Here is a 56,123-nt window from a genome sequence, read left to right on the forward strand (position 1 = left end):
TATGAGGGATGAACACAGCTGGGACCACTTCCCTCATAGCAACTTTTTTCTTGGCCACATTATATGTCCGTCCTTTGGTACTTGTACAATGTTGTCTCCTCTTTCCACAGATCGTCCATGTCCTTCATTTACCACTGATTCTTCGGTCTTCGGATCGGCTCAGATGTATTCTACACCTCCCTCTCTGGTTCCCTTGTCCTCTATGACTCAGCTGTATCATTGGCTGGAATCATTCAAAGTTTTGTATAAAGTGTTCGAGACTTGTGACTGCCGATCCATTTATGGGCGTACACGGAATCAAGAGTGTGCCAAGTAGAAACGTCAGAGCTACGATCGGTCCTCTCCTTTTTTTGAGTCTCCCTCAGAATGATACATTCTGGAATCAGTCTTAGTCAGTGGCCATCGTACAACCAAGTTTTGCAATAGAATCGAGAGTTGCCAATAATTTCTTCTGTCCCTTTGGATCACAGAAACATGATAGGCATCCCTTTCAACTCCTTCCCTTTCCTGAAAGGGAAGTAAGGTTAAGAAGGAATAAGATGCTAAGACTGCTTTCCTCACCACATGCAGCCTCTGGTGAGGAGTGCAGTTAGACTTAAGGATTATTTTACAGTGACTGGATCCTGGGTGGTAGATGTCCTTTGGTAGGAAATCAACTTCCCTTTGAGTTCCTACCATTCCCCATTAACCATCCAGTCTACAAGTTCATTCTGGTTTGTTGAAGTTTCTTCCTCTGCGGGGAAGTTAAAGTTTATACTGTATGAATACGTTGTGGTAATTGTACAACCCCGTTCCCAATTTGTACAACCGTCCCTCTCTCATAGAGAAGGAGACAGGTATTTAGAAATCAGCCTTGATTAAAGACAGAAATGATTCGCTCCGTGCTTACAACCATCCAGGAGTCAGACTTAATTCCTACGTTGGGTTAATGGGACGAGTATTTCCAAATGCTTACCCATCAATCCTTCCACAAGTTCCTCTGCTTCATTTCCGCGAAGACTTCATACCTCTTCAGAGCGGATGGCTCCATGCCTAACTCTGTTGTATGCTTCCGACCTCTCCCCAAGTTTTTCATTTGGCTCTTCACCTAGGCTTCGACTAGGGCACCCTTGTTCAGGTTACACCTCCTGATGTTTAAGAGTCTCTAGAACAGACAGACTTCTTGGTTTTGGTCGCAGCCTGAGAGTTACATGTTCCAGAGAAGTCCGATCTCTCACCTAAGCAAGAATAGTATCTGCAAGGCTAACAGATACAGCAGCAAGGTTGTCCTTGTTTCTGCAAGAGCAACCAGACCAGCAGTTGTAAGCCAAGCCCTGCTTGGTCACCTGTTGCAACCGGGGAGGCTGGTTCTTCATGGGCAGTTTCTCCCTCATTCACTTCATGCAGGTTGAAGGGGTTCTGGTCTTTGACAAGATCTCCCCATTCCTTCCCTTCCTCTCTCTGAGAAGTGAGACAGGGTAAATTTAGCCTAACGGTTAGATGACAAGTATCATCTTGGAATGTTGTTATACACTTCCCCTCCTGAGATACTTTGTGCTTAACCATGAAAGACAGAAGGAATTATGTATCTCTCATGAGATACACTCTAGAAAAGCAAGCGATGATAAGCTTGATCACCTCTTCACATCTGTGGAGGTGGGTGAATGGGAGTCTGTTTATCCTCTTGACTGGAACGAATAATGTCTAGATAGTAGTATTATTCCCAAGTCAGTACCTTTCTTCAGCATATTGCAGACTTCTTGGTCTTCCTGAATCAAGATATGGGCCAATCTGTCTTGCCTTTAAGGATTACCAGGCAGTACTTCCTTAAGTGTTCTGCTTACAGGGTGTGGACCTGTCCACCTCCTCAAAAACAGCGATGCTTGTTAGAGCTTTGAACAGTCATGCCCTCCTCGAGAGGTCAGGCCCCTGAGTGGATCCTGACTTTAGCACTCTGGAGTCTCTGGACAGCACTGTACGAACCTGCCACGGTCATCAGACAAAGATCTTACAATCAAAACGGTCTTCAGCCAAAAAGAGTTGCAGAGTTACATGGAATGTCACACCTCGTCTGGCACTAGGGAGGGTGGAAGTTTCTCGTTCTCCTTTGTCCCCGCAATTCGTAACGAAGATGCAAAATCCTTCATTTCTGGACCTAACATTCAAGTTTCTCAATTCCCTCCCTTTGAGATTTCATTAGTGGAGAGCCAGACAAGATGTTGCTGTACCTGCTTTGTGCCCTAAAATGTTACTTGAAAAGGACAAAGAATCTTAGACCAGAGTACAAGTGCCTTTTCATGAGTATGGCACATCACAAGAAGGAGATATCCAAAAACACCATCTCCTGGCTGCAGGAGGTAATCTCCTAAGCCTATGCCGCCTCTGATGGCGCAGAAGACCCTCTAAACCACTCCAAGCTCATGACATTAGGGGGGGCATTGGACGCCCTCTTTCCTTCCAGAAGAGCTGAGCCCAGCAGGTAACAAAGGTAGCATTTTGGTGCCGTTAGACTACCTTCTCCAGCTCAACCTGGTAGTTACACTACCAGGAATCGTGAGGGTATCCCATGAGTCATTAGAAGCCTTTAGCTCAAATGTCCGGCTCCAGAGGGAAGAGGTGATGTGTACACCAAATTGTTCTCTTTCCCACATCCCATACCCACAAACATTCGTGCTGTAGTAAAAGCTGGACCTGAATGAGTTAGGTAAGTGACACTACAAGCCTCCGTTCTCTTAGTTAAAAATGCAATCCCTCATTTCCTTTTCTACAACAAGAGGTGGGGTTATCAAGATAGAGCCTTTCATCCAAACCCACTGATTACATTATCCATAACAAAGGCTGCCAACCGAATGTTTTCCACCTTAAGGAGGGGAACCGAGTTCTTCAGCATTAGTTTGACATGATTCGATCCTTAAAAGGCAGAGCAGGGATTGAGGGAAACACTGTCTTGCCCTCTGGGGTGGTGCCAGTTGAGTGGCACCAGTGCCTTTAGTATACACAGTGACACTCCATTCCGCTTGCAAAGGTGCTTAACCCTACCCATGGGTAATACCTGCCTCCCTAGTAGAATCTCCATAAGTGAAAGGTGCAGTGCTCATATACCAGAAATTTTTAAGCAATTTGTAATTTTAATAGATGTACATACCATTGCCTTTCATACAGAAAGGTAACCCACCTTGTCCATCCTGCTTTGGTTGTTCCCTTCAGTTTTTCATTCTGAATACAGGTTGGATGAACAATGGGTAGCATAGGTTGTGTGAGAATATGCATTCACTCTCCCTCATTTCCACCTGGGTACCACCTTTGTTTGGTCAGTACTTGTGGAGGAAAGCACTATGGAGGTAGGCTCATTGGGAGGAAGATTAGGAGGGACAACTTAAGCAGTTATTCATGCTGTCTAAAAACTATAGGCATCAGACAAGCTGTGGATATGGCGGAGCGTTACCATCAATCGGAGCTACAATCTCACACAGTTTAGGAGACAAAGGAAGAGCAGAGAAGGATGGGCTACCCGAGACATTCAGTTTCAGCCAAATCTTCTTAAGGTAATCAAATAATTCATCACCATTATCAGAGGAGGATGTCACAGTGCAAACATCAACCCCACAAGAGGCTAAACTATCATACAGAGAATGGTATAATTTCTTGGCGGGGAGAGTTAACCCCCGGCTAGCAAGAAGCACCTTCAGGAAGTGGTAAGAGAATAGAAGATGGCAAAATAAAATTCCACAGAATCCACTGACTACTGTGGAGTAAAACCCCCCAACAAAGAAGGCAAACAATTCTTGTCCTTCCTTTTCCTTGTAGTGAACCTTTCCCAAGGAGAAGCAGCCCAAACCACTTATTCTTCACATGGAAAAGAATGGGCACAAGATGTTACCCTGACAATTTGAACAAAACTTGTGGGTCTATAGCTGTAGGAGACTTGAAATGACCACAAGGATGCTCTAGCAAAGAAACATGGGAGTGCACACAAAGCTACATTCATCCAAGGGTGATATCCAGCTAACTTTGTAACTACGTGCATTCAACCATTCAGCCATGCATAAAAGATAATCTCCATTTAAAAGGCATTATACTTGGTACCCTGTAGGAACAAAAAATTATAGGAACCAATGAGAGGTTAGAATAAGGTAAGGCATTACTAGTTATTAAGATTCCCTTAATGATATGACACTTTTATTTACTGATTAATGGATCACAATGTATATATGTGAAGAGACTGCATAAGAATTCATTCTACTGAAATAAAAAATAGAGACTTCAATGAACTAGATTGGATACAATTACAAAGGATAGTTCTGTGTAAGACCTGAAAATTCAAGTTACTAATAATGACTAGGCAGTTGACAAAAACTAAGATCAAGCCAAAATGACTTTCACTAGCAAGAACAACTGGAATCCATCTCGGCTTCATCATCCTCTTGATTTAGTGTTTTTGCTCTGCCTCTCCGGCCAGGAAGACGACTGGAATCTACTGCCAGTTCCATTCTCTTCATAACTGCATCAAGGAGATAGTTAACAGCAGCTTCAACATTCTGGCCTGATGCAGCTGAAGTTTCAATATAGTGAAGCCTGGAAACAAAATTTAAGCAATGAAAGAGGTTAGGAGGCATGGATAGCAATATTAGGCTAAAAGCATCACAATTTTGCAACCTTACAAAGGTTATTACAGCTAATAAAACAAAATACAAATTACAATCCTCATTTTTAGTATGCCAACATCCTTTAAAGCAGGAACAAACCAAATGGCAAATAGCCGACTGACCTATTAAATTGAATAAAGTATAGCCCTGTATCACAAACCCACTCATCATAAAATAGCCTTTAACTGAGTGGGACACATCGTGCACAGAGCACTCCAGTTCTTTTCTGTATGTGTTACAGAAAAGATGACTGGAATAACCCAGAGGCTAATGGTCTACAATTTCCAATGACATCTTCATCCATCACCATTTCCACTGCTATCAACAAGGCCTGAGATTACCAAAATTCTGGAGAATGCCCTTGAACAAAAGCCTGTATCCATCCTGGAGGACTAATATGACCCAAAGCTCCACTCCCTGTTGCTGCCACTTTGCCCAATGGCATGACAAGAAACTTTCTACTCATGGCAGTGGGGAAAGGGGGATTGCCACTTTCAGCGACGCCTCCCTTCTTACCCTTTCCTCCCTTCCTGGGCTGGCCAGAGAAAAGAGGACAGGGAGGACTTCTCACCTTTCTTGGAAGAGGCAGAGGACTGGGCTACTAAAGCACAGGTTCTCCAGTACACCAGACATAAAGAGCTTGGATGAACCCAAAGGTTTAGTGATTGGCACCTTTGCCCCCTGCAAGGGTTTGAAGGACACAGCACAGCTGAAGATGAGCTCTGGAAATCCTCCCTCTGAAGCTCAACCATGGCCTCTATATTTTATGGATGTTAGAGAAGAGGTGAGCCCAACACCAAACTGTTCTGCAATGGGAAGCTACTCTTGAGGGACAGCTGACTACAGAGCAATTACAGAATTCTCTCTCTCTTGCAAGAACCAGGTTTGCCCATTGCTTGGCGACCTGCACCAAGAAGGTAAGGGCCCTCCTACCACTCGACACCAGCAACCTCGGATGTTGCTCTTGTCTGAAGGCAAATGTTCATCCACTAGAGACAACCTGCAGAGATTCACCATCACTAACTCCAATGCACTGGCTTCCACAGCATTAAAAGAAAAGCCTGAGAGTGTCGTGAGTAAGTTGTTTGTCAGCAGGCAAACTGATACAGCCAACAGCAATGGAGTAGCCTCCAAATCCTCCAGAGTATAGTTCCTCCGGTGGTGTGAAAGTGATGAGGGGAGAAGTTTGCTCAGTCTGCTAGAGGTAAATGAACTCCTTGACCCACAGATCTGGGCATTCATTTCCCCCAAAACACAAGCCAACTGAGACCAATGCAGCCTGATAGATGGTCACACCTGCAGGGAGTTGCCCGAGTCTAGCTCAGTTGATGAAACCATGGGCAGATAACAAGCCAAGGATTCCTTCTAAGATTAATGGCACATGAATGAACAAAAATAACCTCTCAAAAATGGTGCTCTAGCTCAGCCTGAAGGGGTTCCAAAGGAGGTTCCTCAAGACCCTATAGATCCCCAGAGGTACGAGCTGCCTCTTCACCTGTAGAAGAGATGGTCACACCAGACTTTTTTAGCATGTGATGCCTCAAGAAGGTACAGGTGTTGGTGGTCTGGCATATGATCTGTAAGTGTTGTGCTTTTTATAAGCTCTTTTATTTTGGGTCTTTTATTGTGATTTTGTTTGTAATGATTTAAGATGGCCCTCCTTGAAGGTGGCAGGAGAGATACCTAGAGAGTGGTAGAAGTAAACCCGAAATATTATTGATGTGACCTTCCACCAGGCATGTAAACTCTTATATGACACTACCTCTCTTCAAATACATTCCTGAGCTGGTAGCTGGTTGCTTGCATACCCAGCGGAAGGATGCCACCACTCATATATCATGAGATGTAGCTGATTGCTGACATACCCAAAGAGAGGATGCCACCATTCATAAATCAGGATGACTTCTAACAAACATCCTAAGCATATCTCCTACTACTTTCAAGATGGGGTCATTTTTAATCATTACGAACAAAATCACAATAAAAGACCCAAAAGAAAAGACCTTATAAAAATGCACAAAAATTACAGACCAAGAGCTAGACTGGTGATGCCTTCACCTTCTTGAGGCAGTACAAATACTGGAAAACTAAGCATCAGCACAATAAAAGAAACCATATTTCTCCCCCCTATCACAAAGATAAATTAGTGGTAACTATCCTGGTGCTAAACACCTAGGCCATAGGGAAAGAAAGAGAGAGAAACACCAGATATCTTCATCTATCATACCAATCACACCAGTAAGTGGTACCCTGTCCAACACCCACCTCCAGCCAACACCATCGAATAGGCTTTCAGATAGAGATCTTGACAAAGGCCACACTATCGAGCAAGCAATAGGAGCAATGAATGACTAAAGCAATACTAGCAAACAAATTTACTTGGACAATCTACAGCAGTACCTCAACTTAACACTTTGGGACTCTGGCTTTCTGACAAGTAACATAGTCCGTTAAGTAATGAAGACCCTACACAGTATGATAGCCTGCACTTGAATATTTCTTAAAGATCTTACATCTTACAACTATTGCAGAGTTTTTTAACCTATATCTAACCTACACTTTACACTTAACATTCAGTTTAAGGGATTTATCTAAAAATATATCCTCTACAATGGCAGCATGACAAAATATAATCACCATAATGTAGCTAAGTACAGAAATCTGTTCATCATAATGTAGCTAAGTACAGAAATCTGTTAAGTTGAGGAGTTAACAAGAGCCATGTTTGAAAATAGCTAAGCTACATGACTTACCATTGTTATCACCAGGGTCTTTTGAGTAGCTACACTCGCCCCAAGAGCCACCAATAGCAAAAAAGTCACTCGTGGATAAGGAATGTCATGAGCAATTGCTGTTTTTAGGTAGTTACCCTTGCAAGCACATATCCGATCAAGCATGATTTGGTTTCAGCATGGCAAGGCCATTAACTTTAGTCACTGGAACTTTCATACCTCATTGTCTTCTCTGGTGGCACTCATAGCTTGGAATTATCTAGGTCCTTTAAGAATCTGAACTTTTGGCCAGAGAATTTGGCTTCCTATAATTTTATTCAGAATCATTAAGGTTTGTCCTTCTGGGGTTACAGGTGCCATACTGAACTCATGATGGTGGGAAGCAAACTCTCTGGCCCTCTTCAAGACTGCATTTCCAATCCTCCTCCTGAGAAAGATCCTCCAAAGAAGATGAATGATCAACATATTATGTAGTAGTTGTTTAATCAGGCCACTGAGAAAAACTGCTTGTTTGCTGTTACAGCACTGCTTTATAAATGTGAGGCTGGCTTGTTATTCCATTAAGGGGACAAAATTTCTCGACAACTTTCTATGGAAAGTGGAAGCGAGATAAAGAAATGAAATAGGTCACACCTAGCCCAATGGACCACACATGGTTTTTGTGATAGAGTATAATCACTCTCACTATCTGTAAAAGAATCAATCTTTGTATCTTGCATTTCCTGCTCCCTGTTTCCAGTCATCAGAGTGACACTTTCAATGAAGAGGCGTCAAGCAGAGACCATATGACCATAACAAATTCCATCATCTAGGATGTAGTGTCTATGTTATCAAGCTTAAAGTAGCCTCTTGTGCTTCTGTTCCACATAAATGACATCAGCAATACAAATGGTTGTTTTTCTATAGTACAGTTGTATTTGCCATTACTATGAATACATCAGGACCAGAAAGTTAAATAGGGATAACAAGGAATAGGAGCTTCCATGAACACCGTGACTTAAGTCTTTTCTTGGTACAGTACTAGGGTAGTTTGTAAATTAGTTAATAAAATCAACTAATTCTTAGTTACAGCTTACATCACAAAATTCAAGAAAAGTTACACCATCTCACCTAATGTCATTAATTTTTTTTACCTTGCCAAGCCTAAGTCTACAGCAGAATAACTGACAATTTTTTTTTTATACAGTAGTACCTTAACAGACTTTGGGTGTCCGACTTATTGTAAGTAATAAATGTAAGGTAAAATCAACTAATACTTAGTTACTGCTGACACTCAAGTGAAAATCAAGAGAAGTTACCCATCACATAATGTCATTAATTATCTTGCCTTGCCAAGCCTGTCTACCCTAGAATACTAAATCACAATTTTTATACTGTAGCACCTCAACCTAGGACACTTTGGGTACCTGATTTTCTGATAAGTAACAAAGACCCCTTATTATAGCCTGCACCCAAATATTTCCTACATATCTTACAGCTAACAGCAATTCCACATAGTTCCTAACCTAAACTAACCTGTACTTTCACTACCATTCAATTTCAGAGATTTAATTAAAAAAAGTATGGCATCTAAACTGGTTGCCAAACAAAACATAATGATGATAATGTAGCTGATAAGAGAAGAAGTCTGTTAAGTTGAGGTGTTCCTGCAACTCAGATTATTCATTCCATCAGGAACTAGTAACCATTTCAACATTAGCTCAAAAAATGGAGAAAAACAGTAACATATCAGAAACTAAGTTTGATTACTTTCAAACAACTCATTATGTGTAGAATGTCTCTTCAGGATCCTGACTTCATAGTTTAACTTTGCATAGGATAAAATCGTAATTAGAGCTAAATTGGTCATAATGGTTTTAGCTTTACTTTTATATATTGATACAACTGCTGCTATTCAGCCTCCTTCATAATCCCAACATGAAACTGGACTTACTGACCTCACAGAACCCCCCAAAATCTTGTTTTAAAAACTAAAATATCAAACCTATTTAATGTAAACATAATGAGACATGTAAAGCAGTTAACTTTATATTTCTAAAAAAAAAATGTTAGAATTCAGAAAGTTAAACAATAGACAACAAATCCTGTATTCCATTCTTAAATTACAAAATAACACATTCATGTGAATTATCAAGTCTACCATTAGAAAGAGAGGAAGTGATATGTTATTAATATGGTTATATGTTTAACTGGAAAAAATTACATACATAAATTGGAATAAATTACATACATAAATAATAATGTAAAAATATGATAGCTCTAAATCTGATACTTTTTTTTTCTACTGAATAATGCAACAAGCTTTGAACTGAACTGAATACAGGCAGTCCCCGGTTATCAATGGGGGTTCCATTCTGAGGGTGTGATAATAACCAAAAGTCAGAGAGTTTTAGCACTTTTTCGGGGCTTGTCGGCGCCGAAAAGCGCCAATTTTCAGTTATCAGCGCCAATAAGCAGAAATCAGCGATTTTTGGCGAAGATAATTGTCGATTTTCATCGTTAGACAAGTGCCATAAAACCAGATCGCCATTAACCAGGGCTGCCTGTATAGAGTTTACGCCACAGGCCAAGCACTGGGACCTATGAGGTCATTCAGAGCTAGAAAGGAAATTGAGAGTAGGTAGGTCTGAAAGGTGTAACAGGAGGAAAACCTTGCAGTTGCACAATAAAATATTTGTTAAGAGAGGGTGGATAGCGAGATAGAAGAATGACATGAATCGAGGTACAGTACAAGGAATGAAATGGGTTGCAGCTAGGGGTCGAAGGGACACTGCAAAGAACCTTTAGTAATGTCTACAGTACACCACGTGAGGTGCACTGATGGTACTACCCCCCTACGGGGACCATGCTTTGAAGAATAAATACCATGTACCTTACAAAAACATCTTTTCAATAGTTACCCAAATTTCTCTGCAACTTCCTTTGCTCGCTGCTCTGATATAATTCGCTGGTCACTCAAGTCTACTTTATTCCCACATAATATTATGTCAGGATTGTCACAGTATGCATGTGTCTGTAAAAAAAAAGTAACAATAACTTCCAAACTTATTTGAGAATAATTTTAAAACATTTATATTACCGATAAACAATTATCTTTATTTTATTTTAAATTATTATGACTGAAGACCATAAATAACATATTAAATGATTACCTAACCATAAACTTTTATATAACTACAAGACTGTAAATACTCTGTTCATAAACAGATAATTAAAAGTTATGTGGTAGACATACAAAGGTAATTATAAAATAATTAATCTATAGCATGAACTTCCCCCAAACTATGGACTTTATTATTTCAAGTTACAAGTCATGTGGAAAAACTACATATTTACCTAATTTCTAAGAAACACAATGAGCATTGTCTTGAATTTTTTATGAAACCCATGCTATCTTCATAAAATTAACTATAAAAATTTTTTAATCTTAAACAGTGCTTTGTAGAACACTGAAAATTAAAATTACCTCAAGTCATGACTTTTGATATAAATACTGAACTAAATCACACAACTAGATTTTTCATACAAATCCATCAATCATATAAATACGCATATTTGCAGTTTCAAATATCCCTGGACCCATAAGTTTTAGTCTAACAGACAAAAAAAAAAAGTATAGTATGTAGCTTATGCCACCTATGGATTCACCTCAAATTTGAGTAGTTTGGAAATGAGGCTGTGAGAGTTGTGGTTTAGAAGGCTGGATCTCTGTTTTATATATGACTGATGGGTCTTTAAGGTAACTTACAGTTTTTGTTCCATCACAACCCATGGTTCATATATTTTTCCAAATCATAATTTAGTTGCTGGAAGTACCAGAGTATATATACAAGTATCTGTGACACCCAGAACACTTGAGGACTGTTATGAGTCAGGTATGTAAGCTCTGATAACTCAAAATGTTCACAATCAAGATGAACCCACAATGTAAAGCAAGGTACAGTACTGTACTTGTAGTCTCCTCAAGTTTAACACAGATCCCCTTACCATTCACATGAGATGTAGATGCTGCTATCAAAAGAAATCTGTCTCATGTTACCATGAATGACTGAAATTCCGCTGTCTCTTGTTACCATAATAAATGAAGTTCCACAAAGTGGAAGGTGAAGACTCTCATTATCTTCCCCTAAAGATAACATAAGGCTCACCAAAACAAGAGATTCATCCATATTATGTTTACAGAACGACAGCAGAGTAGGCTCCATCTTAGTGGACTCGGCTCTCTTCCATAATGTACTTAGCCATCTGACTTGCAACTGTAGGTTCTCTGGATGAGAGCTAATAGGTAATCATATTTCTCACTACCTGCTCCAATGCCACAAAGACAAATTTTTTAGAGCTGTCACCTCTCTGATCCCTGGTTCTTCACACATACAATCAAACAGCCCCAATTGGAGAGAGCAGAAAGTCATCCTACTTAAGAGATATATGACAGGGAAGGGATGGTGAATGGTACTTTTGTATGGTCCTGGCTACTTGTTTACGTCTTCACTACAGACTCCAGAGAATTGACAGCCCCAACAATGTCCAACCTCTAGCATATGTGACTATTCAAACAGTGCAAGAGTCTTTTCTGACCCATCTGTCTCAAAGATGCAAATGGCAGTAGAAAGACTGTTTCCATTGTGAGATCTAACAATGATGCCTGTTGCAAGTGGTTCATATACAGACTATTCAAGATACTTGAGGGCTAGGAAAGGTACCAGTCAGGGGGATTAAGTGCCCCTCAAAGACTTCCTCCTTGAAGTGCTGGAGGAGCACTGCAATTCTGCTGAAGAACCCTAATCTAGGCTACAAAGTTCAAGTACTGCAAGAGGGCAGGTCTTGCCACTACTGAAGAGCCTTCTTAAATATTCTCTGAGGCTACAACCACATAATCGTCTGGTAGACACTGCTGACCATCACCTTGCAAGCTGCAGTTGAAACCACCACAGTCAAAAGCAGTTGTGAAGGTTGGCATCTCCAGTCACAAGATGCCTGGTTATGGTTTGACAAAATGTGGCAGGAGGATCCAGATTCCTGGATAATGGAGAACAACTCCCTGAGCCTGTCCTCTGTCCAGCAAACCATAGTCGATTCCATATTGATGTCCATACCCAGGTATGTAGCTCTTACTAATGGCACCAAGTTGGCTTCCCCAAGTTAACACAAATCCTCGGTGCAGACACAACTAACATTAATAGCAGTGAATGTCATTGCAATTCACAAGCTGTTGCTGCTATCACAGAAAGTTGTCCAGGTATCTCTGAAGTCTCATGCTGCCTCATGAACCCATGCTAAAACTGGTGCCAAGGTCCTGGTAAAGACTTGCAGATCAACTTCCCATCTGAAAAGTGGAACTCAAAACAGGAATAACTTCTTTGCCCAAATGAAGCAAAAGTATTACTGTACTTCAAAGATACAAGGACTAAGATGTGAAAAGTTTCTTTAATGTCAAGGGATGCTAGAAAGGCCCGTCCTACGGAATGCTGGAAACTCCACCGTCTCCATCTTACTCACTGTGCTCCATTAACATCAGAAAAAACCAAATACTGTATTGAAAAATCTACTAGTTAGTGACAAATTGGGCTGAACTTTCCCCATAACGTAAGGAGTGGGGTGGGAAGGATTCCCTTGCCTATTCAACATTTTCACTCCTGTACTGTATTTAACTTAGTAAAGCAATATATGACACTTTCAGCCTTTAGGGGGATCCTTGTCTCACTTGTCAAATGCTCTCAATCCTAAACTCCCTACAGCCTAGAGATTTGAATCAATGGGTTAGATGAAGAACACCAAATAACAGGTTCACCTCTATGAAATATATTATTTCAATTTTTTATATCCATATAAATCAACAACCTCTTATCTTTTAATTATGTTTAGAGGTACAGTGTTTTAATGTTGCTGGAACCAGGTAGCTTATTCAGCAACAGGAAATTTCATGTATGAGGAGAATTTGGACAGTTAGGTTTAAGGATGAAAAGAAATTAGGGGAAAGAGAGAGTAGAAAGACTTGTAACTTGATTCAGATCTAGGGTCTCTACATGGATTATTTCTCTTATGCTGTAACTGGTTAGTTGTGGTAGTGCAATAAAACAAGCATACAGTACTTACTACTAAATGTGAAACACTATGACTGGATGGCAAATTGTGTATTGGTTCTAACTGTGCAAAACTACCAAGAAAATGATGGTGAGGAGCTAATCTGGCTTACGTGCAACTAATGGTCCTACTGATCAAGTATCCAGGAATCTATGTGACCATATTCAACCAAAATGTCACACTCTACAGTAAAATCTGGGGAACAGCCCCACTATCTTGAAAGAGTGCACAGTTACAGCTCTTACATCAAAGACTCAGACTTTAATCAACAAATGCACTGCAGAGATACTTTAAAACAGACTTGCACTTCTCAACAGACATGAGACATGAAAAGTTTCTACCATTAAGGCTCTTTACAATTTTGCTCTAGTCAGGTACATGTAAGTGTTCTCTCTGGGTATGAAAAAAAAAGCATACTCCTGATCTTCTCTCATGAACTACCCTCAGTAGGCCTCTTACCACTGAATAATTAATATCGGCACTTATACATGGGTCGAGTTTACCCACTGTAATTCACATTTTATTCTTGAAGATACACAAGTCAATAAGCAACTTCAATTTAGTTTCTGAAGACTTGTCCTAAGAATGCATTGGGTTCCACTAAAAGGCTCCATAAAAAAGGGATTATGATCCACTTCACAAGTCTGTTTGTTGGATCTGACATTTCTCATCTTCAAAGTTCTGTGTAGTCCATGCTGATGAGTGTGAGAGATCCAAGAACTTATTGTGTTTCTATAATTTGTATTCCTTCATTAAGATCACCGAATCAGGATCCCCAAGGTCTTTCAGCATTTGGGCAACAAAATGGACTTACACTAACCTGAAGCAATAACACTGGTAAATATAAAATGAATAATGAAAAAAACACCCCCAAGATAATTTTCCCAGATGGTCACTTTTTCATAGGACAAGTCAAGTATCCTCAAGTTGCTGTGGATAAAAAAATATCCAGCTGAAGATTCTTGGCAATATATCATCCTGTTTTTTCTCCCTTGTTTCTGTGCATATTTCATAATCCAATGCAGCAAACATCTCTGTTGTTCGTGTCCTTTTTCTTCATAATTCAATTTAGCAAACATCTTTGTACAAAGTTGCTAATTCTTAAAATCTATCAAATGGTCATCATGACGGTACAGGGAGTGTAGAGCACTAGCAGAGGATGATGCACCATATTTTTCCTGAGAGTATATAGTACTATTCACACAACTGCACTTTAAAGTTTCTAAGGGAAACACGGCCAATTTTTCTGGCTGTGAAGCTAAGAAAATTGTCCATGATTTGGCCCTTTCACTTTTCTCCAAGAATAAACCAGGACCTCTCATGTGACTCCTACATCTAGTTAAACCAGTCTCCATGATCTAGAGGTGCTGGATTCTTTCATGAGGAAAAACCATTAAAAAGAACAAAGTATAAGAAGTTTCCTTTCAACAGAGTCCCATAAATCTATTACATGACTTACTATCTCCAGGTAATTACACTGAATGAAAGGAATGGAGAGGAATGAAAATCAATCAAGAGAGCAAAACTAAGTTATGATGACCAGAAGACAAGAAAAGCAAAAAGTTCAGTCAGGAATGTGCATCATGTGGAAGACATGAGGGGATTAATGCAATGTGCCCAATAAGGCATTCACACTTTTCTGGCAATACATATCATAAACAAAAGCAAGAATAGAAGTACAGTAAACCCCTGTATTCGTGGGAGATGCATACCAACCGCCCCCCCCATAGCTAAAATCCACAAATACTTAAAACCCCTCTAAAAACACTTAGAACTGCCTATTGGGATAGTTCACATGGAAAAAAACCAATAAAAATGCTTATACCAGAGTATTTTAATAGTTTTATCACAAAAAGTGCATTTAGTCATGAAAATATGAAAATGCAGTAATTACTGAATATTTCTCGATGAAAAATACTGCAAATGGGCGAACTTTCCGCGAATAATGTGTATACATGTATATGTTCCATAGAGAAATCCGGGAATAGGTGACTCCGTGAATCGTGAGAATGCAAATACGGGGGGTCTACTATATATTGATGATAACTGGCAAGATAAACAAGACCTAAACATCACTATACATAGATAGGAAATGGAGATACTGTGCCACCAACAGTGAATATAAAATAGTCAGTTTTACCATACTACAAAATTTCTTACAGATATTCAGAACATCTATAGAAGATTCTTCCAAGTCCCCTACAGAAGATGACCAAACATCAGAGAAAAGAAAAGTCCCCAGTCAGTCTTGCCCTCAGAGAACCATACTGGTGACCCAAATGAAGAGAGATACAGTTATTTAAGAAGGCAAGAGCTGGGTAAGCTTTGAATACTTTAGTAATACAAGAAGGCAAAACAATGGAATGGTAGGTAGGAAGATTATAACAGTCACCTTCTTTTGGGACTGGATGAACCATTGCATGTTTCCATCAGTAAGGATGAATGCTAGATGTAACAAGTAGGCAAAAGAGAGAAAGAAGGAGCCAGTTTACCAAAAAGCTTCTTAAGGAGGCATAAAGAAAAAATTACTGAACTGTAAGACATAAGATCCCAAAAGACTCTACCAGTAAGGAACACTAGGGATAGCAAGTATAATATAAAGGGGCAGAGTAAGCACTAGATTCACTCAAGAGAAGAGTTGGATGAAAAATAAGAGAGAGGGGTTTTTCACCAGAGCAAGACAGCTAATCTTTTCAGAATATTATTGACCAGATACTTTTTTTTCAGCCGGAGATGAGATCAGGATATCAGAAGTCATCTTAACAAACGAGAATGTCTTCATTAATTATCGTTCATATGACTGCAGTGTTCGGAAAGGTTATTTACCACCAAAATGATAATGAATTTTTAATTAAAAATGAATATTATGTTATCCTAAATATTATTACTACCATAATTACACTACCAATAAAATTTCTGAAAGGTTGTCTAACGATAAAGATTGCTGTGAACACAACCGTATAACTTGTTTACGTTTTGTTCGCTGGCCACTCACAGATAAAGGTTGATTTCACTGATATGGAATTATTCCTTGAATAGGCTATTTATTATTAAGATATGCCGATAATATATAAGGTGAAAATAGTTTTCCTACCTTTATTATCAGTTTAGTTCATAATGTGAATCTTTTCATGTATGTCAGTGGTTATCACATCTAGGCCGAGGCTAGCCTACCAATAAACATCAATTAGGGCACGAAAAAAACAATACTTCACTTCAAAAAACAATCGGCTTTAACAGACGACTTTCCCCCTTTATTAGTCCGTTAAAGCGAGGTTTCACTGTACAAAAGTACAATTCCTGGCATATAAAAAGGAGGCATGAATAGCAGCAGAATGAAAAGTAAGGTATGACTGATGCAGCTACTCTCTCAACCAGCTAGGTATGGAATGGGAGTAGTCTTTAGGAGCAGGAGCAGTCAAATTAAGAAAGTCAGATGGAAAGAAGAGAGGCCATGACTTGAAAAGAAGCAGTTAAGGAATTTACACATCAGACATAAGAAATTTGTGATTCCCCAAAACAGGAAGGGGGACTTACAGTCATCACTTTACTGATTTAAGCAACTATTCAGCACTTGGTTTGTTGCCCTTCACACAAAACATAAGTGTAAGTTGAGTATTAATTCTTACAGACACAAAATATTTAGCTGGAAGAAATAAAAATAAATTTCTACATATACATTACTGGTTTGGTAACCTGGTGCAGTATACATAACCAAAAACAAACAAATTTATTCTTCCACTAATCCTGGACTGCTCTGTTAAAGACAGTGGAAGTTGGGCAATTTCAACAAGGTTATATTTACAGTGGATGGGATGAAGCCAATTACATAAAGCCAGCTTAAACAAGTAATGTTACTGATAAATGAATATTCTCAACATCATCTGCCAATTAATTCCCAAAATATTACGGTAGGTATGACAGAAAATCTTGTACCTGATGTCGGTATTTGTACAAATTACAAAACACTGCCTTTAAGACCTGTTGCTTTTGTATTCAAAGAACCTACCAAATGAAATTTAGCAAGACTGTCTCATTCCACATGGAGTGAGATGCATCTAATGTGGGAAATAACAATCATTCTTTCACCTCCCTCACTCTGAAATTATCAAATTATCTCCTCCATCATCTCTTGTCTATAAAAAAGGGTGTTCCCCTCATAGCTCCATTCAAGAAGTATCAATCTTTTTGCCCATTTCTCAGCTGCTCACCTCTTTTTGCCTTGTTTCAGGAAAAATTTTGTAAGTGGTTTGCATGGGAACTTGGGGGTAAACTTCAATCCCTCATATTTCCAGTTTCATCACAAATCAGTAACACCCCCATGACTCCCAGGTTTTTGGTTTATCTTTAAGGATTTCCTATTACTTCTAATTTATTATTTCATATGTATGACTTGGCATGCTGTCTGTTTCAGCAGTACAGCAAGCAAAGAGACCCACTTTATAAAACGGTCCTTTGGTCTTCTCTATGAAGGTTTTCCTCAGTTTCTGTGGGGATACATGAATGCTCACCATTGTAGTCTTGACTGACAGTTGCTAAGTACCAATTTTGTATTGCTTGAAGGAGAGTTTTCAACAACCATTCTTCTTCAGGTATACATTTACAATTGTATTTCGAAGTTTTTGTACATATCTTGTGTCTGTGTGTGTGTTTTATGTCTGTACTCTAGCTAGTCAATTTAGTTTCCATTTGATTCACAACTGATTTTTGGTTTTTCTTTGGTACTTGAGTTTACTTTTCTCTGGTTAAGTGCACAGAGAACTGCTTTTTTATTTTACTCCGGGGATTTTTGTTTTATTTACCTTTAGAAAAGTTTCATCTTAAGTTAGCCTCATTCAATTTGGTACCTTACTGTACTGTTGTCTTAATTTAGCTTCCTTAGGCTTTAACATTTTGTCTGTGTAGAGTTCTTTAGACTTAGTTTTACATTTTCGCTTTAGGTTATTAGTAATTTTGTATGTCTTCTCTACTAACTCACCATTTGGTATGGGTTAAAAAAATCAGCCAAATTTCTCTGTTAGTTTCCAATCTCAGACTTCATCAGTCAGCTTAATTTCTCTGTTCAATAATCTCCAATCTCAGTTTTTGCATTTCTTGTGCTTACAGTATCTTCTCTTAAGTCACTGTTTTCCATATTATTTCTTTGTAATTTTACCTTGTATTTGTACCGTATTTCTTTGCTTCACTGTTCTTCTTTCTGATTTGTAATGATACCATGTGGTAAATGTTCTAGTCTACCTAATACCACATGCAATTCATATACAGACTGACTTTAGAAAGACACGTCAGCTATGTAGTAATTATTAGGTTAAGATTTGTTACCCTGAACTCATTCACCCTACCAACAATATGTGATTGATAGAGCAGTGGAACCTTTTTCCAGAAGTGTTATTAGAGTCATATAATAGTAAGTCTGATGTCTCTTCTTCAGTTTATGAGTCTTGGTTCCAAATTTCTTGCTCTTCAGTAAGGATCCTGTCTCCATTTCCTATCAAGGATGTTCTTACTTCCTCATATGAGATGTTGGCCAGCCAGCCTAGCTTCCACCATGTGCCTCTCAGTCCTATATGGATCACAGGCTCCTGTGATGGACCCTGCTCGACACCTGCTGCCACAGAGCTTGCCATCCATCATCGCTTCAGCTGTTTCCTAATGCCATTCTTGCCAATACAGCTGAAAGTAGTGTAGTTCCAGGAGTTCCTTTTAAGCTCTCTACAGGAACACATGCAATGACTGACAGAGAACCCACTTCTCCTGCCGGCTAAAACTGGCAAGACACTTGGACTCTTCTCTGTTTCAGAGATGATGCTTGCTGTTGCCAGAAAGGCCAATACCCATTACCTTTCACATAAAGCTTCACACAGTTTAGACTAGTTCAGAGCAACATATCAAACCACTCCAAGGTATCTTCAAAACACATCCTTCTTTGCCTGTTTCCTCTTCTTCTGGGGACATAAGCACTTAACAGAATCATCACCATAATCATGAGCATTTTTGTTCTGGTAGCCATTGATGTAGTCTCTCAAGTTCCTGAGATTTCAGTCTCTCCAATGATCAGCCCATTTGTGATCAGAACTCATTAAAACATCACTCGCCACATTAAGAAGGCCCTGGAAGGATGGTGGTATATTGACAGAACACCTGGGATACAAAATGTTGCAGAGAGAAGTGAACAACTTTCCTACCAGGCCACCAAGTCCTCCTCCTACAAGGAAGATGAGAAGGCCCTCCATTATATTATTCAGGAAAATGTCACCCCTAACGTAGTCAACAAAAAGATCATGCTCATCATCTACTGCTACAATGACGACAAAAGGCATTAAGAACATCCTCGCTCATATACATGACAACCTCGATCTGTAAGTTGCCTAATTCAAGGGCATCCTTATTACAATATTGGTATGGATATTATGCATGCCTCTATGGGAATTTCATGCCAGGTTCAAAAAGGAACTATGTATTCATCTCCAGCTCTGTGACAATATAGAAAGTAATTGGTTGTAAAATCTTGGAACAGAGCTAAGAACTGACTAGGCTGGAAATATTAGAGGCCTGATATGTCTGACTAGGCTGGAAATATTAGATGCCTTATATGTCTATCTTTAATATCACAAATGAAGTCTTGATACTTCCTACCCTGATGCAATGATTTGGCATTGGTTCTAACATGAAACCCACCAGCCCTCACAAACCTGATGGAGCATTAGTATTTTCATCACAGCAATAAGGATCTATCTTCCACAGGCTGAGGCTGCAGCCAATCACAATCCGCATAAAAGAAACAATAATGCCAGCAGGTACTGTACTTCATAATCAATAGGCAAGCAGCCCAAGAGAGGACCTCCCCATAATCACTCACACTCCACTTGATCAATTAAAATTCAGCCTCAATACCTGCATTCCACTTTATCTTTAGTATGTGCCTGAGGTTAAGGTAAAATGTTAGCTGAAATATAAACTATCATAAGCCAGTTGTACAGTAGTTATTATTATTACTGTAGGAATTATGGAAAAAACTACCCATTCAAAACTCTTCAAGTACACTAGCAGAAAAGGTCTGCTATGGCTTAATCCCTATAGCCACCAACCCCATGGGCTGGTTTTACTCCTCTCACACTGTACAGTATGTATGACTCAAGACCACCTTCTGTTAATATAACCATCTTGATTTGGAGATTATTGGTATATCAGTCAACTACCACAAAAATACAACATAGAAAGTCTAAAAACCTTTGTAAAGACCCATCTCTGCAAAAGTTTAAGACATCTACTGCTTTCCTTGCAATCTACTCCAAAATTAGGGTATCCAATGTTCAGTATAGTTTTAAAATAGTTGAAGGAATTATGTCCTGTAATGAAGAGGTGAAATTCATTAGGAGACATTGTTATGTAAAATAGCTAAACACAAATAAAAAAAAAATTGGATCTTTTATCAAGTAATTCTGAATTCCTATTACAGTACCTAACCTCTCAGAGTAAGCAAGCATATGTAGACAGGAACATCTTTTACTGAGAAGACAGAAGAATTCCTGCATAAATAAAGAAATGCCCACATATAAAAGAAAATTCCATTTCTCAGTCAAACAACAAATGGTACACAACATATTTCTTAAGTTTATTAGACAAGAAAATATTACACAATATCACAAACATTTGACAACACATGCAAATTGCTTCCTCATCCTACCTTGAGTTGTTCCAGCCAACTTCTAATATCGAGGAATGACTGTTCATTAGTCAAATCAAACAGGAGCAGGAAGCCCATGGCATCCCGATAAAATGCTGTGGTTAAGCTACGAAACCTACAAAATGCAAGTGCTTATTAGTAAGCAATATATTACGCTGCTTCTCTAAGAGTGCATGAACACTTCTGGAAATGGAGCAAAGTACTATGATCACCAAGAGTGAATTTATGTAAACTTTTCTGGGATCTAAGCAGCAAGCTTTGCAGGCACTCAGTAAACACAAAAGATTCCAAAGGGTTTTCCTCATGACAGACAAAATGTTCAAGCCTAGAGTGAAACTAACTGATATATGTTTCACATAAAATCACCAACTAAATGGTTTTTCTGTAACATAACACTATTTCTTGACTTTATTAAAAAATCACAGATCATGTATCATTCATTTTATATGATTTAAAAACAATAATATATAAAGGACAATAAGCATTTATTGATTGCAAAACAAAAGTTCCACTAGGAAAACTTCAGTAGAATCTTCTATTCTCAGCGCCAGTTGTGGGGGATAACTTTAATTACCAGTCAAATTACATTATTATCATATGAGCACTACAAACATTTTCTAATTTCTTAACTCATCAAGCTGCATGACCAATGTAGAAGCCATAAATACTTTCTACAGTTAAGCTTGTCTTGTTTACAAAATAAGACTGCAAACCATCTACTGTTTTGTCAAATAAAGAGCCATACTGTTCAACAAATACTGTATATGCCTAGCTCGAAATATTTATATCTATCTTCACATTTATTTACCCCTTAGCTGTATATTAAAAATAATAATAAAATTCAAAGTAATTTATATTTATCCTACACTAAGAACCTAAGCTTTCAAAGATGGAGTATGCAGCACAAAGCATGCTGCCTCATATAAAATTAATGCTAAACAGTTGCTTTTGAGTTCTGCAGCTATACAGAACAAAGCAATCTAACCTAATCTAACAAATGAAACTTTCCAAGTAACAAAACTACTGTATATCCGAAAATATGTACAACTTTGTTAAAAGTTGAGTCAATTCTCCTGTGATAAAAAGTGGCATAAATATTCAAGTAGAAACAGTAACCACTACAAGCCTTTGATTATTTTATATTGATGACTTCACCAAGCAATCATCACGACAACCACCTGGCACATTCCACAGAAGCTAGTTATGTGGGTTAAGGATGTCATTAACCTACTGTAGAAGAGGTTAGGAGTCATATACAGTCCAAAGCAAGACTTTAAACTAAAAGCAATGCCCCTCTAAACAAAGCAAACTATAAAATAAACTGAAGTGGGGACAATGCCTACACTATAATTGCTATATACTTTGGGACTAGGTTTGTACTGGAATTAGTTAATATGAAAAACTGGAATGATTCTTAAGTTACAATTATCATGAAGAGATGGGCCAGGCCTATACTGTTATTACTATAAAAATACCATTATGTCTAAACTCTAATTATCATGAAGGTAGGAACTAGGTGTACACAGCAATTGTGAAAACTGAGAATAGGCTTCCCCTGCTACTTTTCACATGTAAATGTATAATTAAAATGCTAATTCTATCACATAATACTACACATTCTCTTTCATTTCCTGTACTAACTTACTTCATACATCTGGATGGTCTACTAAACTTTCCATACCAGTAGAAGAAATATATGTGTAAAAACACCTTAGTCAATAATAACAATACAGCACAGGTTATAGTATATTATTGCCCTAGTGAAAATTACATAAAATTACAAAGTACTTCAACCAGGCCATTCATTTTCACTTCTAGACACCCACAAGAAATGGAAAGTAAAATAAGACAAGGAAGCTGGACTGCTAAGTGGGAGGAAACCAAAGGAAACAGATGAGTTGGAGCCAGAAGAATGATACAAGAACTTACAATGCAGCTCAATGCTTAAAGTAGGCATTACACCCATACTGCTACACAATACCCGTGAGCCTTTCAAAATAATTTACCAACAAAAAAAAGAACCTTTACTTCAGATTATCTTGGTGATCCTTGTACTTTGCATAGTTTCTAGCAATTTTGGGTTACTATTAGAAAAAACTGAAATCTTAGTGCAATGGTAACTAAATATATAAGGGTTGCACAAGCATAAGAAAATATTAGTGCGTACTACTTCATGCTATATAAATGGATGTCTGGAAAAACTGCATTCAATAATCTTAAGTTCTGGAGTAGTAAATGTCAAATTAAAAAGATGGCATTTCACTTTCACTATGTCTGGCATAACCCTTCAGTGACTACATTTAAAACTAAAGTATGTGTTCTGACTACTGTATATCATATAAAAAATAAAATGTCCTTAAACTATACAGAAAATCATATTTTCCAGCAAACATCAATATGGTAAGCGCAGCAAGAGGGTCCAGTATTATTTTTAAAAGACCACCACAGTCAATAACATACCATGCTGAATACCTGAAGTATCCTGTACCTACTTTCAAATGGATAAAATAATAATTAGTGATGCAGATGAACGAAAAGGTGCTTTCCAGTCTTTAATACTTTGCATTTCCTCAGAACCTGTCACAGAAGACAGAGCTGTATTTGGCGATATAGTAGCAATGTAATTTAATTGGTGAACAGGGTTTGTTACATCCAGCGGTTTATAATCAAGACCATTTTATTGTTGTTATTATTATTATTATTATTATTATTATTATGTGTCAGGACCAATGAACAAAACAGGTGAAGTTACAAGCCAAAAGGGGAATGGAACTGATGAAAAAAAAAAGCCAGAGATCAAAAAAAGGCTACAAAAACAATTAGTGCTGCCTACAGCTCACAGCATTAAGATACTCCAGCAATATCCCCTTACGTGGTAGTCCAGTAAAAAAAGACTTGCATAAAGTAAACAATTATATACTATTCAATACTGTATATGTATTCTAAATAAAAACTGCAAAGATTTTAGGTTCTTTCTCTATCATGTTTTACATCACAATCAGGAGATATAGCACTATACAATAATGTATTTGTGATCGACAAGACCTGGCTAAAAGGCAGTTAGTTGTGGGACCTTTGCACAAAATTCCCAAAGAAGTATATGAATCTACTATTCAGCAAGATTCTCAGTTCTTTGCTAAGGGAGAAGAAATATTAATTATGAACTACAGGATAATCCTAATTAGCTAAGTCTTTGCTAATAACAAATTAAATAAGTTTAAATTAATATAATTGTCTGCAAGAGAAAACAGTCCCAATCAACCATTTGGATTTTTTCAACACAGAATTTGACAATTATAATCTACAGTGAGCTAATAATTTTTCATATGTAAGTACAGGTAGTCCATGTGATCTTTTGACTTTGAACTCTAAACAAGACAAAAAAAAAAAAAAGCTGGAATTTGGAATTATATTTATTGCTTATTGCAAAACTAATATTAGTGAACTGAATATAGGATTTAGGCCAAAGGCCAAGCACTGGGACCTAAGACATCATTCAGAACTGAAACGGAAACTGACAGTAAAAGGTTTGAAAGGTGTAACAGGAGGAAAACCTCGCAGGTGAACTAAGAATCAACTGTTAGGAGAGGGTGGAAAGTAAGATGGAAGAATGAGAATATGAGAGGAGGTGCAGTCAAAGAAACGAAAGGGGCTGGAGCTTGGGGCTGAAGTCACGCTGCAAAGAACCTTAAGTAATGCCTACAGTACACCGCACGAGGTGCACTGACGAACCGATATTAGTAAATCCTTAAGTATGGAAAACATGATAACCCAGTGATCTGGTTTGGGAACTGAAACATCACGTAAAAATAAAAATTATTTCAAAATTCTTCCAGATCCCTATCCAAAAGGCTGCATGTGCCTCAGATCATTTTCTTTACAATATAACGGGAGGCTGTTTACTTCCTGACAGAAGTTTTCATCTATGTAGAACACAATATGGAAGACAAGGATAGGATGCACATGATTAATAGTCTTATGTCTTTGCTGTTAAGATACAATAAAAGCAATCAAATTCCAGTGAGTAGGCAAATTCAGTAAACACTATTAATTAAAAACAGTATGAAAGAAGTTATCAAAAGGCGCTATGTGAATCGGAGAAAATGTACAGTAGTACATAGAAATATATTTACAGTAATTATCATTGCAAGGTCATTTCAAACTCTCTCTTACCAATTTACAAAAACCATCATTTGTAGAGCACAAGCAAGCTTTACACAGCCAAAAGTATCATATCAGTGTAGGAGAAACTATTCCTACACTGGGAAGTAATTTGTTTGTTATGACCGTGGGATTTAAAAAGAATGTTTCATAAACAGATACTAATTTGTTAACCTGTTAGAAGCTTCAAGCACTGTAAATAATCTTTCATAAAACTCTGTTCAGTAAAGTGAATTAGGAAACCCATTTCAAAGACAATTCCTGAATATAGTACACAACTTTGTTATCAATGAAAGGAACGATAAATTGGTTTTCATTTCTGATAGAAATCTCTACTATGCATTCAACATCCATTCCTAAAATCCTTATTTTTCTTATTTTGAAATGTCAAGTGGGTAAAAATTTTCCTTGATGTAAATAAGAGAAAATTAAACTCTTGAATGGCAATCTGGGAGTTTGCATATGGCTCATATCCCAGTGTATCCAATCAGTATTAATTTCATTATACATAGCCAAATTGTGCATATACATAGCCAAATTGTGCAAGAACAAATGTAAAAGACAACATTTTTTATTCTTGTACCTACAAACTTCTTGTGCTCTACAAATAGTGTGCAATTAAGAATAGTATCCAGGGACTGCATTGCTGAACATTACTTCAAAGTTTCAAAACCCATGAATATGGTGCTGCAGGGTAGTCTTTTATCTTTGCGCCATTCGGTGCAATCGGCATTCAAAATAAAAAAAATAACGCTTTAATAACCTGCTAGGACTGTCTCTGTAATCACCTGTTTCCCACCAGGTGGCACTGGAATATTTACATTCTTGTCAGAACTCTTCACGACCATCCACTAAGATGTGGGGAGACTGGGTGGGTTTCCACTTTAACAGTAGGTAAATATCCAAATAATTACTTTTTATCATAAAAATTTCCATTATTTGGAATGAATCTTACCTACTGTTAAAGTTAGCTGACTACCACAATGAATGAGGATGGTGGGTTTGTGCAGCCAGAAAAACAACTGTTCAGCCAAGCAAACTAAAACCTTTTTAATGATAGAGTACTAGTGACTCCTGTGCCCGAGTCGAAAGTCCATAAACGACAGTCCAAAACTAAAGACAACTACCTTCAAATATGAGGGTAGGCTACTACAGGCAGTCCCTGGTTATTGGCGATTGGGTTTTACGGCGCTTGCCTAGCAACGACGATAACTGGATTTTCGGCACCGATATGCACTGATCTCCACTTATCGGCACTGATCTCCGGTTATCGGTGCTGATCTCCAGTTATCGGTGCCGATCTCTGGTTATCGGCGCCGATCTCCACTTAACAGTGGCACCGATAAGCGCTGTTATTGCCGATTTTCGGTTATCGTCACGCCGTCAGGAATGGAACCCTCGCCAATAACTGGGGACTGCCTGTATATACCAATGTGTACCTTCATGCTCCCTAAATTTAATAGTGGGATTTCATAATAACTAACAAGAGAGAGAAAGCATGGTTATTCTCATCTAAATTTCAATGTTTTGCAAGTAATGTGAGGCAAAAACAGCGTTACATCCCCACTGAGTTGCACTGACAATCTTCTCTAGCGTACGCGGAAATGAAAAGATGAGGCTTTCAAAAATGGTAAAAGCTCAGAAATCAACTCTGTGAACATTGACTTAATCAACCATTCTTGGACTTGGAGTGTTTGGCCTCTTACCACCACATTACAAATTCTTAACTTCTCATCTTAAGAGTTTAAGTCTCTCCAAGTAAACCCTCAGAGTTCTAACTGGACATAAAACCATTTCTTCACTGCCTACCAAAGTTGAAAAATTAACACTGTCACAAATCTGGGAAGGGCCTCCACTTCCATATTTTTTCTCTAAGCAATGAAAGATGAGCAAAAGGTTTCCTCTACAACAAAGCCCACATACAAGAAAGAACTTGAAGTTCACTCATGTGCTTTACCATCACAAGAGCTAAAAGAAAGTGTTTTTAAAGTTCTGAAGATATGCCTTATCCAAAGGCTCAAACTGGGGTAAAGTTAAATCCTTAAGGACTACATCCATATTTCATTGTAAACGCTGGTGTGAAGATTTGAAATTTTCAACTCAAAAGATTGAAAACCTCTTTCAAATTTAAATAGTCACTGATATTCCAGTTAGCATGACACAGAACTGAAGACAATGTGAAGCGACATCCTTTGATTGCTGGAACAGAAAACTACTTTGCATACCTGAGATATCAGAGAACTTGATCAGGATATCTGTAGTGTACAGGTGTTGGATATCCCTCTGGACAAGCATCAAAATAATTAAACTGACCACTATTATCTATAAAGTCTAACAGCGGAGAGCCTTCTAAGCTTAAGGATTGCTTCCCTAGCCACTCTAGAAAAGCCTCTAGCTTGTAAGAGACAGTTGATAATCTCTATGTGGTCAGAGGAAGCATGTGGAAGTTAATGAGAACTCAAATTAGACTGTCTGAAAAGACCTTTCCTCAATGGCAGAAGGCAAGGAACATCTACCACCAGGAAAGGAAGTTGGAGAAACCATTCCCTTTGAAGCCAGCAAGATGATATCAAAATTGTCTTGTGTTCTGCAAAGCTCACACATTGTTGAGTATTCCTTCAAAAAACAAACAGAGGAAAAGAGTAAAGGTCTGGATTCGACCACTCTTGAAGAAAGGCATTGACTGCCCATGCCTCAGGATCCTGGCTTGGAGGGCAGTAAACCAGGAGTGGTGTTTTGGGCAGATGTGAACAGACTGATGTTTGGGTCTCCCCAAATGTTCCACGACTTCTAGCAAACCTGTGGAATAGACCATTCTGAACGAAGGCCTTGCCCTTTCCTGCTGAGCTGGTCTTCAATAATGGTGTTTCTCCCTGGGACAAAAGAGATAAAGAAATGATGTTCCTGGACTCTGTCCAAAGAAAAAAGAAGTTTCTTTGCTAGCCTCAACAGACCACTCGACTTGTGTCTCTTTGAACTGTAGGAAAAGACTGCGATTGTTTTGTCTCTGTTGGAACAAACCTGAAAAGAGAGAGCCTATCTTCATCTCCAGATAAACCATTACTGAGATCTGAAAAGCACAGATTTGTTGGAATTAAATGAAACAACCAGCGCTGAGGCTACACATAGAAGATAATCTTACACCCTCAAAATCGCCTGAAATAAATTGTCAAGAACTAACCAGCTGTCCAAGTACAGAACTCTTGATACCAAGCAGGTGACTCCATCTTGCTAAGGATGCCAACACACAGGTGAACACACAGGTGCATATTTGTAGTGCCATACTCAGATCAAAACACAAACCCTAGAACTAGAAGACCTTCCCTTGGAAGACAAGGCTTAGATACTTCTTCGACTAAGGTTGTACTGGGGTTTGGAAGTACACGTCCTACATGTCGACGGAAATCATCTGTTTAACTGACTACCAGGACTGAACTGAATGACTCCATGGAAAAAGAAGTAAAATGAATAAACTTGTTGAGACTGGAAATGTTCAATATTGGCCTCCAGCCCCCTCCCTGAAGTCTTGGGAAAAAGTAAAATGATAATAAAGCCTCAGAAACTAGATTAAAATTGGCTCAATGGCCTCATTGCGTAACAACTATCTGATCTCCCCTTCTCAAAGTTGGAACTTATCTATTTGAGGAGAGTGGAGAGAGAAGGATATCGGTGAGAGAAAGATATCGGGAAGTCGACAGGTGGAAAATTAACAAAAGGTACTAAGTATCCTTCCCTGAGACCCATCACTTCCCAAGGTTCTTCTTGAAGCCCAGAGAATTCAGAAACCTCGCACAAAGCCTCCAGAGGATCCTTACAGCCTACTTGAACTGAGAGTTCAAAACATCAGTTATGGTTACAGTTGCAATTCTTTCACTTAGAACGTGAGCCTTGATCACTATTGAAGCAGAACTTGAGAGCGGTTTGGGATAGTCTGCTCAGAACTTTCATGCAGAAATGTTTGAAGGGGCAATACCCTAGAGGGATCTGAGACAATGGCCTTAAATACTTAGGGGTTGAGACAATGGTGGAACATGTCAAAATACAGCTATTAGTGGTTGAGCTAGACCACTTTCTAAAATAAATATGCACATAACTGTTTCTGTTACTTTAAAACCAAGTTGTAAAAAAGAATAAGACATTTCTTCCCTTACCTACAGAAATAGGTCTATCAAGGTGAGGTTAATACTCTGACAGCTCATCAAGAAATGCTGCCCCTTCAGAACTAACATTTATATAACTATTATCATCATCAATATTTCTTATATATGTCTACATACAGTACATACATATTAGAAATACATACACAGGCAGTCCCCAGTTATTGGTGGGGGTTCCGTTCTGATGCTGTGATGATAACTGAAAAGAGCCGATAACCGAAAATCGGCAATTCCTGGGGCTTATCGGCACCGAAAATCACCAATTTTCGGTTATCGGTGCCTCTTTTAAGTATGTAACCACAAAGAAAATTTCTGAAAATTTCAGATATGTAACGGCGCCAATACCCAATTACCGGAGTCAATAAGAGGAAATTGGCAATTTTCGGCGCTGAAAATTGCCGATTTTCATCACTAGACAAAACCTGTAAAACCTGATCACCGATAACCCAGCCTGCCGATAACAGGGGACTGCTACATCATTTGTGGTTGGGATGTGGTCCTCATAAATGATTAAATAATTTTTATTTTGACTTTCAACGTTTGCATCGTAAATCCAAACTTCACAAGGGAACTAGTTTGCTGGGCATGGTGGAAGAATACATCGTCACCAAGCACTGTACTGAGGCTGGCGCTTTGTTTGCATTCTGCTTGTATGCCATTTGGGTTCCTCGGACTCTGTTGTCTTGTTTCTGTTTTTTTTTTTTTTAATATGTGCCCTTAATCATGCCCTCCGAGCATAAAAATTACTCTTCTGATGGCATTGCTTGTAAAAAAAGGAAAGTCCACTCTGTTCTTTTAGTTTCATTTCATTATTTACATTGATTCACATTAGTGTATTTTACATTTATGTCCATGCATTTTTCTTAGTCCATATATGTCATAGAAATGTTGTGTTTTGATGTCCTAGATTATGACTTTACTATTGCAGTAGCAAGGTGGGTGACGTAGGTGCTTAACTGAGTGCGTTCCAACTTATGTTGAAAATCGGGTTACGACGTGTCATTAGGAACATATCTCCTCCGTAACCCAAGGACCTCCTGTATACGTACAATGTATACACATATATACACATTCACATATACATACATAAATATATACAGTATATATATGAAAATAAAAAGGCCCATAAAACACTGTATGAACGTTTCAGCCAAATATTTCGAGCAATTCCTTCTATGACCCTGTTCACAGAAGACGTGATCAGAATATGGTTGAAACATTCATACAGTGTTTCATGAGCCTTTTTATTTTCATACTGTACTGCTGTATTATAGTAAAAGACATTCATATACTGTATATAATACATATATATATACATATTCTCGCAATAATCGAGCTGTAATGCTAAGAGTTACATACCAAACTCAAAAGTACTTCAACCCCACCGCTAGGCCAAATCACCTTACCAACGAGAGAAGTCTTTCGCTTCCCTGGTGCAAAAACTTAAAACTTACATGTAGAACAGAGAAAGGTGAAAAACTGATAATTTATCTAAGTCCTAACACAGCTCTAAACAACTTCATAAAACTGTAAACTGATGAAGTGGCATCTCCCAAAAAGCAGCTTTAAGTGATATGCTTCTAAGATCACCTCAGTTGTTGTTTTGGATTAAGTAAGCAACATGCCAGCATATCACCTCAGTTGGTCCATTGATTCCTAAGTGCTAACTCTATAGACACAGTTGTGAGCACACTACACTGCGAATGTTAGGTGCAGAGCTATTTAACTTTTAAATAGTTTACTAGCTTTCTCTTTTGTCTGTTAATCACTTTTCCAAAAGGCACAGACTTTTCTTGGTAATGTGACTTACCATAAGCAGGGCTAACTTCTTACTCATTTAAACGGGCTGAGGTTAAAGCATACAAAAGAGCGCCCGTCAATGGATTCATCTTCGGCAAAAGGGAGTTAAAGGGGAACCACACAAACTATTCATCGCTTAAAAGTTAAAAAAGAATCAACCAAATCAGGGTTGAAAACTCTTGAGTCTAAAGGAAGAACCGAGATGGCAGAAAACGGCAAATCTATGGATGGACAGTGAGGTGAAAAACACCAGGGAAAGTGACATAGTAGGGAAAATCAGCAATGATGTCACAGAATGACAGCTGTAGTAATGGATAGCTGGGAGAGAGATGGCTGGGTAGGGAAGGAAGAGGGTTCTCCCATAGTGTCACCACAGAACCAAGATGACACCTGGAGCCATCTACACAGCACTTTATGAGGTGATTGCTGAGAAGCGAGAACCCGTTCTATCACCAGGCTTGCTTACTCTAGATAAATAAACGGCGGAAGAGGAAGAGCCGTTATTGCGAATACAGTCAACCCACAGTATTCGCGGGGGATAGGGACCACAACCATCCGCGAATAGCCAAAATGTGCGAATACTTGACATCCCCCTCTAAAAATGCTTATAACTAGCTATTTACCATATATTTCTGTGTATAAGATGACCTTTAGATAAGACGAGGTCAAAAATTATGGTAAATTTTCATGAATTTATCTCCTATCTATAGTACAGGCAGTCCCCAGTTATCGGCAGGGGTTCTGTTCCGACGGCATGACGATAAGCGAAAATCACAGATTTTCGGTTATCGGCACAGACAAGTGGAAATCAGCTCATATCAGTGCCGAAAATCACTGATTTTTGTCGCTAGACAAGCATCAATAACCAGGGACTGCCTGTATAAGACAACTGCTATATTACAAAACCATCTGTGTATAGGCTAGCTTTTAGTTTTATAAAGATGATGTTACTACAAATACTGTTTTACTTACTGTATCCTTAGAAATTCAAAATAAATGAAATAACAAAGCCGATTCTATATCACATTTTTCCTACACGTCGCCTAAAAGGGAAAGCACTGTTCTGTTTATGTTACATTGCCAATCACAAACAACCCCTAACAACAATGCGATAATGTACGATAATTATCATATATAATTATCATTCTTATGACTGAACTGTTCTAAACAGTTGTATGTAATCCAAAATTGTGTTATTTACCACCAAAATAATGAATTTTTTATGTAAAATAAATATTATGTTATCCTAAATGTTACTACTACAGTAATTACTCATTAAAATTTCTAAAAGGTTACCAAAAGATAAAGGTTGCAGTGTGTTCAATCATAACTCGATGTTTACATATTCTCAGCTGGGTTTGCATAGATAAAAGTTGATTTCACTGATATGGAATTATTCATTAAATATGCCAATAACATATAAGGTAAAAATGGTTTTACTACCTTTATTATAAGTTTATTTCATGATGTGAATCTTTTCATGTGTGTCGGTGGTTATCGCACCAAGGCTGAGGCTAGCCTACTAATAAACATCACTTAGAATTCAAGGTTTGATTTTAGAATGGTAGTATAAGACGACCCACAATTTTTAGGGGTGAATTTTAGGATTTAAAGGTCGTCTTATATGCAGAAATATACTGTAAATAGTTCAAATACCAAAGACCCTCTCCAGAAACTTTTATAACTGCTTATTTTAATAGTTCAAACACCAAATGTATAGGTTAAACTATCATCCTACACAGAATATACAGTACCTTAAACTATCATCTAAAACACTTTAATATCATTTCAAAGTTGTCTTACAACATTACCCTTAAAAATATATGGCTAACAGCTAAGTGTGAAAACTATTCAAATTACCCCTATACATTCAGACACATCCATTTTCTCTCATACAGTATTGAAGCAGTCCTGTTTCTTTTTTTACAGGACATAGAGGAAACACTGGGACTGGAAGTTAAGTACTGTACAGTACCTAAATATTTAATATGCATTGAAAACAATACATTTGACTGATATTTTGCTGTGTTTATATTAATAATTACTACTGTATTTGAAAATTAGTAAATCGTTTTTTTCAACGTACAAAATGTATTTAGTCACAAAACTAACATGAAAATACAGTACTGTACAGGCTGTCCCTGGTTATTGACGGGGGTTCCATTCCTGATAGCGTGAAGATAGCCGAAAATCAGCAATAAACAGTACTTATCGGCGCTAATAACCGGGGATCGCTGCTGCTGTTATGTGGGGATCAGTGCCGATAACCAGAGATCGGTACTGATAAGCGGAGCTTGGCCTATATCGGCGCCGAAAATCCAGTTATCGATGTCGCTAGACAAGAGCCGTAAACCCGGATTGCCGATAACCAGGGTCTGCCTGTAATTAATGAATATTTCTCTACGAAAAAATATGCAAATTACCAAATTTTTCACGAATAATTCAGGGGTAAGTTCCACAGAAAAATCAGCAGATAGGTGAAGGCGTGAATCCCAAACTGTGAATAGGTGGGGGTTGACTATAGGAACAATTGTCACAAGGAGACAAATAAGAGGTGACAGAGGGTGAAACTGAGTAAGAGGGGGGACAATACAGGATGAGTAAATGATAACAACAGAAGAATTGACAAGCAGCTCAGAAACTACAGAAATAAAGGTAATGTGTCTATAATCCATATATAACTCTACCAGTTCACATACAGTACATCACTATCACTCTCTCCAAAACAGGTGATATAAGAGCCAGTAAACACGAGTGGTAAACTATCAAATAAATCCTCAGGAGAATGCATCGAATTCGAACCGGAAGGCAGTTAAGAGAGGTGGCAAAGGGCACAGACCTTGGTCCCGAGACTTGCCATGGTTCCATGTCCGTGGAGAAGACCAACAGATGTAGATGGGTGGGCTACAGACAGACACCAAGGCTCCAACACTCTCTCTTGCGGGGCAAACCAAAATAAGTCATCACTGAGAGAGAGAGAGAGAGAGAGAGAGAGAGAGAGAGAGAGAGAGAGAGAGAGAGAGAGAGAGAGAGAGAGAGAGAGAGAGGAATTAACCTGTCAGGCAAAGGATGAGAAGCAACAATGAAAGGCACTGAGTAGGCTTATGGCCTGCCGTAACAAGTTGTCTATGTAATCTATCGGCCTCTAACATTTTCTGATAGAATATGTCACAAAATTATTCATCCTCTCGTTGATAACTCCTATTTTCTTTCCAAGAAGAAAAACCACACTCGTGCCTCAACAGCTAGGCTACCACACGTGGCCATCATGAAGAACTGAAACATTTGGTTTACGCAAACTCTTTCCTATATGCAGCCTAATGCTTTCACCTCTGCTTGCTGTAAGTGACATAATGCAAAAACAGAAAACAAGAACAAAACTGTACAGGAGAAAATCAGCAAGAAATAGTAAAAATTAATACTAATGCCAATTCAGTCTGCACAAGGACACGGCATGAGAAACTCTGACAAGAACATAAACATTCCAATGCCACCTGGTGGGAAACAGGTGATTATAAAGACAGTCCTAGCAGGTTAGTCAGGTAGTTTTTTTTCTTTTTTTACTTTGAATTCTGATTGCACCTAATGGCATGAAGATATAAGCTAACTTTAACAGTAGGTACAATTCATTCCAAATAACGATTATTGCAACCTATTTCAGCGTACATCACCATTTCTCTGATGGATGCACTCCATGTCTCCCATTATGGGACTTCATACTGAAATGAAGAAATTTCTTACTTCATACTGAAATAAAGAAATTTCTTATTACAAAAAAAGGTAGAACAGATGTTCCTAAAAGGCATCACCTACATTATATGGTCCTAATGGCATTGCTATTAATTGCAACTTCCCCATGTTTTCCATCCTGCACCTATTTTAGTACTTGGATAAAAACTTCTCTCAAGATTTAAACAGTTTCCTATTACACTGAATAGGAAATACTGCAGACTTAACATAGCTTTTAAATAGAAACCATGAAAGGTTTTTATCTAATTTTTGTTTTCAAGTAATGTGTCAGTTCCCTAACCTATATGATTCATTAATCATGCTTTCCATGACTGAGGATTTATCTTCACTAGTCATCCAGTAAAAAATCCTTCCAATTATTTTTGCTAATTCTAAATAAAAAAAAAATAATAATCTAGACACCTTCCTAATAGAAATTATTGGCCCTCACCTCATTACAAATGTCAAATTCTACAGTAAATAAAACATAATAAGCACTGTTACCTATCTATATCCCTTCCTAATAGAAATTATTAGCCCCTACCTACATTACAAATGTCAAATTCTATGGTAAATAAAACATAATAAGCACTGTTACCTATCTATATCCCTTGCTCTACTCTCTCTCCCAGTAACATGTTAACCCCAAATTAAAGCTACCAAGCAACACCCCTGCAACACCCTTAACTTCACTTATAGGTAATATATCATATAAAACAGCCTCTACAATCATGTGCAAATCAAACTCCTATATTCAAATGGATTAAAAGAGAAAGAACTTCTTGAAAAATATGATACTCATTATATAATTGGCTTTTATTGTGTGGCATGTAATCATCCCAGATATTTCAGTTCCTCTAAAAAGAAAGAAACAGAATAGTAGTTAGCCACTTCTAATGTACATGAGTAAGTGGATCCATGGGTCTAAAGCAGCTATTTGTGCCATTATTCATATTGTCTAATACATGAGCTGCAAGAAATCTGCAGGCTGAGAGGTGGAAACTAGCATTGGCAGTATTGAGAAAATTGATTATAAAAAATTTTAGTTTCACCATAAATCTGCTACTTGCAATTTGGCCAAATTTCTATTTAGGTGAGAATGACTGAGATACTAAAAACCTGATAATAAGATACCAGAGATTGTTTGTGAGAACAAACTTTGATAAGTTGAACTGACTCAAAAAATTTTGCATTTAGTATACTCTTGGCTCATTCAGTCAGCCTCCTGCTTCAGAACTGTTGGGAAATTTGATGAATAAGAGAGCAGTAATGTTCCAGAAGGACGGGACTTATACACTAAGTGTGATATACTGTAGCTGAAATTAACCCTTGGAAGTCTATATATCATAGAAAATATCCATCTATAATGAATAAAGGAAAGGATGGTTAATTTCATGAATCTATGGATCTAGGAACTTCTCCTGAAGCAGGGACAAAGAATTAGAGGTCTGACCCCACCATGAAGACGTTTCGAATTACTAGATAAGTTAAAGAATAACTATGATCTTACAGCCAAGAACCATAGTTTGAGCAGGTATGTCATCAGCAATATCCTAAAGGCTCCTAAACTATGCTGCCTGCACTAGAATGGAATAGCACATATATTCCAAGTTACTAGTTTCTGATACATACAGGGGGAAGGTTACCAATGAATTGCAAATATCTGTGCAGCTGAAGAATTAGTGAAATTTATTTCTGGTGATAGAAATTAACTTCTTGTTATAATGTGGTTTGGATTCCACAATAAGCTGTAGCTCCCGTTGCTAGGTAACCACTTGGTTCTTAGCCACGTAAAATAAATCTAATCCTTCGAGCCAGCCCTAGGAGAGCTGTTTATCAGCTCATTGGTCTGGTTAAACTACGGTATACTTAACTTAACTTGAAGGCCTTCTTCGTACTTGGCATACTACGAGTGTGATGGAATAGCAAAGGACGCAGTGGTTTGGTCCAGTAAAGTGGGATTTGTATCTTTAACAACAGTCAGCTGCAAGGATAGACCTAACAACTTCCGATCCTTGACTACCATACCAATCCTATAAACATGCTTATGATTTTGTGTCATGAACACCAGACAATCTTATTTTTTTCCCCTTGTTAAACCTCTCATTTCCTGATCCCACCACTTACTCTTTTTAGTTCTTCCAGTTCCCAGACTCATCTCCAAGTAACAAAGCCAGAAAGGCTGTATCCAGTATAAGGAAAGATCCTCTTGGATCTTGGGGAATGTTACTTTGGTATTCTTGCTGGTCATGATTTCAACCACCTTGCCTTTTACATATACATGATGAAAGAATGCTTTCAGATCCAAATAAAACTAGCAGATACTAACTACTGCTCACATTTGCTAGTCCATGTGTTGAGATTAAGATTTGTGAGTGGAAAATTCTTTCATAACTCATTCAGAAAAATATCTTGCTAGTCATAGTAATTAAGGAGCTCAAAAATTACGACTTCAAAGATTGTCATGTTTATTGAACCATCAAAGAAAAAAATTTCAAACGTTCCTGAACTCAAATGCATTTGTGGACATAAAAAAGTTTAACTATCAAGAAATGCAGTAAGACATAAGATCCTCAAATTTTACAAAGCAGAACTTTTTGATGTATGGTCACATCGTCCGAAGTGAAAGACTGCATAAAGCTTGTCAATTACGTTTGCACTGACACACTTTCTGAAGTCTTGGCAGTAGTATTTCCAATGAGCAATAGCCTAATCTGGTCTGGATAAGGAGATAATGGAGGTGCCACTTCCTTGCCATCAAGAGAGCAGCAACGAAGAAATGATCGTTTCTCGGCTGAAAAAATACTGGGCTTTATATAATTCATATTTGCAATCTGTTGTCATAGGTCCCAGGTCATGTCTCACAGCAGGCATTGCATTTTCAGTCCCATCAACAGCTGCATGATACATGACATTTTGCGATAGTGCTTGCCCCCTTGCTCTGCCAGCAGCCAATCTTAGCTCCTGCTGTTCATCAGTTTCTGTGGCCCACCTTTGTGCCTCCCTTGCTCTGCCAGCAGCCAATCTTTGCTCCCTCTGTTCGTAATCTTTGTTCCCAAAGTTCATCAGTTCCTGTGGCCTGCCTTTATACGTCCTTTGCTCTGCCAGCAACTAATCTTTGCTCCGATCATGTAATTACTTGGTAAGTATATATAAAACTTTATTTTATTATAAAAATGTCATTTTTATATAAGTAACTTACCAAACAATTACATAGCTGAATCCCACATTGATTGGAGGTGGGATGATGGACATATGCTACCCCAAAAAAGACTCTGATATGGAAAAGAATTTGGAATAGAAAGTTAGCTAGCATCTTCAAATGCTTGTTGTAACCTTACCTGGTGAGGGAGCAACAGCAGACAGGTACTGCCTCTGGTTGTAGCTCCTCTTGACCTGTAGTGGCGTGGCGGTAGAGCCAAGGGTCGCCTCTACTTGTGTGGGTGCTTTGCAACATAGGAGATTAATCACAGGTTGCCAAAGCTTACGATCCAAAAGGGTCATACAAATAATATGTGGATGTGCCCTTGCCGTGAGCGCAGTACAATAGAATAACAAAGACCAGATAAAATTAACCTACACCACCACAAAATTTTAACCAAAGCCATAAAATACAGATTGGTGACACTCACGACTCAGTGTTCACCAGACTTCCCAAGAAGTGCAACTACCTGAAGAACGGACCTACCTAAAGTACTGCATTTTTTGTACACCATTTCAATATCCTGAAAGTAAAACATGGCAAACACTGACTTGCACCCCCAAAATGTTGCTTGCAAAATTGAAGAGAGAGACAGATTAAGTCTGAAAGCCAAAGACATCGCCACAGCTCTTATTTCATGAGCCTTTACTTTACATAAGGGCAGTAAATCATCTTGAATTCCCAAATGTGCTTCCGAAATCACAGATCTTAAAAAGAATGATAATGCATTCTTGGGCAAAAGACGGATGGGGTCTTTCACAGACTACCACAGATTCGAGGCCGAACCTCTAAGGTTTTTTGGTTCTTTTAAGGTATACTCTCAAGGCTCTTACAGGGCAGAGGACTTTCTCTTGATCGGATCGACCGAGTACTTCGGACAGGGTCTTGATTGAAAAAGAGCGAGGCCAAGGGTTAGTCTGGGCCTCATTCTTGGCCAAAAAATCCAGAATCAGTGAGTATACAGCATTGCCTTGTGAGAAACCTACCCTTTTATCGATGGCATGAAGTTCACTGGCTCACTTGGCTGTAGCCAATGCCATCAAGAATAAGTTCTTCTTCGTCAGATTCAGAGGTGACAATGAATCCAAAGGTTCAAATGGCAGTCCTGACAGCCATTTAAGGATCACGTCCAAGTTCCAAGCGATTCCCAAGGGTTTTGCTTGCTTACTAGCATTAAAATGTTTTATTAAATCGCTGATGTCTTGGTTTGAAGACAGGTCTACTCCTCTATGTTTAAATACTGAACTCAACATCGCTCTGCAACCCTTGATGGTAGATGTTGCGAGTCCTTTCGAGGTTCTAAGATGTAACAGAAAATCTGCGATTTGGGCTTCAGATGTTTGAGAAGAGGAGATATTTCACTCCCGGCACCACTTCCGAAAAACTGCCCACTTGGCTTGGTAAACTGCAGTAGAAGATTGTCACCTACACTTAGCAATAGCCTCTGCAACCTTCCTTGAGAATCCTTTCGCTCTGACAAGCTCCCTGACAGTCTGAAGCTGTCAGAGTGAGAGTGAATAACCCTTGATGGAATTGGAAAAAGTGCGGCTGTTTGAGAAGATTTCTCTTCTGAGGATGTAGCCTTGGGACATCCGTCAAAAGGCCTAGCAGATCAGGGAACCACTCCTTGAGTGCTCCTCTTCTACAGGTTCCTCGATGGAAGAAGCAGGTGATCCTGAGGGGTCCACAGTCTCTTGCACTACCAGAGTTGGCTTTTGAAGAAGGCTCAGAACTTTATCAAGCTAGAGTTGAAGCGACACAAACAAAGGATCCTGAGCAACAGACAGAAATTCATCTGAAGCATCAGATACTGGAATCTCTCCTTGCAGGGTCACAAAGATGCTACAAGTAGGGAGGACTTCAAGAGAAGCGCCCACAGAGGACTTCAAGAGAAGCTCCCACAGAGACTGGATGCACGGATGTTGGGCGCCCACTCGCTGTCGGAACAGACACTGGCTCCTTGAAAGCGGTTGCATTCTTCGTGGACACTTGGCGCCCAAAGGATGGGCACTCGGCACCTGGGCACTCGATGATTTGATGTTCAAACTCTGAGTGGTCATACACGGGCTCTTCCAACTTTGAAAGGCAGAAACTGCATACTCGTGCGATGGGCGCTCGGATGAAGTGCGCTCATAACATGGGCACTCAGACACTGGGCGCTCTATACAGTGAACCCCCGTATTCACGGGGGATGCGTCCCATACCCCCCCGCGAATAGGTCAAATCCGCGAATGCTTAAAACCCCTCTACAAACACTTAGAACTGCCCATTTTGATAGCTTAAACCAAGAAAAACCCTGTAAAAGTGCTTATACCTGAGTATTTTAATAGTTCTATCACAAAAAGTGCATTTATTCATGAAAATTATATGAAAATACAGTAATTAGTGAATATTTCTCAGTTAAAAATACCACGAATGGGCGAATTTTCCACGAATGATGGCTAGATATGTTCCACAGAGAAACCCGCGAATGCGTGAGTCCGCGAACCATGAGAACGCGAATACGGGGGGTTTACTGTAGATGATAACTCGGACACCGAATGATCTTCAGGTTAGCGCTTACACACAACAGTATCATACACTGGGCGCTTGAACGCTTTGCGCCGATAAGCTGGACTGGCACACACTCTTTTGCGGTCAGAATGCACTTTCGCAACTGAATGGGCACGAGAATCTCTTGCTGGCGACTCCCAAAAACTACAAGAAGGGAAAGGGCTACGTTCTCTCTCTACAGCTCGCTTACAAGACGGGGGTAATCTGTTTCCAAGGAAGAGCCTGGCCTTTACAATGTCCTAGAAACTTTCACAAAACTAAACTGCCACTGTGCTTCTTGGATGCGGGAAAGTCTGAATCATTTGATGATAGGGCATGTACATCCAATCAAACACCTTTCCACAGGTGTTCTTCCACAGCCTGGGATTGGTGGGCAACAGGCTCGGATGAGGCAACGACTGCTCGTGGGCAAACCCCACCGACCTCCCTCGGACTGCCAGTCTGCTTCCTCCCAGGTGAGCAAGGGGAGTTTAGCAGGGACCTCGGTCTAGGAGCATCGGCGGGACGAACAGCCGCTCCCTCCACTAATGCTGCACTTGACACTATATTATTAAATTTGTCCATCAGGGCCTTCACATAATTCCCAATCTGGGAAACAGTATTCACAAGCAAATTAAATTTTTGATCTATCCGTGCTTCTAAGTTGGCAATGGCAATGGGTTCAGCAGAATGAGAGCTAGGTAATGGAGTGACAGGAAAAGCTGGAGGACTGGAAATGGGAGAAAAGCTGTCAGAGGTGCTGAAGAGATAGGCATAACATCAATATCAACTCCTGGGGAATGACCTGTACTAGAGGAAGCCTTAGTTTCAGCTCTAGCTGTAGCTTTTCTCAGTTGGTCACGCTGTAATTTGTCTAAGTGTGTCTGTAAAGTCTTCCACTTCCCCTTATCCCAGTTCTTACATTCTTCATAATTAGGCTCAGGAGAGCAACTTTGCTCCCTACAAGAACTAAATACGGTATGCGAGTCATATTTTGCAGAAGTGAATCTAGTTTTGCTGCCTTTGCTGCAATACCTAATGCTAGACATACTAGAGTCAGACATAATAGGTCAAAAGTCCAATTGGGCAAGTCACAATCAAAGATATAATCCAGAATTCCAGCTAAGCTAAATGGCTGCGCTACCAAAAGCAGTATACCTACACCCAAAACAAAAGAGCGCTACCGCGAATTTCAAATTTTGAGCTGCCATGTAAAGTAGAAACTATAGCTACAGGTTGACCATCACTAATCCGGCAATCAGTAGTCCGGAACAATCAGTAATCTAGCACAAATTTCGGCTACAGTACTGTAATTTCTAATGTTTCCGCACTAATTTTCAAATTTCCCGGGTCGCTGTGCTAACTCGCTCGCAGGCCGCTTCGATTTGGTGGCGCATTGTGCTGCATCAACAAACTGGAGGTGTTTGTAAACATAGGCATGCTTTTGCTGTTCCATTTTTTACATTTAATATTGTCTTTTGGCCTACGCTATGGTATATCGTATAGGCTACATATACAGTAGCCTAGCCTACATTATACTAAACTCTATTCACATATTAACAGTATTATACAAACATCAACATAACGAATATGCATCTTTTTCATGGATCTTTTAAAAAGTTATGCTTTACTACATTGTATACAATTGCGTATATTCCCATATAGCCTATTGCTTTTGTATTATAAATTGTTTTGTTTTGGGAATCGATAACGCGGTGTTTATTTCGCCACATTTAATTCAGTTCAGAGAGCTTTTCTTGCTTCTAGTAAGCATAAATGAATATAGATACTTTATTTATTTGGGACAAGGATATTTTTCGTTATACGAAATGTTTTTAAGTCGAAATATAACTTAAATACGTCTCGTTGTGAAATTAATTTAGCTATTTTTTTCCTTAATATGTGACGTTCGCGGGAATCGCGGCTGGCCATTTTGGGGGCATGTTTGTTTTGCGTAAAAAATAAAAAATAAAGATTCTGTTCGCTATTTTCTCTTGATTTCATCATAATACGAGCTTTATGTATTTATCTTTTATCGGCGTGAAAACAGCAGTAATTTGTATTCTTTCATGCCCAGTAGTTTTGATTAAAATACAATCTCTCCAATTTTATTTACGGTCGAGTTTCATCCATGTTGCCGATGCACAATAATTTATAGTCATTAGCAGCTTGAACATTGTTTTCTCAGCTTCAGCTACAACTTGCAGCTTAAAGTTACTGTAGCAGTATATTTGCTTGCCGATCTTTTCTCCAAAGCGAATAAGGGTATAGTGTAAAAAATATATCAGTCCTATTGTACATTACTTAGCGTCATTTGTAACATAACTACAGTCATTATTTAACTGTACAATGGTTGAAATACAAGCATAACAGTTGTTATCCGGGACAATTACTAGCAAAACAACAGTTTCCCATTCGGTTGTTTATTACTGTACGCATTTATGCAAGAGTATAACATTACTAACAATACTTTTATCATTCTCTTTTACCTTTTTAACTAGCAGATGGAATAAAGAGATGGAGGAAAAGAAGTTGGTCTCTCTCGCTGCATGCGCCTGCACGAAATCTAACGATATTTCTTAAATATTTTCGTACCGGTATTAATTGCTAACCCCAGCGTAAACTCGATATATCATAAGTCGAATTATTGTAACTTGAGCACTGCCTGTATTTGATAATTGTCTTTTCTTTATTAACCAACTTGTACTGATTTATGGGATATTTTAATTCTAGGATGAGGTGCTTAGCTACTGTTTCGTGTATTCTAGCCTAATAAATGGCTAATCCGGCACCCTCTAGGTCCCAATGATGCTGGATTAGTGATGGCCAACCTATAATTATTTGGTAAGTTACTTATATAAAACAGGCAGTTATAAGCATTTTTAAATGGGGTTTCCGTATTCGCGGGTGGGTGTGGTACGCATCCCCACGAATACCAGGGACGATTGTACTTTGGCAAATTCGTCAGTCAATAAGCATCTTATGGCATATGAGCATTTACACATAAAAATAAATGAAAGGTAAAACAAAAGTAACTGAAAAAGAAAAAAAAAAACACAAACACAATTTGCCAAAGGCCACTGGGGACTGTGTAATACTTGTGGATACTACTGCAGATGAACAAAAAATGGACACGTCTGTTGAAGCCCCCTGGAATCTGGCAACACATGACTACTGTTTCTTTCTTTAAGAAGGACTGAAGTGCATGGGGCAATTTTTGGTACACATAATGGCTATTTATAAATAATATGTTTGTGATAGGACAAATTTAGATTAAAATGCCTATATAATAATATGGTAATTCCTAAATCAGTTCCCTGCCAGAGCACAATAATTTCATATTTTTTTACAAAATATTCTTCATATGATGCACATGTTGAGTTTCTACACACAATGTGCCTACAAATAAATGGTAAAGCAAGTACAAAAAATGTTAAAGCAAGTCGAAGTTGTATGCACAGCATTTTAAATGACATAGGCCTACAGTATCTGATTCTCTGCAAGAAGCAAATAATGTGTTGTAACATTATATGATTCCAGTACTGTACATGGAATTGTAAATTAATTTGCAACTAATCTTTTTCTCAGATATCCATATAACATGAAAAATTCCATGGAAATTTGTTCACAAATATCAAAATTAATAGGTAACTTATACATTACCATCACCCCTTTAAATTTTCTACATTAATTTACAATCCACAACTATACTAACTGAGTTTCTAAATACCTATCCATATACTGCAATTCGGCAGAATTTACAAAGTAAAACAACTTATAAAATTATATTATGGAGGAGTTAAGCAACTTATTTGGGTTGGTGAACAGCTATAAAAAAACTAAAATGAAAGAGCAAATAACATCTCTGTTAGAGATTCATGTCATGCAAATGTTAGCCAATATAAAAGATAGTGATGCAGTGCACTACACCCAAGAACATCTCAAAACTATATGCCATAATACAAACCATTTCTTAATATTCAGAACTTTTAGTTGTTTATGATTAACAGGATTACTGTATCAAGTTGATACCTGAGTACTGCAAGATAAAATGTGAATTAAAACTAAAACCCTACTTTTCCTGTCCAGCTGTATCCCAAAGCTGAAGATGAACTCCCTGGGGTCGACCTGTGCCATCTCCTCGATATATCTGGAAAAAAAAAAAAAACATATAACAAACTCATAAAAAATGCAAAATACTCAAAATAAAATAAATAAAAACAAATATAATAATTAGTGTAAGTAATTACCATAAATTCAGGGTTTTAAAGACATTATAACCTCGTAGATACACTACAGTTCTGACTAGCAAAATCTTTAAAACAATACATAACATAACAACAAGGTGGTAAATTCCTTGGTGGCAACACACAAGTTGATGGCTTTGTTTTGGTTGGTGAGCTGTGTGCATCTGACTGTCTCAATGCGCTGAAGTAGTGTAACACTGGCTGGTACCGCATATTGATTGTTGTAGTTTTTCAGTTCATTTTTTAAAAATTTGTTTCATGTTTTTTCTTCATTGATTTTAATATTAGCTAAGATTTTCCAAAGCAGACATAACAGCAAACAGAAAAACTTGAACTGATTATAAAGGTAAACCCCATGTTCGCAGGGGATGCATTCCAGACCCCCCAAGCGAATAGTTAAAATCTGCAAATACTTGCTACTCCCTCCTCTAAAAATGCTTATAACTGCCTGCCTTGAAAGTTCAAATACCAAACGTATACTTAAAGTATCATCCTACATCAAATATACCTTAAATTATTATCCTATTACTGTATTAATCTTTGAAATTATATTATTAATATAAAATTTCAAAGTCATCTTAAACATTAGTACCCTTAAAAATATATACATACATACTTCTAAGCCTTCCAGCCAAAGCAGAGAGAGAGAGAGAGAGATTTACCACTTCGACTTATATCCAACAAAGAGAGAGAGAGAGAGAGAGAGAGAGAGAGAGAGAGAGAGAGAGAGAGAGAGAGAGAGAGAGAGAGAGAGAGAGAGAGAGAGAGAACTATGAGGCAAGAAACGCCGAAGAGCTGCATATGCAGAAGGGGAGGAATCTTCATCTAAGTCCTTATTCAACTACTCCTCCACACACAACACTGGCGATAAGGATAACTCCGTAACAGACTTCGCGGCAGGGGAAGGCTTCTTCAAAAAGCCTAGAATGTCATCCAGTCGCTGTTGGATGGGAGCCAATGATGGATCCACAACTGAACGAGCTGGAGTCTGATGCGAGAAAGCTGGCGCTGCACCATGGAACTGGCGCCAAGCGCTTAGAAGAGGAGAGTGGGCAACCCTAATGGGCGCTCGGACACTGCTGCACCAAAGGGCGCTACTGGGCGCTTGTGTCTGTGAGTGGAAGACGAGCATTTGGGCACCAAAATCTGACGTTCCACATCTGATCGCACTGTCGCGCAACACTCCGGGCTGTCCAAAAAACTGCATAAAGGCTTAGAACTGACTCTCTTGCAAGGCACCAGAGGGGTGCAGATTACATCCACTGCGGGTCTTTTCAATGGCCTTGACTCATCACTGAAATGCCATTGGCACCTCTGTTCAGGGCTTGACACCTCTGAACTCGAGGAAAGACAATGCACTCCCAAAAAGATGCCTTTCTACTGGCTGTCTGTTGCGCCCTGGGACTTGACTTCAGGTGCAACTGAGGGGCCGACTACCAGTGGGCAGACCCCACCGACCTCCCTTGTACCTCCGGTATGGCTTCTTCCAGGTTCAGGGGTGTGTGCCAGGGACCTTTGCTTAGGAGAATGGGGCGGGCAGCCCGCTCCTCCACCAACACGCCACTAGCACTATTAGCAATCACTTTACTCACTTGGTCCATAAGGGCTCGAACCGAAGTTGCTAATTGGGCAACAGATTCCATGATTAACTCAAACTTCCAACTGAATTTTGACTCAAAGTTGGCAATGGCATTGGGCTCGGAAGCGTGGAAGCCTGGTAAAGGAACCAGTGGTATAGCTGGAGAACTGGGAATAGGGGACATTAAAGGAACAGATACAAAAGAAACATCAATACTACTAGAAGACCTAGCAGATTCCTGACTAACTGTAGTCTTATTACCATTCCTAACTGACACTTTTCTCTTCCTGCCCCTTTCTAATTGGGATGGATGAGAATTTAAGAATTTCCATTGTTTTGGATCCCACTCTACACATTCAACACAAGATAATTCTATAAAACAGGCTTGGCCCCTGCAATCTACACACATGGTATGTGAATCATGCTTCACTCAAGTCAATCCTATATTACAGCCTTTGCTGCAAAGACGAGTACAGTACTAGATGTACTTACGTCCGACATGGTCGAAGAACAAGTCTATCAGCAAAAAAAGTCTTAATATTGAAAAAATAAGTCTCAATAATGAATGCAGTCAAATTCATGAAAAAACTTTGGTCTTCTAAGAAAACTTATCACTGTTAAGTTGCTGAAGGCTACCAAAAGGCAAATATACTTCACCAATTTGTCTCAAACCAACAACCAGTAAAACAAACGAATTCCAAAATTAGCTGAAAGCTCACAACCTTTGTTACAAGCCAGCAGAAACAAATTAAGGCACTCTGCCGAGTTGTTCCTCTCTTTCCTGAAAGTGGTAGGGGCTAGTTACCTACATCAAAACAAAAGTCACTAATGCGAATTTCAAATTTTACCTGCCGTACTTGTTAGAAACTATAGCTATATAACTATTTGGTAAGTTACTTATATAAAAATGTGTCTTAACCATATGGCATATAAAGACTACTGTAATTATAACATTTACCTCACACATAAGGTGATGCAAATTTACTACAGTATCACTATAAATTTACCAAAGGTAACAAAGACAAAAATCTGAAGAAAACTTACAAAAATAAATTAGTATTACTGGAATAAAAATATTCTGTTAAAACCATATAGTAAAATGATCAAGCAAAATACAGTACTTTATTCAGGTGAATTCACTCTCAAAATTCAAAGAAAAGCTTTCAGAGTAATGGAATTTTTCAGATCTATCCTTCATTAAAACAAAAGTAGATGAACTGACATGAATAAACATGACAAAACTCATTTTTGCTTACAGATGCTGCAATACAGTATTAAAAAAAATATCCACACTGCACATGAATTCTCACTACAGTATACTTAAAATTTTTCTCTTAAAGTCCTTAAGAAGTTGAATTGATTAGGTCACAAAAAGAGAAAAGTTTAGGATAATTATAAAGTGACATTCATATCACTAAAATGTAGTCTCACAGCTTTTAACACAGTATTCTATATGTATTATATTTCTAATCTGCTTAGCTTTTAATCTGGTGAAATGCATACTGTATACAGTCAAGTAAAAAATATTAGCTTACCAGCCGTTTTTCTCTGAAGTCAATTCCAACAGTTGAAATGAACTGCTGCTGAAATATTCCTTCAGTGTACTGATAGAGAAAACTAGTTTTTCCAACACCAGAATCTCCCAAGGCCAAAAACTTGATGAGATAATCATAATCTTTTCCACTACTCATGATCTGCAAGAAAAAACAATCATCACACACTATTATGACTGATAACAACAATATAAGATTGCCCATAATCTTCAATCACCAATGATATAAATTTCACTCTTCACAAAATACCTTACAATGTATCACAAAAAAGTTAAGATGTTGATAAGATAATACTGTGGTATGATAAGGGTCACTGATGGCCACTATAATGTTATCCCTTATTCTCATATTGGGATGGGTCAGATGCCATTCTCAGATACCAAGAAGTTATAAGTTTGATATCTACGTGATGGCCACACATACCACGGCATATTAAGATACCAATGCACAATAAGATAAGAATCATACCGCAACTTGAGCAAAATCTTTTCATCAACTGTATCTAAACTTCAAGTAGAACCATGAACCCTTGCCCCAAGCATTAATTCTAGACTTGGTGTTACATGGTTCCTACCTGGACCTCTATGAAGTCTACATCTCTGAATTTATATTTCCTGTATACAAAGGACAAACTAGATCTAGCTTAAGAAATAGGCTACCCAAAACTTAACTAGCACGACAAGGCCTCAGCCTCTAAACTATGTAAAGCCAAGGAACTTTTTGGTCACAGGAAAGATATATACTATACATGGTATTTACAGCCAGCAACCTAGCAATGGGAACAAGGACATCCAGCTCCATAACTGGGGTCCATTGGTAAGATGTTAACATCTTGGAATAGAAGAATCCAAAGACTATCACAGACTTCTCCAATCAATTATCTGATTTTGTGAAAATTAGGCTATAAAGCACAGCAACACTTTCAGCCATTCAATGCTAAAGACAGTAAAAAGAGGGAGTTGGCATGGTTGAATAGCATTAGAGAAGAAAGGAAGTTGGAATGGAAGCCAAGTAAAAAGCCAAAAAGCAGATCCAGAAACAGGCCATCGAAAACACTGCAAAATACCTTAGTAATGACTATAGTGCACCATGTGAGGTGCGCTGATGACATTAACCTCCAGCAGAGGTTAGTCAATTATGCAGCTCATGTAAGCTAGTGTGCATAAGCTATACTATATCCTAATTTCTTGCACAGCCTAACTATGTATAGCCTATGCTTACTAGATTCAGACTACTTTAACAGTAACACCTACAGCAAAAAAAAGAAAGAAAAAAAAAAAGACTTGACCATGAATACTGATGAGAAATCAACTAAGGAATAATGTTCGTTTCCAGTCTGAAAATCCCTACTCGATTTTTTTTTATATCTTGCGAACCTTCATAAAAATGAAAAAATATTCTATATACTTAATTCTTGCAAACTAATATTTATCATAATAAAAAATAAAATATATGTAAATAATTGAGGTTTTTTCTAAGTTTAAACTTTGCAAAATGCACTTAGGGACATTTGATCCCCCAGGGGCTAGTATTAAACATGGCGAAATACACTTGACACCCCATGGGCTAGTACTAAACACAGCGAAACAGTGTAGATGAATCACTGTTTTGCTGTGTTTAGTACTAGGCCTTATATGGAACTGGAGTTTGGACTGGAAACGAAGTTTTACCCAACCAAGCACCTAATACCCCAGATTAGATGCACACAGATTATTCTCCTACACACAGTATCATGTCAGGATCCAGGAGTGGCAAAACCCCTTGGCCCAGGCTGGGAAATGGTGCTCTTGGTTAGGTTAAGATATATCCCTGTTGAAATACGTCAGCAACCACCAGCAGAAATAACGTGTACAACTCCTACATTTTCATCATTTACGGAAGTAGGCTATAGATCTACGTTCAAATGAAGTAGGCTCACTGTTGTCTATGGCGACGCCTAGGGCAAACTTACTGGCTAACAGGCTAGATTGCCTTCTCTATTCATCAGTCTGCGGTAGCGTTTGCCATCGTGATAATATTGTCGGGTAACTGGCCATTCTACCTAACAAATAACCTCCTAATGTCTAGGGTATCCTACTGTTGCTTTATCAAAATACTGTCCTTGACAGCAGTAAGACTACCAGTACACATTTAAGCTTAGTCTGCTATAAAGTTTACGATTGCCTGAGCCTTTTGCCGGATATAAGTACTTATCTTAACAGAGATAACAATAAATTGCAATCATAATTACGGTAAGTGATCAATGCACTTGACGGAAACCTCCAACAATGTTCGAGAACGGTGTCTGTGCAACAGTTTTGACTTTTGAGTTTGACACTTGCTGGTAACCAAAACACAGCTGAAACGTAAACGCGTTCTTAATAGAATACGCTGACAACTCGGCAGGCTATCACATCGTCTAATAGATTGTACTCTGGAGGAGCCTTTGGCACTTTTCACTTTGTTTGGTTTTATCCGGACCCACTAAGAAGTGGGTCCTGGGTTTTATGTACAGCCCTCCACAGGGATAATTCCCTCTCTGGCAAGCCCTTGTACGTTTTCAAAATAAGGTGCTTCTTATATTTTATAATTGCCGTTCAGTGTTTTCTCGTCGGTATCGCAGCTCCTGCAGGATAGGCGAGTCTTTAGTTCTTTCTTTAAATTTGCTTTCTTCTTATTAAATTGCATAGCAGATTATCAGTCAAAGCCATGATCCGTATTATTTTTCATCTCTGACACATATTCTTTACATATACTGTGCACTTATTGCCATCATATGTTTTATGGTTAGTATCACTATGACCTTCTTTTACACAGTTTGACACTTGAAGATGTTGCTAGCACATTCATTTGACTTGTGATTTTCACCACTTCTAGGGTAAGCTTAGTCATCTCTACAATTTGTTGTGCTGTGACCAAATTCCTGACATTTATAACATTGATTGGCCATGTAACAGTCGTATACTTTGCAGCGGCTATACAGTGTACACAATTTGTCACCTCTATCATAGATAGCCTTTCGTATTTGCGGTGTGCATTTGATGATACACTCTTTATATTTGTCATCTTTGGCTATCATTTCCTTTACAATTTTCAGGTCGTCATTTTCAGAAATGAGGCTATCGATGGATTTTTCTTTACAATGTTATCGACAATGTCATCCTCATCCTTCGGGACACAGGCTGTTTTTATTTTTGGTTTAAGTTTACCCTTCTCATTTACTGATATATTGTTAATATTCTGAATCTCCATTTTTGCCTTTTCTAAGTTTTTCCTGTCTGGAAATCTTACAAATAAGTGTCCATCTCTTGTTGTTTTAACCTGTTCAATTGGTGCCGTTGTTTTACACATAATTTGTCTCTTTTCATTAGATTGTAGATTTGATCAGAAGCACTTTTTTTTTGTCTTTAGTGATTCAGCATAAGTTTTGTCCATGTTTGTCATGGCCTTTACATCTTTATCAATATTATCAATTTTGTTTTGGATTTCATCTATGTTGATCATTACGTCACTAGTTTTCTGAGCCGAATCCTGAATCAACTTTGTTAATATCTGTTTTCTTTATTTCTTCAAGTTCATCTTCAATGAGTTTTTTGTGTGTTCTTTGTTCAGGCCTCTTGCAATTATTACAGATGTACAATATGTTAACACTACGAAGTATGTGTGTGTAACTGACCTCGATGCCTGAACATTCCTTCCTCATCAACTTCCCCAGAGCAATGTCTGCAGGCTGCTGACTCTCTCTTGATTTGGGTTGACTCATCCGTCTCTAGTATTTTATTTAGTGTTCCATCTTTACATGCTGCTTCGATAATTATGAGATAATGTTCGTATGATAGTTTCATCATCCCTTTACTTGATTTAATTTCTACAGTATTTATTTTCTCTTTTTCCTTCCTCTTCCTCATATTCACTTTGAACATCGCGCGAGTCAGGCACTTTTCACAGAGCACTTCACAGACACATCATACCCACATGAAAGCAATACCAAATGTGAAGTATGAATGTGTATTCTTATACCATTTAATTTTCTTTGTATTGCATCTGCTTTTTGTTTCCTTAAACCGTACTCTTAACATCCAAAAGTTATATGACGATATAAATCACTGTGATGACTGGCTGTTGGGGCCACATGAGCACGTCATAACCTGAAGCATAATTTAGCATAGAAGAATTTGACTGTCAATATATTATAAGGCGAGTTACCTAGGAGATAGAGTCTCAGATGCTGTTAACCCGAATAGAAACCATGAAAATGTGTAGTAGAGTAACATGGCCTTCCAAAACATCGTAATGAAGCTAACTAATGAAGGCACCATTCTTGAAGGAGTTACTAAGTACTATTCTCTTGACGGATTATTAGTTGTCTAGCCTCTACTTAACGAGAAACAGGGAGAATGGAATCCACTCACTGGTCAAGAGTGACAGTTACCTTAAACAGACAACAGCCTATCGCTCTGCTATCTGAGAACTTGATGTTGGTATAAACAGGTATCGTTCTAGAACTAAACTTCGCCAACTAGTGGATCAGTTTTCTTTGTTATAATGTCTTGTCACCTTAGTATAACAGCTAATTTACAAACAAACCCCATAGAGATTGTTTGGCATGGTGTGGGGGAATCCTAGAATTTTGCAAGAATCACTTGTACAACATTCAGTTTACAGATATGCAAAGCAAAGGTTAGATGACATGAATTTTATCTGGGAGAACTGTTCCCAGTGAAATATATCGAAATTGAAAACAAGCATCGGTCTTCCATATTATCCTATCATGTTGTTTGGCCTAGCCATTGTCTTTCAGGTTAAAAGGAGCAGAGAAACTTCAGCTGGTAGCCTTTTAGTTGTTGAGATTGAAAATGTATCTTTCATTCAAAGCATACCAAATAAAATAGACTATATCCAGCGTAGAAATAACTGTTCAGGCAGTCATATATATATATATATATATATATATATATATATATATATATATATATATATATATATATATATATATATATATATATATATGTGTGTGTGTGTGTGTGTGTGTGTGTGTGTGTGTATATATATATATATATATATATATATATATATATATATAGTATATACACACATATATATTAGCTTATATATATATATATATATATATATATATATATATATATATATATATATATATAGTGAAACCATTCGAAATTCTCCATTATTCATCGCATTAGATTCGGCGAATCGCATTAATGAATAAATATTGCATAATGAAAGGCCAAGTTAAGTATTAAGTAATACTATACACTACGCCACCATTGTTTGCAGTCATTCATCTAACAAACAGAGGAGCTTTCACTTTATACGACTTCCATTACGTAATTTCCCATAAGACGATTCAGCAAAATCAAGAGAATAGAAGATTCTTTTTAATATCTCCCTTAGGTATTAGTTTTCTGTTGTGTATTGAACTTTTATCCTTCTTGGCAAAGCCCATTCGAATCCTTGCCGGTTGACAAAAGGACCTCAACTTTCGTTGGCACCGTTTGCTTATTTTATGATGACATTATGCCAAGATCTGGTGAACACAGAATTTATGGTGTTCTTGAAAACGTTGAATATTCAAATGCAACTCGTATAAAAGGAAGATATACATCGCAAAGACTGTCGAGGTTGGGTCATAGTTTTCAAAAACAAGTCAACTGCGCCTTAATGAATGAGGCTACAGTATGAGATGCTCATCACACTAGGAGTTTACCTGCCAAAGCTTCTGATAGTTTAAAACAAAGAAGGGGCCTACTGTCCCAATCACGTAACAGTTTATGAGTACATTTAGAGGTCTATAATGGTGCTTAGGAACACGACAAATCATACTGGACATAATGAAAAGAAGTTTATGGAGGATCCATCACAGTAATGGGTATCTTTTCTAACAAAAAGGTGATATTCGTACGTTTAACAAAGTATACGAAAAACACATCAATGATTTTGGGGAGGGACAGCAGTGGCCAGAACTAATCTGAGAAAATGCAGATTATAATTATACTGTCTGAATTTACTTCACTGACGACTGTGAACAGATTCGTTTTAGTTTTCTGTAAAAGAAAACTATTTTACCGGCTTTGTATGTCCATCCTCACTTTATTCTGTCCCCACTTTTCTGTCCGCCCTCAGATCTTAAAAACTACTGAGGCTAGAGGGCTGCAAATTGGTATGTTGATCATCCAACCTCCAGTCATCAAACATACCAAATTGCAGGACGCTAGCCTCAGTAGTTTTTATTTTATTTAAGGTTAAAGTTAGCCATAATCGTGCATCTGGCAACGATATAGGACAGGCCACCATCAGGCCGTGGTTAAAGTTTCATGGGCCGCGGCTCATACAGCATTATACCGAGACCATCGAAAGATAGATCTATTTTTGGTGGCTTTGATTAAGGCTGTACAGAAAAGTCGACTGCGCCGAAGAAACTTCGGCGCATTTTTTACTTGTTTTGAGATGAGAACCATCTTATAAAAAAAGCCCAATCTATTATTTTATACCTGACCTAGCTAAGGCCTATAGATCGTGCCACATCCTCTCCTGAACTGGAAAAACTAGTCCAAATAACGAGTAAATGCCAAGGAGATTCATCGTTACTTCTTACGATGTGAAATTTTTGCACCAGCTCAAAAGCATTTACAGTTTATACTAGAAAAATGGAAACGGAAATAAAAGAGTAAGGGCTCAGTCATGAGTACCTTTTATGGAATTTACCAAGATCGCACGCATACGGACATTCCTTTACGGCGCACTTTTAACTGTACTTCATCTCTTTCATATTCCAGTACCTTCGCGGCCCCTTGCTTGAACTAAATATCTCGTTGATCGGACAAAGCGAGTCGAAGTGATTCGCCTACAAATTCATGGCGACAAAAAGGAATCGTGACGCAACTTTAACGTAGCGACACAAATACGCGGCCTGTGGCAGTTGGTCGCGAGGTGACTGCCGATGTGTTTGTTTGTTTGTTTGTTTGAAACAGTGGTTATAGCAAAGTCTTTAAATCGCGCCAGCGTTTTTGCGTTTTTATTTATTTATTTTTAAAATCACAATTTCTCTAGATTATTAAGACTGACTTTAAGTCAATACAGTTCTGAATATACAAAGATACAACTCTCATCCGTGAATATGCTGATAACCAAACCAACGATCTGGAGTACCTCTGATGACTCATGCACTTAATAATGTGCTGCATTTGTTTGGCTGTCAAAAATATGCAACAATAGAAACAAGACGAAGCGTTCGCAATGTTTAGTGGGCTTATTTTCATCAGTTTCCCTGATGTTGTTTTTGGTTTTATCCGCTGACGCTGTTGTAGTTGTTCAAGACTAAGTGCACGCGTACGTAAGTGCCAGGATGCCATTTGAACTTAGGACTGTGACGTTTCTGTTCCCATTTGGTTTGACTAATATTTGTTTGTGTTATCCGACAGCCCTACTTCAGGCAATTTTACCCTTTCAGTAAAGTACGCGGATATCCATGTAACCTCACTCGTACCAAATTTGAAAATTTTTTGTGTGTATATTTTCAGGTTGTGTTCTAAGAGAGAGAGAGAGAGAGAGAGAGAGAGAGAGAGAGAGAGAGAGAGAGAGAGAGAGAGAGACTTTTGTTTTACATCACTGGCTGGTAAAGAGATGCAAATCTAACAAATCTGGACTAATAGTGACAACTGCGATAAACCACGTACTGTTAGTACATCTACTTCTTAGCCATTGACAGAAAATACGAATTGTCGCTCTAGATAACATGGAAATTGACACGAGCTCTAGGTAACGATACTCCAAACAAGATGTGGCGTATTCGATAACGGCATAACATTTGTTCTCTCTCTCTTTCCCTGTTGCAATGTGCATACATGCGTACGTACATAACGGCCGAGTTGACTTTCTTTACATTTTTTATATTAAGATAATTGGAAAAATAATGAAAGGGTTGAGAGACGAAATTGTGCAGATATATGAACACTTATTCTGGCTTTGTATAAATATCTGAAATATGATATTACAGAAACGTCACGGAGAAGTTGGAGAGGAATATAAACCCAGCTCG

The 56,123-nt window shown here is 38.3% G+C and overlaps 1 protein-coding gene across 2 annotated transcripts; it reads right to left on the bottom strand.

Annotated features, from left to right (window-relative positions):
* Positions 1-4,141: 4,141 nt before the first annotated feature.
* Rab27 (RAS oncogene family member Rab27) lies at positions 4,142-51,845 on the bottom strand. Of its 2 annotated transcripts, none has more exons than XM_067111308.1 (6): positions 51,744-51,845; positions 48,071-48,229; positions 44,786-44,859; positions 21,129-21,243; positions 10,258-10,370; positions 4,142-4,554 (listed from the first exon to the last, which is right to left on the bottom strand). In XM_067111308.1, the coding sequence occupies exons 1-6, from the start codon at positions 51,828-51,830 to the stop codon at positions 4,362-4,364; spliced, it is 741 nt and encodes a 246-aa protein (XP_066967409.1). In that variant the 5' UTR covers positions 51,831-51,845; the 3' UTR covers positions 4,142-4,361. The 2 variants fall into 2 exon arrangements, with proteins under 2 accessions (XP_066967409.1, XP_066967410.1); XM_067111309.1 differs by lacking the exon at positions 51,744-51,845 and adding an exon at positions 50,319-51,740.
* Positions 51,846-56,123: the final 4,278 nt, after the last annotated feature.

Source organism: Macrobrachium rosenbergii, chromosome 11 (genome assembly GCF_040412425.1).
Source record: "Macrobrachium rosenbergii isolate ZJJX-2024 chromosome 11, ASM4041242v1, whole genome shotgun sequence".
Lineage (NCBI taxonomy): Eukaryota > Metazoa > Arthropoda > Malacostraca > Decapoda > Palaemonidae > Macrobrachium > Macrobrachium rosenbergii.

What these genes read in the sequence shown, in the direction of transcription:
- Rab27 (XM_067111308.1), bottom strand. Translation starts at nt 51,830, where the DNA reads ATGAGTCAACCCAAATCAAGAGAGAGTCAGCAGCCTGCAGACATTGCT. An exon ending in GATACAGCTGGACAGGAAAA is followed by an intron (nt 21,244 to 44,785) that starts GTAGGGTTTTAG and finishes TGCATTTTGTAG; the next exon opens with GTTTCGTAGCTTAACCACAG. An exon ending in GAAGTTGCAGAGAAATTTGG is followed by an intron (nt 4,555 to 10,257) that starts GTAACTATTGAA and finishes TTTTGTTTCCAG; the next exon opens with GCTTCACTATATTGAAACTT.